The sequence below is a fragment of the Tachypleus tridentatus genome, chromosome 11 (assembly GCF_004210375.1).
Source record: "Tachypleus tridentatus isolate NWPU-2018 chromosome 11, ASM421037v1, whole genome shotgun sequence".
Classification (NCBI taxonomy): domain Eukaryota; kingdom Metazoa; phylum Arthropoda; class Merostomata; order Xiphosura; family Limulidae; genus Tachypleus; species Tachypleus tridentatus.
In genome coordinates, this window is record NC_134835.1 from 60,412,333 (window position 1) to 60,484,421 (window position 72,089).

The window sequence follows — 72,089 nt, forward strand, 5'->3', positions numbered from 1 at the left end:
TGGAATTGACCATACCATTATAACGCCTCCACGGCTGAAAAAGCAAACATGTTTGGTGCGACCGGGATTCAAACCCATGACCGTAGGATTATGAGTCGAACGCCGTAACACGATTGGCCATGCCGGGCCTTACAATTTATAACAACGGCTATTACAAATAATATTTTATATACAAAAGGTTTATAAACTTACAAACAATCTTGAGTCTGATCCGGAACTTTATTGATATCCTATGGAGGGTTCATGGCAAGCGAATTAATTCTGAGTTGATATACACTCAGTGGCCACTTTATTATGTACACCTGCTCTTTAACGCAAAGAGACAAACAGCGAACCATGTGCCTTCAACTCAATATATAAAGCATGTAAAGCATGTTCGACTACACGTTAGAATGGGGAAGATGCGTGATATAAGAAATTTTGACCGTGGAATGATTGTTGGTGCTAGACATGATGGTTCCAGCATCTTAAAACTGCTGGCTTCCTGGGATTTTCACGCACAACAGTCTCTAGAGTTTACAGAGAATGGTGCAAAAAAAACAAAAAAAATATCCAGTAAGCGGCAGTTATGTGGTCAAAAATACCCTGTTAATGAGAGAGGTCAGAGGAGAATGATCAGACTCATTCAATCTGACCGAAAGGTCATAAATACTCAAATAACCATTCTTTACAACAGTGGCATACAGAAGGGAATCTCTGAGTGCACAACGTTTCGAACCTTGAAGCGGATAGGCTACAGCAACAAATTAGCACGCCAGATTCCACTCCTGTAAGCTAAGAACAGGAAGATGAGACTATGGTGGGCACGGGATCACTAAAACTGGATGATTGAAGATTGGAAAAACATCGTCTGGTCTGACGAATCTCAATTTCTACTGCAACATGCAAATGGTAAAGTCAGAATTTATCGTAAACAGCATGAATCCATGGATCCATACTGCCCTGTGTCAAAGATGGTGGTGGTGGTGTAATAGTGTGGGGAATGTCTTTTTGGCACACATTAGGCCCTTGAATACCAACTGAGCATCATTTAAATATCATAGCATATCTGAGCATTATAGCTGACCATGTACATCCATTTATGGCTACAGCATTCCCCTTTTCCAATGGCCACTTCCAGCGGGATAATGCGCCAGCTCACAAAGCACGCATCATCTCAAGCTGGTCCCACAAACATGACAGTAACATCAGTGTATTCCTGTGGCCTGCACAGTCCCCAGAACTCTATCCAGTAGAGCACCTTTGGAATGAAGTGGAATGGGAGGTTAGCAGCATGAATGTGTGGTCGACAAATCTGCAAGAACTGCGTAATGCTATCGAGTAAGCATGGGCCAAAATCACTAAAAAATGCTTCCAGCACCTTGTTTAACCCATGCCGCGAAAAATTCAGACTATTCTGGAAGCAAGAGGGGTCCTACTTGATACTAGATAGGTGTACCTAATAAAGTGGCCATTGAGTTTATATTTGCAGAAAGTTAACTTCGGACGTTAGAATTTTATCAAATACTTTAAATATCTTCCTCGGTAAAAAGTGAGCTTATAAACCGCATGAGGGCCAGCTAAGAATAGAATTAGCTAGCCTTTCCATCAAAAGAAGTGTACCTGTATATCAACAAAGAATTAATTCGCTCTCCGTGAACCTTCGATAAAAGATTCAGTTCCAGACTAGACAGAAGACTCAGTATTGTTTGTAAGTTTGTAAAACTCTTATACGTTAACCATTATTTGTAATAACTGTTATTATAAATTATATTGTTTTTCGTATATTGAAATATATTTTTGTTGCAAGTAAGATTGTGCGTAGTACTCTTTTTGGCAAATATCATAAATATCGACGTTTAATTAATTTCTAAATTTGAATTACGAGTTACCTCTCTTTTAGGCTTTTGAAATCGTAATACGTAGCACAGTAAGTCGGAAATTCGTTGGGAATAAATTATAATATGTAACAATATATAAATGAAAATTATAAATATAAGTTGAGATAAGTTGAAGTCTGTAAGAAATCCTATGGATGTGTAGTAACCCAATATATCCAGTAATATCATCAGCTTTTGTAAAACACATGTAATACAATTGAATATATCTAAATGAAAAACTATAAACACAAATTGAGACGAATCGAAATCTGCATGCAGTCCTAATCCTATGCAGATACAGTAACATTGCCTGCATATAGAAACACCATCTGCTTTTGTAAAACACACACACACACACATACACACAGTATGCCAAATAAGACTTTGTAATAATTAAACATATAGAAGCACTCACTGTCAGCCTTTATAAAACACAGATAATATGTTAATGAAAACTATAGAAATAACTGTAAACATGTGTAAAATGAAATTTTTTGTTAAGAACTCATCTACTATTATAACAATGCAAATCTTAGTTATATGAATAGAGAAATAGCATGAGAATCTAAGTAATACATAAAGATATGCTAGTGAAACATGTGTATAAAGTGAGGCAATAAGACCGTGCGCTAAATTATTGCATGATATATAACGATGATATAACAAAAAATTGTCCTTTTCAGGACATATATTTGTGAAAGTATGCAAATAAGGTAAAAATATTATTGATTAATCAAGTAGCCTATTAACTTTAGTAACAGAGAGAGATTTCAGTAATATAATTTGGTTATAGTAACTGTATCCTATCAAATAGTTCGTTATGTATAATATATATAAATATAATCAATAGAAATTATAGTTTTACTTATTAAATATAAATGTTGAGACATTCTAGAATGAGCTCATTATGCCATTGAACTATTTGCTTTAATAGTCCCATCCACCTTTGTAAAATGTAAGTCATATATAAACAAAAACAATACAGCTGATAAGATTAGAACAACATATTTAATATTTTGTTTATAAAGTGAGAAAATAATTGTGATAGATAACTTTCCAGTACTGATAATATTAAACACAATGTTATGTACTTTAAATAACATATTTTTGTCTTAAGACTTTTATAATTACTGTAAACTTTATGACATATTGATCTACATTATCCTCTAGCAGCTCACTCACAAACCAGCTGCGAGCTCATTATACCAACACGTACTTTGGTGACATTTCATAAAACTATGACTTCCTGGTAACGCACCCTTTGCTTCCACTTCGTGGAAATATTATGTCATTCATCTCTAAGATAGCAGCATCTTCTGGTGCCATAATATAAGAATTATTTAACCCTCAGTGGGTGGCATAATTTCCATATTGCATAATAGTAATGCAACCCTCAGATGTATAATGCATAATAGCTATGTAACCTTAAGGTGTCGACATAATTTTAATATTACAAAATAGTCATGTAATCCTCAAATAGATAACCCAAGTGGTGGCATCCTGTAGAGGCCAAATTAACACTCTAACTGCTGACTGGCACTGAGTTACAGTGAATAAAGACAGAAATTCTCCACTGTATGTTTTTATTGCTGTAGCAAATGTTATACACATAAAACATCGTACCGCTGAAGTTTAGCGTCATAAATCTGTAAAATCACCACTGAGCCACAGGAGTTCCCATAACTATGTACAATAATGGTTATGATAAGCTTTGATTTAAATTCATCTTTAATTTACATTGTTTTGTCTTTGCATATTATATACGGAGGTTAAGTAAGTTATATTTAAACGATTTTTGAGATATAACATTTCGTCACAGTTCGAATCGTTATGTCTAGTCATACCCTATATGACAACCATTTATCTTAGTAATAGTTCTCCAGCAAAGTCCTATTGCAATATATTCATACATAAGGATGTCACGTTCAAAAAACACTCCTTGAGACATTTCATAATTAGTCTAGCGTATGAGTACAACAGTTCACAGTGTTCGTTTCAACGATCTGATCGCCCAGAAATAGACAGTAAATAATATTACCGGGCAGCTACGGTCAGCATGCTATAAGCCTCAGAAGCTATAGTTGTGATTAATGCTTATTAATCGGGAAATTATAGATATTTGACCAGGAATGTTTACAGATTTCAAATATTACGTACCGCTCAACTTCAGAGAGTTAACTTCGAACGCTAGTATTTCTACAAGGATATTAGATCTATCTTCCTCAGTGAAAAGTGAGCTTGTAAACTACGTGAAGCCAGCCAAAAACAGAGCTAGATTACATTCCCATCAAGTGAAGTATATCTTATACATATTTATAATATACAAGCATCTATATTTTGTGCTTTAAGTTTTGCGTGTATTCTGATGCTAATTATCTTCTCCGTATTGTTTTAAAATATATAAACAAATTTAAGACTATGGGAACGTATACGATGACCTTAAATCTCCTGTGGATTGTGGTGTGCCATCAGCGTGGGTGAGATATCTATTGAAAGAAAATTACGAAGGTTAAAAAAATTGAGGAAAGATAATTTTCAGAAAATAATACAAATAAAACCCTGGATTTTGATGATGATTGAGTTCGTGAAGGTAATCTATTTATAATAATCATTTGTGCTGAAAACCCTGCGATCAAGTTTCCAAAATAGTAATCAAGTGAAGTATATCTGTATATCAAGATGAAAGTAATTTGCGCCTCGTGGACCTGGACCGTCGATAAAATATTCAGTTAAAGACCAGACAGAAGCCTGAAAATCGTTTGTAAATTTGTAATAACCGATATTAGATATTGTATATATTTTTTGTAAGTTAAAATACATTTTTGTTAAGATTAAAATTAAAATTTCCGGCCATTTGATACCATAATATATAACACATGTCACTTTATTTTCTATAATTTTTTTTTGCTAAACCGTAAAGTCTACTCATAAATATACATGTAAGGAATAAGCTTTTAGATTTATATGTATGAGTACTGCTTTAAGAAAACGTGCTTGCGTAAGCGCGAGTAACAACTGTTTCTAGTTGCGCTATGTTGAGAATATTACCTGATATCTTTTAAGCGATATTATATATGTACTTGATTATCCGTACTTCAAATGTACTTTTAGCTGCTCTCTAAAATTGTAATATATCTATTCGCAGTGAATGTCTTTATTTCTAAATATTCTATCGCAAGTATAAATCAAACAATACAACATTAAATTTAATTATTATTCGCCACAGTATGTACCTATATTTACATACACTTTAATACAACATCTTGTGTTGCATTGTATACCTACATTTCTAAATTCTGTAACACTTTTAAAAAATACTAAACTAGAATATACTGAAATGCAGAGTGCATACTTTTATTTCTACATACTTTACCATATGTATTGTTTGTTTGTTTGTTTTTAAACTTCACGCAAAGCTACACGAGGGCTATCTGCGCTAGTCGTCCCTAATTTAGCAGTATAAAACTAGAGGGAAGGCAACTAGTCATCCCCACCCACCGTCAACTCTTGGGCTACTCTTTTACCAACGAATAGTGGGATTGATCGTAACATTATAACGCCCCCACGGCTGAAAAGGGGAGTATGCTTCGTGTGACGGGGATTCGAACCCTTTATCATTCGTATAAGTCAACCAAGAAAAACCTAAGTTGTAATATGTATTTCAGAAAATAAAGCATTTAATGAGCGTGCATATTGCAATATAGTTGGTTGACTGATCTAAAAACTATCAACAAATCTATTTTTAACAACAATCCAATTTTCAAAGTTCTTCATAATAAATGTCGTCTTTTCCAACACTGTAGTGTGTCGTACGACTAAAATAACCTGCATGACATACTGTGGTTGTTGATAAGAGTGATAGCTCTGCAATTTTTCACTTATTAAAAGAATCTCAAGAGTCCGGATACTGAGGATTCTCTTTTGTTTTTCTTCGCACTAAAAGTACGGAAATTTATTTAATGGATAACAAATTTTAATTTTAATAGATTTTTTTTTAAATTTGATACTCTGATAAATCTTTGCAAACTACAGTTATATGTCATATTGGATTTAAATATAAGCCACATGCGCAAAGTTATCCAATAAAAACAGTTCAAACTGAACGTAAATTTTTGTGCATGCCTAAGACAAAAGTCACGTGAGCTATTTCTGTCAAATTTTACTACAGCGTCACCTAAGGATAAAGGTGGACTGTTTTTAAATTTTTGTTATTCGAAGTAAAGACGGCTGAGCTAGGGTAGCAAAACTATAGGACAAAAGCACGTGCAGATACATAAGTATTAGTTAGGCCAAGCAAACTAGATTAGCAGTTTCTAATTCAACTTTTTAAATTTCACGAGTGGACGGTTATTATTCATTCTCAACTTTTAAGCGCAAATTTGTTAAATTGTATGAAATTTTCCTAATCCAAGAGTGTAAATGATGAAGCTCAATACGGCTGTACCAAGTGCATGCGGACGATGACAAGAAACTGTTAATCTAGTTTCCATGGCGTTACTATAAAGGAAGTTATTAACACTCTTTTAGAGAGAAAACCTACTACCATATAAGTAAAATAATCTAATTGGTTCTGTATAGTTCTGTTCCGAATAATAGGTTTCGTATTATAAAGCTAACACTGGTTACTGTCGTGTGTCACTTTCTTACTTGCTGCGGTTTGTTGGTGTATGTTGACATAAAAACTATGCTATCTTATCAAAAGAATCTCAGGTGTTAAAAAACGTGCGGCCAGAAAAAGATTGAATACGCGACTTAAAGGAATGAAATCAAATTGGCGGCAAAACTGGTAGATACATTTATAGCATTGATAATAATTTTACAGTAAATATACCTTGATTAATTAGTTAGGTCGCGTGTTTTGTTTTACCTACTGTCATACCAAAACGTAACAAAAAACAAAGAAAGCCTGTCTAACTAATGAATGAATATATGCTGTAGAATACTTACCAATATATGCTGTAGAATACTTACCAAATGCTATAAGTGTAACAACAAGTTTGGCCGCTATTTTATTTCATTCCTTTAAGTTCTGCCCCCCCCCCCCACTAACAGAGCGATATGTCTGCGAACTTATACTTTGTGCCTACTTTAAGCTTTATACTTAATTTCAAACAAATAAACCTAAGGTATGTTTTTTATTAAATTAACTTGGCTTAATTTATTGGACGATTTAAAAGGGAAATACGAGTGTTCTTTTCGTATTTTGAAGTCTTGTAATAAAATATATTATATAAAATTTTAATAACATATTGATGTCACAAAAAAAATAACTGACGGTTAAAAAACATAGCGTTTTATCAATATAGATTATGAGGCATAAAGAATGGTTTATACAAATATCCATATATAAAGTAACTACCTTTATTTAAATCACTTCCTCGTGTTAGCTTCGACTTCACAAGTAACTTATCGCTTCAGTGATATGACAAATATTCACCCAAGATATATATGGTAAGTCGTGTTTGCACCTGATTAACAATACAGTTAGCTATCAATCTGTTACAAAATTCATTCACTCTTATTCATTAAGTGAACAGGCTACATGTAATGTTTTACCATGGAGGCGTCGTTAGGCGCTGGCACATGGAGCTCGTGCCCTGAATCCCTAGTTGGTGTCTTGAAAAATCAGAATACAAATCTATGATCGAATCATACCGAAACGCCTATGTATCTGAGCCCCGAATCTTTGAAGCACCTAGCGACGTTTCTACTGTACTAACTAGCTCATAAAATTCAAAACACAAGCCATTATTGTTTCTAAACTTTAACTTATGTTGTTCAGATCTCGCCTTGAATTAACTACACGTTATTAAAACTGTTTATAAGCGTTGGTAATAAATTAACAAGACAGGAAATACTGACCACGATATTGAATAACTATCTATTTTATTAAAATATTAACTCAGTGCATTTAACCTTTATTCCAAATGTGAATGAGCTAAAACAAGATATTTACGACCCTAAATTACAGTAATTTAACGTATTTGATAAATTAACGGTCCAAGGTGAAACTGTTTTAAAATTAAACAAATAAATTTTCCCTGGAACTTATAGTTTATTATTTCGTCAACAACTACATGTCACAATGAATATTAAACACTCAGTTTAATGTTAACTTTCTTGATTAAAATTCAGTAAATATATCTTTTTGTAAGAGTTTATCAAGTAAATAATAATGATTAAATTATTATGCTAGATTCTCATGCCATAATAAAGTTTATTTAATTTTAAACCTCAAACTTGTAATCTCCATTCCCACTACTATACATTACTATCTACTGTTAGTATCTTAATGAAACAACGAGTATTTAACCCAAAACTGAAATTTAGCATCTCTTATAGTAATATCACAGTGTAACATTTTCGGGGAGTTTTACTTATGATTTATCTTCTAATAAGTTGAGACTCGCCAGATATTACAGACTGTTATAGTTAATCAATATACCAAGCAAGGTAACGTTCATTTCGAAATTAAATGTCAATCTTTTTAATTAACTTCTAGTATTTTTCTCCTAGTTTGAGGTCAACTTATTCTTTAAGCTATGAAGTTATCATTTACTTACAAAACTGTTTAAATACAGATGATATGTGCTAAGATTCAACCGACTGATAACTCATTTGTTCCTGAACTGCTACGGTATTGGCAAACAGATTCAATAATTGTAATGTTTATAATAAAGACTATTATGCACACCTCAAACTTATAGATACATGTTGCCATTTAATGTCATGGTAAACTGGTATAATGGCTTCTGTATACAGATACACAAACACACGTGTATTCCGTGTCTTGTCTTGCAAAACTATTCATCCACTACCAATAATGTTACATTGTGATGAAATACAAATAATGTAAACAATTTTTAATGAATCTGGTTTTATTCAAAACTCTAATGATCAAACGTAACATTGTTATGTGGAAGGAGATTGAACGTCAGCATAACCTGCAGAGAAAATATATAGATTGATATTTGCTAATTACATAAGTATTCAGCACACTAACTCACCATTTAGTGGAAGTATCTTTGGCAGCAGTTGCTGCTGTGAGTCTTTTTGGTTAGATCTCTATCAGTTTTGCACAATGGGCTAATGTAATTATTGCCTATTCTTTTTGGAAAAATTACTCCAGTTCTGACGAGTTTGGAGGATATCGTTGATGGACTGCAATCTTCAAGTCTCACCATCAGTGTTCTATTGGATTCAAATCAGAACTTTGACTGAGCCATTCTGGGATATTTATTTTTTCTTTTAAAACCAGTACAATGCTTTGAGCCATTGACCTGATGAAATGTGAATTTTTGACGCGGTTTTAGCAGGTTTTCTTCTATGGTTCTCTTTTACTTTGAATCATCCGACTTCCTCTTAGGCCTAAGAAGATTCTCTGTTCCTGCTGATAATTAGCGTCCACATAACATGATGCCACCACCACCATGCTTGACAAGTGAGATGGCGTTGACGGGGCGGTATAATGTTTTGGACTTTTACTAGAAGTAACGCTTTAAATTTAAACAAAAAACCTCAATCAGTGTCTGGCCTGATCGCAGTATATTCTGCAACATGTCTACAGTATCATTTATATGCTTTGTTACAAATTCCATATGAGATTTAAGATGATCCTTTTTTTAGTAATGGCTTCATTCTTGACATTCACCCATACAGTCCAGGACCGGAATTTCATCGTCGTATGGAACTCTGAAAATCTTTCAAAGTCACTATTGGCTTCTCAGTGGCATCAATAACCAGGTTCCTACTTGCGCGACTGCTTAGTTTGGAAGGGTGGCCTAATCTGGGAAGTGACTGGGTGGAATGAACCACATTCTACTTCTTAATGATGGACTTCACCGAATTCAAAGGGATAATCAGTGACTTTGAAATTTTCTTAAAATCTTCTCTGACTTGTTTGGAAAGCTCCTTGACCTTCATGGTTGGTTTGTCGTATTGCTATGTGAGTCGTGCCTTGAACAGATACACTAACTTTGAAGTCAAGTTAAATCATTCTAATTACACAGACAAAGAGATCATTACACTGATTTTATGACCTCTCAAACTAATCTTTTGCATCTTAACTGATTTAGGGTTGCCGTAGCAAAGGGGTTACGCAACTAGAAATATTTTACTTTTATTCGAAAATCTTAGTTACATAATAACAGTATTTACTTAACTATCTCAGTTTGGAGTAGATAGTATAAATTATAAATATAAAGTTCCAATTGAAAGTTTCTTGATTGTAAGTTCAAAAGGCAACAAAATGTGGAAACTTTGCAAGGTGTGTGAATACTATTGTAAGGTACTGTATACTATTTTTGAAGATTTAGATGAAAAGATATAAGCGGGTAATGTTATCCTGATATTATTATAAATATTATCCAAACAATATTTTCGGCGAATATCACTTATATAAGTTTAACTATAGTTTGTTATCTTCCTACGAGTTATAGATGAGAAAATTATAGATAGTGTTAGCACCACAGTAAAGAAACAGCAATTGTGACAGCAATAAACATAGACAGACAGACAGTTTATATTTGTGTGAAAATATACAAGGACTGCCTGTGTACAACATCCATAATTTTAACTCATATACTACAAGGAAAGCAGCTTGTCAATAGCACCCACCGCCAACTCTTGATATACATTTATCTGATCGAATAGTGAGATTCAACCAACACTTTTATAGAGCATCTGTAGTCACACATTACATAGATACATTTTTCGCAGTTATTATGACTTTTACTTAGATAATTAAACAAAAATTACTATTACTTACTTGTCAGTTCAGTAACAGCAACCTTATGGTTAAGACGATTTATTTGCAACTTGTAGGTCGCGAGGTCAAGAGACGTCAACGAACATGTTTGTCTTTTCAAAAATGATAACATTATAATGTGATAGTCAGACACAATATTCGTTGAAATGAGCTGGCGATGGGTGGTGTTGACTAGCTGTTCTGCATCTGGTCTATCACTTAAAAATTCAAGACACTTACGGCAGAATAAACCTTGATTACTTTTACGCAAAATGAAACAAATTTTAACGTGCTTCTGAGAATTTTTTCTTATTATTAATAAAATATCTTATGTAAATTCCCTTTTCTGCAACTTACAGTCAAAACGTAACGTTTCTTCTCTCTTTCTTTATATTTATGATCTGTTATAGTTTCTGACAGTGACGAACTACCAGTCTTATTCTTCTCAAGTTTTAAATTGTTGAGGCTTTTGTGCTAAACGTTTTGCTTTCGACATAATTGTACATTGTACCACTCTGTTCTTAAGTTGTCTACCTATGACTCAACGAGAAAGTTGAAAGTTTATAACACTAAAATAGGAGTGTCAATAACTAAGGTGGGCGTCCCAAATTTAAAGTAAATATACAGCTTAACGTATACTGATTTCTCAGCCTAGATTTTCTTTGAGTAGCATACAATAAAATATTAGATGCATAAACAAGCCCTTTCTTTTTCATGCCTAATTTACATAATGTAATGCATTTCCGGTCACTTCTCATTTTCTCTGTTACAAAACTTTCATATTATGCCTTATCAAGTTGTAAAGTGAATTGAAGTTTCTATTTTAACCCACGACTACTGTCAAACCTTCTACCACAATTCTTCTCCCTTACGTTGACAACCTTAAAAACCTAAAGCTTAAGTTAATCGCTGGAAGAACCAGTATCAGTACAAATGTTTTCGTCAAAAATATATTAAAATATTACTACGTTGTATACTTCCATGCTGTTTTACCAGTTGTATGTTTCTGTATGGTAAAACAACATGAAAGTATACAAATAAATGTCTAAATAGAAATGCATTTATTAAATATTATAGTTTAAAATCTGTATAATTGCATATACCCCCTATATTTGAACACAAAATAAATTAATCCGCTATTATTTTTCTTCAACCAAATATATTTTATTTTCTATATTTTTGTTACATATTTTGAAATTCAAACTAACCAAAAAATAGACCAATATCAGCACCGGGTATGAAACCCGTCATAATTAGCACCACAAAACAACATATATTATAATTACAGCATTCTATTGCACTGTAGTCCCAAACCTTTTAGTTGGCTTCATAAAATGGGTATCCAATTAATTTTTTTAATAATTACCGGACAAGGATATACAAAGTACATCTACATATGGGGTGTGGATACAAGTAAGATAATTCAGTCATTGTTCATATCAAAGTAGGAATACGGTGTGACACACTTGTAACGTAATACAGTACGAAACTCCTAAATATAATTTATGATTAGTAGCACACCGAGGTGGTGTAATTCACTGAAATCACTGGGGAGCTGAAAGTTTATATATGTCAAAGAAATTACATATAAAGTTACTGTTACACTTTTTTTAGTTGCAATATTCCTAACAAACACACACACACACACATTAAAATACAGAAAGTTGGCGATGGGTGAAAGGATAAATCGTGCAATAATGCGCTAGTTATTCAACAATACTGCCTGGACTTTGTCAGCGTACATCGATCTGTTGGATATCTAGCGTCCTCTAAGAAATTCTTCTACACAACTATCTAAATAACACATCTGCGGAATACTGCGTTTAAAAAATACTTTCGTCTCCCGCAGAGGACGAAGAATAAGGCGAGTAGCTCTTTCACAAGGCCGATCTCCTCGACACAAGGTGACGCTTTCTTCTGAAAATCCACCATCACAGTCATCTGATGTCAGGCCAAAAGCTTTGCCCTATGGAAGACAGTTTAAGTTTCCAAATGTTTCAAAATCAACGAGTGTAATAAATGTATGAAAAAACAACAAATAAATAATGAAACATTGTTTGTATAACCTCAGCACACGTCTCGGAAGAACATTCTTAAATGTATATAAATGTATGTTTACAGTACTATTAAAAACAATGAGTTCGAAGTCACAGTAACGAAAAGTATATTATAAACGAAATAAAAATAGCTAGTGTATAAACTGAAATTTATTTTAAGTGTATTCATAAAATATTAGCGACCGTTAACACGACCAAAGCGTATTAAACATATATAGGAAAGAACAATGCTACAATGTATTAAGTAATTAATATATATATAAACATAAAAAATAAATATACAGCTATAGGCAACAATAGAAGCAGTTATTGTTACTCAGAATTTTATTTATATATTTTGTTTTCAATAGTTATTAACTTTCTAATTTCCCAGACATATGTGTAATAGCACAGCACGAAGCCTGTTGCAAACATTTCACTGGCCCTGCATGGCCAGGTGGGTTAAGGTGTTCGACTCGTAATCTGAGAGTCGCGGGTTCGAATCTCCGTCACACCAAACATGCTCGCTCTTTCAGCAGGTGGGAGCGTTATAATGCGTGGTCAATCCCACTATTCGTTGGTAAAAGAGTAGCCCAACAGTTGGCGGTGGATAGTGATAACTAACTGCCTTATCTCTAGTCTTACACTGCTAAATAGCCCTTGAGTAGCTTTGCGCAAAATTCACAACAGACAAACAAACATTTTACTGAAACAATTCGAACAGAGACTAAGTTCAAAAGAGAACTTTTTGTTCAGTTGGTATATATATATATGTGTGTATGTAATTATTATCGGATAGCCCCTCATATGTAACGTGGCGTATTCATAGACTAATTATTGGTAAAAGTCAGTTAGATTAATAGTTTATAATATATAGAAAAAACAATGCGTTTGGGTAACACAATCTTCTAACAATGAATTTTACATCATGTTGATTAGCAAAAAGAAGCATAATCTAATATCGTTATTAGGCTACGTACTGAAAGTATAAAATGAACAACACAACTGGAAAAATATGTGATTTCTTAATTTAGAATCTCCTTTAATTAAAGAGATTTACTTGTTTATATTTAAAACGTTGGTTGCATAACAGAAAACAGCTTAATTCAGAAACGATTTAAGTTTAAAATGTAGTCGAGATTTTTACTTTAATGAGAAATTTTACACACGTTGCTTGATGATCCGACACTACGCCTTTAGTTAGGCTTATTATAACAACACTCACTAAACTTATAAGGTACCATAGCGCACATATCTTCTCGGCTTCTTTGCACTCTCGTTTCTAAGTTCGTAATGGGGATACAGTGCTACATGGATAGAGACATTTTTGGTTTTTGTGACTCCTCCTACTTCGAGAATTCAAGCGTGACGTGACACACACTGGCTTTTATACAGATTAAATAGTTTTTCCCTGTGTGGTTCTATGTAGAGTGGTGTATGTATACTTTTCTTTTAGCAAAGCCTCATCAAGCTATCTATTGTGTCCACCGAGGAAAATCGAACCCCTGATTTGAGCGTTGTAAAACCGTAGACTTACTGCTGTACGAGTGAGGGACAGGCCAAGTGGTTAGGGCACTCTACTGGTAATCTGAAAGTCGCATGTTCAAATCCCCGTCACAACAAACATGCTCTCCCTTTCAGCCATGGGTGCCTTATAATGTGACGATCAATCTCACTATTCGTTGGTAAAAGAGTAGCCCAAGAGTTGGCGGTGGGTGGTGATGAGTAGTCTTATACTGCTAAATTATGGACGGCTAGCGCAAACAGCCCTCGTGAAGCTTTGCCCAAAATTAGAAACAACAAACAAATTTGTTAGAACTAATATTAAAATGGAAAATAATAATATTGCACATTCTAAAATTACACTGACTTTTAACTTTTAGTTTTCAAAAGCGGAATATTCTAAACCTGTACATTTCTTAATTTCAAACAATAAGTAAGTTTAAATAGTTTCTTCAAATATATTAATTTGTTAAAATGTTTGTATTAAAGTATAACTGAAGTTACAACTGTAGTATTGGTATAAAGTCTATGTTAAACAGATGTTTTATTATATATTAGAAGACATCACCTGTTTACTACGTGGGTGAACATTAAATATGTGTATTTTATTTTTGAATAACTAAAAGCATTCCATGTCATTGAAAGTTATAATTTTAAAACATTAGTAAACTGCATTAGAAATGGTGTGTAAATCGAGCTAACAATAATAACATAATGTAGAGATTTATGGAATCAGATTACTAATCAGCTATTCAAAGAGTAATTTCTTCCCTACTTTTCAGTTGTCTGTTTTCGAATTTTATGGTTCACTACTTTCAGATGCCAGAGAAATAAGTTTATTTGATATTAATATTACTTACGCAGGTGTAACAAACATCGTGCCAATTGCAGGCATGACGAAGTAATCGGCGTAATGAATCGTTAGGTAAGTACTTCTCTACAGCTGTACAGTCGCTTGTCAGCAGTTTCAGAGGTGGACAGTGGACATCTTGAAATAAATGTAAAGCATAATTTACATAACTTTTCTTAAAAATTAAATACTACTTAAATTTAAAAAAAATTATTGACTATTATTATAGTTTGCACGCCTTTTACAACTTAGTGAAGTATGATTACAATTAATTATGCTCGTGATAAGACGTTATTATTAGGTCTATTCTATTATATTTCTAAACACTACATATTATATCTATCCCTTAGGTTTGTTTAGTTTGTTTTGAATTTCGCGCAAAGCTACATGAGGGCTATCCGTGCTAGCCGTCCCTAATTTAGTGGTGTAAGACTAGAGGGAAGGCAGCTAGTCATACCACCCACAGCCAACTCTTGGGCTGTTTTTTTACCAATGAATAATAGGATTGACCGTATATTATAACGCCACTACGACTGAAAGGGCGAACATCTTTGGTTTGAAACCGCGACCCTCAGATTACGAGTCGAGTGCCTTAATTACCTGTCCGTGCCAGGCCTAATCCCTTAGGGCTTTTTGAGAATTAGACGAATATATAGTAATACTTGTAGGTCACTAAGGGACTAGATAAAAAGTGCAATATTAAATAATATGATAGGTTTAAAGTAATATCTATGACAACTGTAAGTTATTATAATTATGCTTCGCCAGCTTGGTAAAAGCGTTCGTACAATATCAATTGCTGTTGTAATAAATGGCTTGCATAATTAATGTTTTGACTAGTGTTTCTGTGTTCCAGCCGACTTGATCAACTATGGATTTAGCGAAACGCGTTGTCGGCAATGAATACGGCGAACACATTGCGATTGAAATTATACTATTATACATTATCTGAATTGTATTGAAGCATGCATATCAAATAACACCAACTCAATTAATCCAAGCAGTCTCTGATAAATCTACATCAATCAGAAAGCTAGCTGTCCGGTTTCCACAAAAAGACGTTCACGTGATAGTTGTCCACTTTATTAAAAGAAACAAAGTGTTTACAGTGCTATCTGTCCAAAGTTTGGTAAGAGTAAAAGCAATCAGAAGACTTGTATCTATTTCCTGAGAATTAAAGTGCTCACAGCGACAACTGTCCTGTTTGGGACAAGAAAAAAAACTACTGTGTATTTTGAGACGAGGGCATTCACAGCATGACTTATCCTAATTGCCGAGAATGTTAACTCTCACAGGTTAAGAATTAGATATGTGAGCCACTTGTTACTATTTTATCTACGTTGTGGGCTTTTTTCAAGACAGGTGACAAAAATTATCCCAGTAATTATAGACTTATTAGTCTTATATCAGTCTTACGCTGTGCTAAATGATTTAATAAAGTTTTAAATTTTGTTGGATATTCAGTATGGGTTTTCACTAAGTGAAAATCATGCCTTACTAATCCATGAAGAGATTAATGTTTTCATATGCGTGGATTTTCAGAAATGATCTGACAAGGTGCCACATAAAAGACTTGTTTGAAAGTACTTTGGGGAATAAGTTGTTTCACTGTATAGAGAACTGGCTAGATGGAAGAAAGCTGGAAGATGTTATTAATACAGTTCAATTAAACTAGATCAATGTCACAAATGCGGTACCAATGAGTTTATTGTTAGGGTCTTTGTTGTTTATTACTCATCAGTAACATAGATAAAGGAATTGTCAATAAATTATATAAATTTTCTGGTGATATTAAGATTTTGGATATTGCTGGCTTTGAGGAGGAGGATGCTTTACAAAAGAATTTGGATTATTCGGTGAATAGTGCAAAAAACTGGTAGAAAACTTTAATAAAAGCAAAGTATTGTATGTCAGATAACCTGACTTCAACTACGAGTATACTTTTGATTAGAATGAACTTAACAATCTTATGAAAGAAACGAATCTTGGTGCTCTATATTATCAGTTTCTTGAGCCATCCAAACAGTATGTTGCTGCTAGTTGCAGAACAAATGGAATTTTAGGGTTTATCTACAGATATATTGAATACAAGTTTAAAAAGATTATAATTTCATCGTATGGGTCATTATTTAAACTATATTTGGAGTACTGTGTTTAGTTTTGGGTGCCATACCTTAGAAAGGGCATTGAATTGTTGGAAAGGTTTCAAAGAAAGGTTACTAGGATGATAACTGTGATGAAAGATTTGTAATAAGACGACAGATTAAAAATCTCTGAAACTGATTTCTCTTTTATAAAAAAGAAGAGTAAAAGAGAGATGACTGAAGTATTTAAGATTGTTAAGAAAATTAAGTCTTTATGTATCACTTGTCTTCACACTTAATGGTAGGCATTGTAGAACTGTGAAGTACAAAACTGTAAATTTTAGCATGGTAGGAGCCATCTTTGCCTAAGACGGATTTGTTTTTCGAACAAGGTGGTATGCTTTTGAAATGGGTTTTCTTTAAATGAGGTAGATGTAGTTAACCTAATGAAGTTTAAGGAGAGGCTTTATAAATATTTGAATAATAAGGAATGGATTTGAATGTTTTATTTTCACGATGTCTTCACAAAGAGACATAATGTTTTTTCTGTTGTTTCTTATTTCTTTCTTGTTCTTCCAAATACTTTTCAATCAACCGTTCCTTTATTTCTTGGTGGATTGACTTGATACGTGGGAGAGTTATACCTTGCTCCAATACATATAGATGCCTTGTTTTCGTTTTTTTTTATTTATTTAGGCCCCTTAATACAGTTTATGGGGTAAAAAATCAAAATGCATATTTTGGGCTCATGTGCTATATCATAGTTATAGTAATCACGATGACAATTTTCACAAGTATACATTTTCATGCTCGCTCGACACTGACATACAAAATAGTTGGAGTTGCTCATTCTGAGTCTTTTTAGTGGATCAGAACTTAAAACATGGCAATTTTTGGGGTTTCTGATCAATTACTTGTCCATATTTTAACCACTTTACATGGGATTTGGTTCAAAGATACTTTTTCACAGGTCTCATACATATAAATAAAAAATATGGGTACTCATTTTGGGTTATTTTATGGGTCAAATTTAACAAAGAACATACTTTTGGGGGGTTTAGGTCAATTTCTGGCCATATTTTGTCCATTTTACATGGACTTTAATATTTTCTTAGCTCAAATGTTTGTATAATGTTGTATATTGACGTTATTATTTGCATGCATGTACTAGTTATTGAGTAAATGACCGAATAGTAACAACAAAGACAGTGTATAATAGAATAAACATTTACGAGTTGTTATTTTGGTCTGCTGTAATATTTTTCGAAACAGACCAATGCTTTATTTAAACAATTTCTCTGCATTTTGTGTTGTCATGTCTCGACACATGGCAAAAGTTATAAGGTATAAAGCAGGTCGGCTGTCCAGAAATGGTTTGAAGCAAATGGACATTGTCAGAAAAAAACAGTGGTCCCATTGTATTGTATCCAGAATCTTGAAACGCCATCGGTCTTCAGGAAACTTTGTTTCAGGAAATTTTATTTATAGACGCCAAAAACATACGCCTCAAATTACCGTGTTTTGATCAAGTTAACACGTCAAGATCGAAAGAAGTCTTGCAACACCTTACGACAGGAATTACATGAATGCATTCATTCCAGGATAACCAGAAGAACAGTGAATATGAAGCTTACCAAACAATGTTGGTTTACAAGAATAACTATCTGCAAACCGATATTAACCAGAATCACTGCTGTTACCATGTTACTTGGACAAGACAGCATACCAACTTAAAGTTAGAGCACTGGCGACCCCAAGTCATCTTTTCAGACGAGTCCTGTTTCCAGCTTGTTAAAGCTGATGGTAGGATTAATGTTCGTCGTTTGTCTGAAGAACAGATCTGGGAAGACTATCTTTCCCACAGGAGGTGGTGCTGTAAAAGTTTGGGCAGCTATTTATCACAGTGGAAAAAACTGCTCTTCATATCTTTCAGGTAAACGCCAGTGGCGCCATCTTCAGGCTCTATATCGAGATAATATTTCTGTAAAATGCAAGGGAAAGCTTTGGCGATAACTTTGTATTCCAAGATTGCAATACTATTGCTCATATCACATGTGTTGTACAGTATTATCTCGATCAGTAGGAAGTTACAAGATTTTCATGGCCAGCAAAGTCTTCAGACTCTAATCCCATTGAGAACTGTTGGGTAGACTTAAGTTGGAAATTTGCTAAACACCATAGTGTAGCTGAGTTGCAGCGAACATGTTATGATAAAATCATGATGAATTACATAAATAACCTCATTAACAGTGTGCCACTTCGCTTCGCGGAGGTTATTAGACTATGAGGAGGATCAGCCAAGCACCGAATGAATAATATGATTTGATATAAGGTAACAAACGCTATTTAGATTAATTTGATGTTATACTCGTATTTTGTCATTATATGAGTTTTGTTAAAGTTTTTTGTGATAGACCAAATGTTGAATTACACATATTTCTACAGGTGTCTGATAAAATTATTTGCTGTGCTAATAAATAATGTTCATAGAACCTGTCTCATTTTTCAAATTATATACGTAGATGCTTATTATAACATGCATTTCTCAGTTTGATAGATCTAAATGAATTTTGTTCAATGTTAACAATAATTATCCATTTGTTTTTACAGAATTTTTTACAAATTTAAGTTTATTATACAAAAAAACTATTTGCAGGTCCCTAACAATGCGTGTGTTTTCTTATAGCAAAGCCACATCGGGCTATTTGCTGAGTCTGCCGACGGGAATCAAACCCCCTATTGTAGGGTTATAAATCCGTGGACTTACCGCTGTACCAGCGGGAGATGATCCCAATCATCGAAACAAAACAATTTTGGAATGTTTGTCCTTTACACCAATATTCAGCACAATTTAAGATTTTCCTGAACTATTCATGTGTACGTCAACACATTACGTGGTCCAGAGCAGTTTTCGATTTTTTCTCTTATTTCAAAATTGGACATGATGAAATTTTGTGGCGGAGATATGTTGCATTCGCTTACGAATGCTGGCTTCTCTTGTTTTAAATTTAGTTGATTGAGCGGTCTAGATGAAGCAATAAGTCCCTTGTCGTCCTTAAATAATAAGTACACGTATATATGTCTTACTTCTAAGTGTCTAAGAGAATGCGCTGAATAAGTCTGTTTCTTGTAAAACATAAGGCTATACGATGGATTATTTGTTCCCTGCACATTAAAGATATCAAAACCAGATTTTAGCATTGTAAGCCTTCAGACTTTTAATAAAATGTCTATTAATGGGTTAATATTTTTCTTTTCGCTGGCTATGTAGAAAATTGGACAGGTTTACAGCTATAGGATTGAATGATGGGTATTAAGCACAAAGGTACAAAATGGGCTGTCTGTGCTCCGCCCGCCACGGATATCAAAACCTGGTTTCAGCGAAGTGAGTCTGTGCCACTGGAAACGCGATCTATAGTATGTATAGTAGTTTGCGCAACGTCATATTTTTACTGAATTTTTATCAAAGGCCCAATAGAAAGGAATACAAACATAAAGCGAGTCTTTCAAGAGCGTGTAAACGTGGTTTATACCAATATGTTTCCTATAATGTGTAAAAAGTGAAAAGTATAAAACAAACTTCTGATCTTTTTCCTGACTCGGCATGGCCAGGTGGGTTAAGGTGTTTGACTCGTAATCCGACTGTCGTGGGTTCGAATCCCCATCACACCAAACATGCTCGCCCTTTCAGCCGTGGAAGCGTTATAATGTTACGGTCAATGCTGCTATTCATTGGTAAAAGGATAGTCCAAGAGTTGTCGATGGGTGGTGAAGACTAGCTGCCTTCCTCCTAGTCTTACACTGCTAAATTAGAGATGACTAGCGCAGATAGCCCTCGTGTAGCTTTGCGCGAAATTAAAAAAAAAACTGATATTTTTCCTGATATCAAATAATTTTAAACCATGGCGTTACAGCAACAAAGGTGTCCCTTTATACGTACAATTGGCAGAGGAAAAAGAACATATCAGTTAAATTTCATATTGACCATACCCGCAATACCAGTTTAGGAATCGACCTTCTTCTCGTACAGTTAGGATGTTTTTATGTTTCGTATGTGAGGTGTCAATGGAAGGTGAATATCGAAGAAGGAAATACACCAGCATATTTTCCATTAACATATGATTCCTTGTCAAGAACAATTTGTTTATAGTCTTATAAGTGTTTTTGCTTAAGTCTTGACGATAACGTTTGATGTTTGCTCTACTAAAGTGTTCGTGTTTTCACGCTCATTAAAAACTTGAAAAAAACGTACTAAGCATTTCCAACTTCCTCCATTGCATCAAGGTTGGGTTCTTATGGTCCAGTCAACTGAAGTGTTATGGAAAGAATGGTGTATTTAAAACTTAAGTGCGCATGCTTGCTTCTCTTCGCTCAGATCTATTATATATCCTTTTCTTGCTTGGTTTATTTTTACATCGTGTAACACCTTGTTCCAATACACTGTGTGTTTCTTGTAAATATTAAGTTCTATACCGGTTATGATCATGTACGCTACAGTTTGTTTCGTCATTTAGTGTTTCTTCACTTAAAGGTTCTCTCTTTTCATTATGTCTGCAACGTCCGTCGTTTCGTTTTGCCCACTTGTTCTTTTCTATAAATAAATATCGTCCGCAGTAGCACAGCGGCATGTCTATGGACTTACAACACTATAATCCAGGTTTCCATATATTTGGTGAACAGAGCACAAATAGCTCATTATTTAGCTTTGTGCTTAACTACAAACAAATATAAAACAGGTTATATTAAAATTATAAATCTTTTTTTGTTTTTGCTTAATCTTTGGAGTTGAGATATTTCTTATATATTCTTTTAGTGACAATCACTACAATATCGTGAGTGTTGTTGCATGTTGTAATTTTCTTTATCCTTAACTGTCAATATGACACTTCTGTAATAAAGTCGCTTGTAGTTGGTAAGTTTGCTTCTTTGAAATTTTTAGTTTCACACGGATTAGTCAAAGTATTTCTTCGTTCATGTGATACTAAATATGTCAGCTTACATAACCAAGCAGTACCTCCTTCTGTCTTTGACGCGGGTTCGAATCCCCGTCACACCAAACATGCTCGCCCTTTCAGCCGTGCATATGTTATAATGTTATAGTCAATCCCACTATTCGTTAGTAAAAGAGTAGCCTAAGAGTTGTTGGTGGGGGGTGATGACAAGCTGCCTTCCCTCTAGCCTTGCATTGCTAAATTAGGGACGGCTAGTGCAGATAGCCCTCGTGAAGTTTTGCCCGAAATTAAAAAAACAAACAAAAACAAATCTTGTATTTGGCACTAATTTCAAATCACAACGTTTCTTCCAGTAGATCAACTTTTATTTACCACATAATCTTCAAATGGATGCATGTGGTTTATAAATCAAGCATATTTTTAATCTATGTACAAATAGAGATTTCAGTTGAATCTCTCACGTTGTTTCAGTCGATTACATTTTCTGATCATTGGCTAAATCGTGTTGTATCAAAACCTACATTTGCCCGGCATGGCCAGGTGGGTTAAGGCGTTCGACTCGTAATCTGAGGGTCACGGGTTCGAATCCTCGTCGTACCAAACCTGCTCGCCTTTTCAGCTGTGGGGGTGTAATGTGACGGTCAATCCCACTATTCGTTGGTAAAAGAGTAGCCCAAGAGCTGGCGGTGGGTAGTGATGACTAGCTGCCTTCCCTCTAGTCTTACACTACTAAATTAAGGGTGGCTAGCGCAGATAGCCCTCGAGTAGCTTTGGGCGAAATTAAAAAAAAACCTACAGAGGCAGTGTGGTTCAGCAAAAAATTTGTAATAAAAGTGTATATATATATAGACACGTGTGTACCTTCTTGTTGACCTTTACTGTAGCGGTATACATTAGCGGTCATATCAGGGTTCACTCCATAAGAAGTTTGAACCTCGAACGGTTCGTGGTCTTCGTCATCTTCATCGCCATACTTTTCCGAATCTGAAAAAAAACAATAGTCATATATATTAAATTTTATTCTCAGTGAGGCTTGTTTCTTAACTAGATAATAATTTTGTCTAATTTATTAAAATAATTTCAATCCAATAATGTGAATCTAGCACTTTTACAAACTTGACCTATTTTACTATAAACACTTAATAGTTTAAAAAAACGTCACATCATTATGGTATTAGTTTGAAAAGTAGCGGTACGTAGCTAATAAAGGTATGAACTTGTAAGTATCTCTTTTCTACTTAAATAAAATATCTGTTTATGTATTTATATTTTTATATTTATGACAAAGGTACTAAGGCTCTCTGCTGACGTCCCTAATTTGAAATACTGAGTAAAGCAAAGTTAGCCAATTAGTAGCACTCTATGACCAACTGTCCATGCTAAAGGATTGACTGTCACCCTTATAACACACTCAAAGCTTTCAGTGATACAATTATTTTGTGATAACTCATGCATTTAAACCGGTCCAACTCCAAAACAAAGATAAGTTACTATGACTACGCTACTGCAACGTGTACAATTTTTTTACTGGGTATTTAAAACACGGTTTATCACCAGTATTTATTAAATTAATACATCGTTAACTTGTACGAAGTATCAAGCTGTTTATGGAATACAGTATACACATTCCATCTCATATATATATCTAACGAACCTTGGTGTCTGTCGGAACGTTCGTCTGTCTTCCCGAGTTACATTTATAAAGCTTCAGATGCAGACAAAACTCAAAATTCACTTTGAAAATGATGGAAAAACAGGCGTGAATAATATTGATGGGAAATTTCATTTCGCAAGCACGATATTATACACTAAATTATTAGGAATTAATTACGCTACCACTCAAATTTCAAAATGTAAATTTATCTCATGTTACTGTTAAATGGCTCTTAGCATGAATGGAATTATCAACAATTACTTTTGGCAGTGGGCGATTTAAGTAGCTCATAGCTTTGGTTCTTAATGGAACCAAATGTGCAACACAATTAACCTTTTTAAAGTCTATGAAATAATTTAAATTGATAGATTAATTAAAAACTTTTCTCGTCACTTGGGACGGGTACTTTTGCTTGTTGTGCTATAATATGCAAAGTTCAATTATAAGATCGAACACAAGTATGAGTAAAGTTGCATTTGTTAACAATTTTTTTAAATATTCTAGATGGTTAATAATGAAATATATTTCATTGACATTTAGCTATGGAAATAAATTAAATTTTAGGAATAATTTAATTTACCTCAGGCTTAACATCGAATACAACTATAAAGCTATTAAGATGACGAAAAGACACATAGGAAAATATGTATTGTCCTTTTTATATGTAAAACGAAAACTGTCAAAGTTATTAGAATGAAAACTGGGTATCATTCTATAAACCTAATATAAATACTTTATTCTATCTAAGGTTATTTTACTTGGCTGTTAGTTTTAAACAAAACTGCATTTTTTTTCTCACCTCTTTTCTTTTCAAAGAAATGTGGCCGTCCTACTGTTACATCTGTCACTCCGTTAATTTTTGAAGTCCTGTCCTCACTTTTTTCATTCTCCTGCTCAATTTTATCCAAGGCTGTATGTAGGTGAGCTAACGCTTGTCTCACATTTTTCAATTCCTTAGCAGCTTCTAACCTATGAGAAATTTTTTCTTCCTCCAAACGATTGCCGTCAGGGGTGCTGTCTTTTATCATCTTCATTGCAACTGTAATCATGGCCTTTTCGACCTTCTTTATCTTTTCTTCAGCTTCTTCAAACTGCTGTTTCTGCGAAACAAAATTATCTTCATTCTTTTCTTCGTCTCTTTGTTTTTTAATAATTTCTTCAATCCTTTTATAATCTTCTTCGCGACTTTGGTCTCCAATTTTTGTTTTCTGTCCGTTTTTCCCGTTGCTTACGTCATTTCCACCATATTGAAGGAGATCATCTACGGTTTTAGCAAATACTGGTCTCCAATCGTTGCTTCTTTTCTTTCTTAAGATGTTGAGAGCTTTGGCCATGTTTTTAATGTACTCCTTTTTCAACCATGCTTCAAAGTTTTGTTTGGGAGTTGATGGGTGTGATTCCTTGGGCTCTTCAGTTGTTATTTCTGTGGTCACTTCGTCAAAATGATTAAGAAAATTTGTATTGTGTATACTAGTTACTTCATTTGTTTCATTTATTTCATTTTGCCTTTCAGGTATTGTTTCTTCTGATGATTCAGTACGCCTTTTTGTCATGGTTCGTTCATCATCGTCGTCCTTGAATATGTCACTGAGTTCACTCGCTGTTGTAGCCTTAACAGAGTCAGAGTTTTTGTAATCTCTTTTTTTTAAGATTAAGCTTTTGGGCTCTTCAAAATATGGCGGTGAAGTTTTCAGACTAAATTTCGTGATATCATATTCATTAATCTTAGAGTCATCAGCATTGTCAAAGGAATCATCGAGATAGTGTCCGATTGGTCCTTCTTTATTTTTACGTCGTTCAATTTCAGAAGAAATGGAGTTTAAAATTTGTTCGTCCTGTTGCCCGTTTCTGTTTACTCCAAACATGTTTCTACTAAATTCCCGCTCAGGTTTTCTCATAATGTTGTTCCTTGCCTGAAAGAACTCTCTCAATTCTTCAGGATCTACAGGGAGAGCTTGAATTCTCTGTTTCTCATGAAAAATCGGAAACTGAGGTTCTTCTAGTGTAACTTTAGTTTCTTTATTAGATTTTGAATTTGGGATAACGTCATCGAATTGAGGTTCTTCAATATCAGAGAGATCTAGAAACGAGACAGATGACCTTACAAGACTCGAGTACAAAGAAATCCATTGAATAATGTTTAGTCATTGAACAACTAATAAATGTTTTCAGTCATAATAATTAAAGTTGTCAAGTAATTATTAATGCTGATCAGTCTCTGGAAATTTGCTGGTATTGGTTACCTTTTCTTTAGGAAGTTATTCAAATACTTATAGAAAAAACAAATAAACACGTATTATAAACCAAAATTCAAATCTCATTCATGCTTGATACAACGTATACTAAAGATGGAAAGACAAATACAGAATTTATATTTAATGCATGCAAAATTATGCCACCTGGAGGTATTTGTTAAGTTTCTTAAAAAACTGACTTCGGTTAGTAATCATTAGACGATATAATTGTCAAAGAGGAAGCCTGTTAACAAGAGGATGATTCGACGTTAAAAAGGTAAGATTTATAAACACATATAACTTTTTAAATCTACATTTACAAGACTTTTTATTTAAATTTGTTGTAAATTTCATCTGTGTTTATTAATTACAAACCGTACCGTAATAATTGTTCTTGTTCCAAATATTTGCCCCTATGATTCTGTTATTCTCTTTGTCATGTGGCCATCTATTCCTACCCATATGAGCAGAACTGAAAACTGATGGAAGAGAATACCTTTGCTCCCTCCAGTGAGAAGGCTTACTAGATGGTAACTGTAATTGGAATGAGTAAACGAAACTTTTCGGACTTCTATCAGTATCATAGTCACTCCTATCCATGAAAGGAACGGTGTTTTCATCTCGAAACCCATAATGTTGACGTTTTTCTAACTGGTTATACAGTTCCATCTGTTTTTCATAATCTCTTCTGGCTTCTTCTTTTTGTGTCATCTGGCGGTCTATTTCATGAAGGGTACTGAGTAGTCTGTTTGAGATTCCAGCTGCAAAATTCCCAGCTGAGTGATCCGAGCCTTCATCAGGAACTATCAGCTGACCGTGTTTGGTACTAAAGAAGTCTGTGTTTTCTCGTTGTTTTCTTTTGCTGGTAGGTATATTGTATTCCGAGTTGAAAGGGTAAGGAACAACAGATTCATCAAACTCCTGCCACGGAACGAATTTCTCAGGATCGAGGTGGCTCCTCCTTGGTCCAGGAATCTCAGAAGGATTTTGGTAAGCATGAATTTCATCTAAAGAGAGTCCTTTCACTAGCTGCAAAAACAGCAAAAGAAAAATCCCTCTCATCTTTTCCATATGCAGGAGCAGCTGCAAAATATAAAGTACCAAAAATACAAATAAATGTTGCAATGGATCTACTATCATGTTAAAAGTCATTTAACGAACAATCATTTTCATCGTATGTTACACATTTTGAAACTCCCACTTTTACAAGAAATCCACAATAACACACCGACGATGAGGCAATTTTATTAGATAATTAACAGAACCTTGAAGTACTATTATAATGTCAAATTAATTGTACTTTATTATTTGTTACTCTGCTGTGAAATAACCATATATCGTAGTTAACTTGTCTTCTTAGAAACATAACGAATCTTTACCATATGAAGTTCAATAAACGTGTAATATCAAACAAGCTATACAAACGTCAATCGGAGTAAGGAAGTATTGTTTCAAAGAAACCAGAAAATCATAATTTGAATTAAAGTTTATTTTTATTAGAGCAAAGCCACTTTGGGTTATATGCTATGCCCACCGCGGGGAATCGAACCCAAGAATTTAACGTTGTAAGTCCACAGAATTACCGCTGTTCTACCGGAGACCTTCAGTTAAATTTAAAATACTTTATACACTCAACGAAATTTGGATCCAATTATAATAAATTTTGTTGAAATATGAATTAAAAAACAGTGTAAATCGAATAAGTTAGGAAATGTCTCATTAAGAAATCTTTTGTCTGTGAATAAAAGACTCATGAAGTCCTGTTTAGTATTAATGAATTTACACCCGGCTTAGTTTTTGGTAGTTGTTCTGCTAGTGACAAAATGATTTCTCTAACCAAAATTAACCGTTTCTTTTATCTAGACTTCGGACTGGCATGGCCAGGTGGTTAAGGCACTCGACTCGTAATCTGAGGGTCGCAGGTTCGAATTCCCTTCATACCAAATATGCTCGCCCTTTTAGCCGTGAGGGCGTTATAATGTGACGGTCAATCCCACTATTCGTTGGTAAAAGAGTATATCAAGAGTTGGCAGTGGGCGGTAATGACTAGCTTCCTTCCCTCTAGTCTTACGCTGCTAAATTAGGGACGGCTAACGTAGATAGCCCTTGTATATCTTTGCGCGAAATTAAAAAAAACCAAACCTTTTTTTATATTTTAACTAAATTATCACAACCAGATATTTTTATTTTTATTTGTAATAAATTTTGAGCTTAAAACACAACGTTTGACCCCTCACGGAAATGATGCTAACATGTAATGATTGATCATCAGCTTTAATTGCAAAATACAGGAATTCATTTTGTTTGGTTTGTTTGAAATTTTGCCCAGACTATGAGGGCTATCTGCGCTAGCCGTTTCTACTTTAGCAGCGTATGAATAATGGAAAGGCAGTTAGTTATCATCACCCACCGCCAACTTTTGGGCTACTTTTTTACCAACGTATAGTGAGATTGACCGCTCATTATAACGCCCCCACGGCTTAAAGAGTGAGAATATTTAGTGAGGCGGAGATTTGAGCCCGCGACCTCCAAATTGCGAGTCTAACCATTTAACCATGCTGGGTCTTAAGAATTTAAAAATAAATTATAATATCGCAATGAATTTCACTTTTGGAGTAAAAGAAAAATAAATAAATAGACATTTAAAGTACAAATAAAGGAAACTGTAGTGACATATTTTACTATTATAAGCGTTCATTATTATCAGGATGAATTTGTCATGACTTCTCAGAAACATATTCATATTAATAGGTATAGTTTTAACATCGTTCCTCTTGCTTTTGAAACTATCAAATATGGTTTATCTAACTGGGAAAAGTTCGGAATGTGCCAAGTAAATGTTATTTGTCTTTTAAAATGCATAGATTTCATAATTCCAGTCAGTAGTGGTAGCCACTAGGGGTACTACAATTTCTTTGATTGATGGAATATACATACAGACTGTGCACTTTCAATCTTTACTAATACACTGAGGATAAAAATAGAAGCATTATTTATAATCATAGCTGACAATTCTTCAATTGTCGGGTTCTTTAAAATTATCTGATAAAAGTAATCCAAAGTCCATAAAACGTAACGATAGCAAATTAGTTTTATTTTTTAATGTTTCTTTTCACTGCTGTGCACTTTATAACATCTTGTTATACGGTTAACGTCACAGTATCTGCAGTACACTAAGAAAAATATATTAACTTTACAAACAACTCAATATATGCGATAGTTAACACAGATTCAAAAACATAAACTTATTTACTGATACTCTCGACTGACTAGCCAGCCACCCAGTAGCACAGCGGAATGTCTGCGGAGTTACAACGCTAGAATCCGGGTGCAAGTACATATGTTGTTTTTTATTATATAATGAAGTAATAATTTTTTCACTTTAACCATCTTTGCCTAGTCGCATTATTTTACACACACTAGGAAAACTCAGTTAAGTTATCCATTTCAGAACAACTCTCGTTGTTTCCTAAACAAATTTAATTATTAATGGATCCGTCTAAGTGATACTTGTAGGGAACTCATGGGTTTTTATTTGTAAATAGCACAAGTAGATAGAATGTAGAGAGTTTGATGTCAGAATCAGTATTTCTTACAGTTTCACTGGAAATGGTAGCACATATACTATCTCTTGCTTAATCTCTCGATTTTATCAAATTTAAAGGAACATTTCTAGCGAAATGACACTTTTGGATATAAATCTACTCATAACTAAGATGGAGTTTACTAACAATTTTGTATGGGAGACATGTTGAGTCTATAAGACGTTCTATCCAGAAAGTTCCATGACACCAGTCAGCCTGCAGCTGATAACTCAGGGAGGACATTTGCTAACCACTCGAGCAGACGGTAATTATGAGGAACAATTTCATCAGAAGGGACGCATAAATGACTGAGGTTTACTAGAAATGATTATCACCTGATTGGTCTAAAATCTAGTGGGGAAATCCCTATCACTTTCTTGCCCTGTGGCCAGTCAGAGCACAGCAGCCCCAACTCTATTCAAGACGACTACCAACAAGTCACAGAAGCTGAATGTGACTAAAATGATGACGTCTACCAGTTAAGAATGGTTTCTCTGGTAGCTGAGACAATGGGCATCCATAAGTGAATACGTGACCCATGTAATAAGATAACTTTCAGAACAACAAGGTCGAAGGCATGCCCAGCAACAGTCTCTGCAAACTACTGGGACACCATGGTTGTTATGTTAATTGAGGGATTTCCCAATAAGCTTATGTTATGGTATCTGAGAGTGAGAGACATTATCAGTGTCATGAAACCTGTGTCTATCATAACACACTCTGGAGTGGTCAATTACAAACTTGTCCATCAGCAAGAAAGATGTCTGTAGTGGAAATTATACTAGTGTATGATATTATAAAGGTACCACTATTACACTAAACTGAGTTAAAAAATTAACAACCAACCGTCTCTACTGTATAGAAATTTAATGTAACCACACTGTTCTCCAGCAAGCGAACAGAGCTATGCAGATTCAACCATAGGGTACATCCTGTAGCAAATCTATATACAGTATATATATCACAGCAAATTCTGTCCATCTGATATGTGCCTTCAATATGATCTATGTAATGTAAGGTCCGCACATGAGATATATACTGTAGCTATTGACTAATGCCTTTACCTGAACACCATCCAGGACGAGAAAAATGTAGTGTTTGATTTGTTTGTGGAACAGTGTGATACTGGTAAAGAAATTGTATCTATTTTTACATCACATAAAGAATACAGAAGTACCAGCTTCAGCTGACAGCTGATCAGACCTTCACAACCCCACTGTAACAGATTTACTCTTATATATTTATTTTAATATCTATATTTGTTTCAGTATATTTTTTATGTATGTAACGTATATTGTTGGATGTGTATTGCACAAGTCTTGCCTGCTCTCTAAATTTGTAGAAGATCCTCGAGAGCAAGCATCAACAATATGTGGTTTACGACAATACTAGCGTATCTTCGAACATTATTGAACGTTCGAGAATCTTGCGTGATTACTATAAAAGCTAGCCGAGAGACAGTAAAGTAATAGATTATTGTTTGCCAGCTACACTCAGTATGCTATAAGCCTCGGAAGCAATAAACGTGATTAACGCTTACTAATTAGAAAAGTACAGAATCTGACCAGGAATGTTAAGAGATTTCGAATATTGTGAACTGTTCAACTTCAGAGAATTAACTTCAGACGTTAGTATTTCTACGAAGACATTAGATATCTATCTCCCTCTGTGAAAAGTAAGCTAGTAAACTGTGTTAGGCTAAACAAGAATAGAGCAAACTAACATTCTCGTCAAGTGAAGTATATCTGTGTATCAACATAAAAGTAATTTGCGCCTTGTGGATCTGAACCGTCGATAAAATATTACATTCAAAATCTAATAGAAGACTGAATAATGTTTGTGAGTTTGTAAAACTTTCGTTTATAAATAACTATTTGTTATAACTGTTACTATAAATTATATTATCTTTGGATGTGTTTTTTATATTAAAACATATTTATTTTAAGAGAGAAACTGTGTTTATTAATCTTGATGGCAAATATCATATATTTCATATATATCTAAATTTAAACAACTTCAAAATTGAAATTAATATTTCCAGCTGTTTGGAATAATAATATGTAACGTACGTAACATAATAACTTGGAAACATGTCCAAGATAAATTATAACATGTAACACAACCACATCAATACTTTGCCAAGCTGCAAAATAAGCAAGGGTATCAATACCAGTAGTATATGCTATGGCAAATGTTACAAAAACTAAGAAAGTTCAAGTCACACTTGCAAACTGGTTTTAGGGTAGGAAAGCACAGAAAAATATTATCACCAAAGACTTTAGTTGTTAGTCCAGCTCTATCAAGCCTGAATGGCGTTTGGTTTGTGTAGGTAACTGATGCTAAGGTTGCATCCATCACATTGAAAACAAGTTAATACAAAACTACATTCACACCTAAGAGTGTTGTTTAACAATCGTGCGAACAATCTAGATCTAATGCAACAAAAGTAATCCAATGACTCTTGGGTGAATATGCCATCTGTATTTGTGAGGCCAGATGGCTAAATGGGACAAATAATGGTAACTCAACACAGACGTACGCGATGTATCTCCAGTAAATAAACCACCACAATAAGATCCTTCAAGCAATAAGGAGGTAGCAGATTCTGCAAGATGGAGTCGTACATACTTTGAAAAATGATTTATCGACTCTAGAAAGAAGATAACCAAGGTTCTGCATTGATTTTGGCTGTATAACATCTTTCCTTTACCACAAACAGATGAATATTTCGACAAATTAGAAAGCTTCTAATGATTAAACAAATTGAATCTAATGTCTGGATAGCGGTAAATCGAGCTAGACAAGGAAAGCAGGAATAAGACTGCTTTGAACACTATAGATGGTTTATATGAATTCTTCATCATTTCATTTTGTGTTTGTAAAAGACCAGCTACTTTTGAATGGCTGATAGAATCATGGAACTGCAATGAAAGAGATGCTTTGTCTACGTCAATTATGTTTTTGTGTATAACCATTCTTCTAAGCACTTGTCTAAAAACCTGGAGATGATCTTCCAGTGTATGTGAAAGGTAGGCTTGAAACTAAAAAACAGAAAAATGTTTGCTTATATAAACAGAAGTGAAGTTTCATGATCAACTTGTTGAAAGTGATGAAGTCCCAATGAAAATGGCTAACATAGTTGCTGTAAGAGATTGGCCTTGACACATGACAAAGTGAGTTCTCAGTTTCTTTGATTTCACATTATAATACCTACAATTTATTAATAACTTCTCAAAGATAGCGTTAACATTATCAATTACCGATGCTTATTATAGTGGAAGCACACTTCAAATAAAGTGAACAATGTGATCAGGCATTTCAATCCCAAAAGCTTGCTTTGGTGGATGTTTCAATGCTGATCTATTTCAGTATCAAACTTCTCCTGAACACTGAAACCAGCAATAAAAGAGTCATACTGGGACTACTGTAGTTGCAGGATAGAATAAAATGTGTAATTACATATGCTGGTCATATTCTCACAGTTCTCAAATGTAGATACCGTACAATAATGAAAGAGCTGCTTGCTGCCTGTCTTCATGAAACACTATCACCACTACTTTTATGGAAGGAATTTCACGAATTCTTGTGAACATGCTTCACTGAAGGGATTACTAAAAATTTTAAATCCAGAAAAAATGGCAGCACTTTGAAAAACAATGTTGCAAGAATATAACTTTGTCACAACCTGTTGCCAATGCACGTAACAAAGACGTATAGATGAACTATCTCACTGCAAGATGAGACCTCATGTGCTTGTGGAATGCCTTGATCCTGGAAACCATGGTCTTTCAGCCCAAGAAAAAAATCAACTATGAATTAGACAACTTCACCAAACGACTGATGTACAGAAAATGCTCTGGTGGCTTTGAAAGTTCCTTTGCAACACAACAAAAACTTGCATATGACTAAACTAATATTATGTACATAAAATAAACCATAACAGCTTAAAGTTAAAATGCGATTAAATTACCTAACAACGGCTAACCACAACGGTTATCTCCACAATATTTCTTATATGAATACAGACTTCAAAACGCATTGTAGAACAAGACGTGTGTTATATTGAAAACTACTTGTTATGTTACCTGTTTAAATACTGTATCATTGCGAATTACATTATCAAAGATAACTTGATTCACCACATCTCCCTCGCCAATACATAGTAGACACTTATGGATTTCAGGTAGCTTCACACGTGCATCCCAGCAGGCCGTATGTTATAATGTATTCGTTGTATAAGAAGAGCAAAAATAATTAGTTAGAACATTCTTTTCTCTTCTTCTTTTACACATACAAGATGACAGCAGTCCCTGCACGGACAACCACAAAGCATCACTGTGTCATCTAATGGCTTTGTGCATGAATGCACAAGTAGAGTAAATTCACCGTGAACAAGACTTGTGTAACATCAGATATAAATGGTGTTGATTATTATGGCCTGGAATAAGTAAGTTATATTTAACCTCACACTGTCGTATTATAGGTAACACGGCTGATGCTTCACTGATTCATGTATGGCAAGTTATCCCCAATGAACATCCTATAATGTTTGTAGAATCCAAGATCGAATGTTAGTTAACAGTCTTAAGTTCTATTCCAGAAAACGGCCAATACATAAAACATAAGACATACAATTATACCACAATCACAGCTACTTTCATGACGATACTCATTTGTAAGGATAGCAATATTTTATTACTTGCAGTATTTCACTACCAAAGAATTTGAAATATTCCAATTTTAAGAAATTAACTGCAAGTAAAATATGACATTGATTCACTTTATGCAGAGAATCAAGATTACAATCAGTTTCTTATTTAAAACCACAATTATTGGTGGTAATTAAGAATGTTAGCAGGAAATAACCAAACAGCATAACTCGCTTATAAAATTTGCCCAGCACGGCCAGATGGTTAAGGAGCTCGAATCGTAATCTAAGGGTTGAGAGTTCAAATCACCGTCGCAACAAACATGCTCGCCCATTCAGTCGTGGGAGTGTTATAAAGTTACGGTCAATACCACTATTCGTTGGTAAAAGAGTAGCCCAAGAGTTGACGGTGGGTGATGATGACTAGTTGCCTTCCCTCTAGTCTTACGCTGCTATTTAGGGACGGCTAGCTCAGATAGCCCTCGTGTAGCTTTAGGCAAAATTCCAAACAAACCAATCATACATGTCACACTGGTCGTGAAGTATTGCTTTGTTTGTTTTGAATTTCGCGCAAAGCTAATCGAGGGCTATCTACGCTAGCCGTCCCTAATTTAGCAGTGTAAGACTAGAGGGAAGGCAGCTAGTCATCATCACCCACCGCCAACTTGGGCTACTTTTACCAACGAATAGTGGGATTGACCGTCACATTATAATGCCCCCACGGCTGAAAGGGCGAGCATGTTTGGTGCGACCGGGATTCGAACCCGTGACCCTCGAATTACGAGTCGAACGCCTTAACACACTTGGCCATGCCAGGCCTGTGAAGTATCACCTAATAAAAAAAAGTTTGAGGAAAGTACACAATTACAATTAAATAATCAATTTTCACTTCTTTAAAGCCAAGTATTCATTTATACTGTGCGTTCAAGCTTTTCGAAGGTTGGTAGTTGTGTTGCTACCAGGTGAATAACAACCATTTTCCTGCTTTCATAACAACAGTGTCGTGAATATTATATTTGTAACATTCATACAGGGCATTACCACAGTAAACTCTTTGCTCAGAATATTTTGTTTGGTATTCTTCCAGGTTTGGGCAATCAAGTACAAAACATTATTGGCATAAACTGATCGGCTAAGGTTGTTTGTTTATCACAAAGCCAATGTTTAATGTCATTAAGGATGTTTCCAGACGTTGAAGTTTTTCCATTTAGGAAAGTTCTTAGCGATTGCTAGGTCGATAAACCTTTCTCTATCAGTAACTATTAAAAGGAAAATACATTTCCTAAACTTTAAAAGAGAGTTGAATGTATTCATTTCCCTTTGTTGTCATACAAGATGAACGATAGTCCTTTCTTTGAAACGTACATGTCTGAAGAAAAGAACGCAAACATGAAAAGTACCACAACTCAAAGTAGTCTAGTATTCTAAATACAAACCAAGGGAAAACTTTGAAGACAATGTTTTCCAATTAGTTTTATAAACTAGGTATACAGAAAATTACAAAATAATTTGGATACAGCTGATATTTCCAGACTTACGTTTTCAAAGTACTGGCAATATGTATATCGTTATTATAGAAGCAGTGTTTTCGTTTTTCATTTTTTAAATTTACTTCTCACATGTTTTGAAGGATTTGGCTGTATTATCATGTTTTCTGCTTTGGTTTATCTCGCATATCGTAAATCATTGCACTGATTGTAGTTGAGAAAGTTATATTATGAATTCTGTTCAGATTACTGGGTCTGTTGCCATGAGGCTTCTTCAAGACTTTATCATGATCACAGCATAATTAACTAACACGTAATAGTTGATTTAAGGTAAAGTAACGGATATAGCGTTCATCTCCATGCCTTAACTTATAATATGTTTGTCATACTTTAGGAAACTTAAAAGATATTTCTCTAATCCCAGTGAATACCTATTATATTACATCACGCGTCAAGTCTTCATAGACAGTCATCTCAGTAAAAAAAAAACATACATATTCTTGTCTAGACTGAGGTTTACTTGCAGGAAGGCCCAATATTTTACTGGGATCACAATTGCTTTGTTTATTTGTTTTTTTTTTGTTTCGTTTTTGAATTTCGCGCAGAGCGACGCGAGAGCTATCCGCGCTAGCCAGTGTGAGCTCTCAGACTTACCGATAAACCAATAAGGTGCAAGTCTTGGTGAATTATTAAGTTTCAACAAACTAAAAGAGCTGTCTTTATAAACTAAGTGATGATTGTCGTGATGTTAAAAACAACTTATTGTACACGTTGTATATTTTAGACTTTGCTTAGAAAAATTCGATAAAGACTAACAGTTAGCTGAAATATCTTTCGTTATAAAGATGTTTTTGTCTATTTATTTATAGAGGCAGATATTCAGTGGGCGTGAAATAATTAATGTAGCGTAACTAAGAAATCAAACATAATTCGTCTTAATGCAGAAATTTTTTATATTCTAATAACAATAAAAACCTTGAATTTTAAAGGAAACTAATAATAAAAATTACCTTATAATCAGGCAAATTTTGAATCACTGCAACTCACAGTTTCCAGTGGAAATTTTATAAGATTCCAATAATTATAATTACTCTTGACCCTATAGAATAACTTCTATTTTGTAATGAATTTACAATGTCCAATTTAGATCACAGACTGACTCAAATTCAATTAGAATTTCTGTACGATTTTTTGGACGTTAATTTTTTTACCATAAAACTTCAGCCATTTTCTAAATTTGTGATGTGCATTTATCTCTCATTTTAGCAGTTGCATTGTTTTACTAATTTTGAAGCGTCTGTGAACTGAAAAAACTCGAAGTTATTACAAACTCTACTTACATATAAAAACTGCATTATACCTTAAGATGTCTAGTCCAGTAAATGAATTGAGTTTAACATAAGTCTTCTCATAATGACAACGACAGAAAAAAATCTTAACAGCGAAAACTTTGTTTTTCTTTTCTTCTAAAGTTAAAAAAAATTCCTAAGATACATTTTGTCATAGATTCCCTTTGGTAAACCAATTTCTGAATAGTTCTTCCCTAAGTAGCTAAAATACACGAAAAAAATACTTAATTTGTAAGTTTTAAAAACTAAGTTCACAGGATAAAAATGAGTGATTTTTAATTTGTTATTCAAGATCTTATCTTATTAAAAACAGACCCCCCCCCAATGGCACACAATGTGTCTGGGAACTTGCAGTCCTAGAAACTAGTTTTCCATATTTGTACTTAAAATAATATATTGTTTTCTTTTCTCCACGCTGGTTTTTGGGTCTTTCAATTTGGATATACATTTGTCTCTATTGATATAAAAGATTCTCAGAGCGGCTAAAACATTTTCCGCACCTCAGTCGTATTGGATATATGCGTATTTTATATGCTTTTCCCTTCTTTGCTGCACGCTGAACTTGACATCTTACAATGCAGTTATATATAGTTTATATGTTTGTAAGTCTTACAGAAACACAATTTGTTTATTATCTCCTTCAACCAAGATTTCACTGTTGAAATGGCATTTCATTTTACGTGCAGTGCTATAAAATATTTCGATTATTTCCGCTTGCTTTTGGAGGTTCAATAGCTCTGTAGACATAGAAATATTACTGAGTTGAGTTTTTCATACGTGATCACTATCTAGTGGCATAGCATGGCCAGGTGGTTGAGGCGCTCGATTCGTAACCTGAGGGTCGTGGTTTCGAATCCCAGTAGCATCAAACATGCTCGCCCTCCCAGCCGTGGGGGCGTTATAATGTGACGGTCAATCCACTATTTGTTGGTAAAAGAGTAGCCCAAGAGTTGGCGGTGGGTGGTGATGACTATCTGCCTTCCTTCTAGTCTTACACTGCTAAATTAGAGATGACTAGCACAGATAGCTTTGCGCGAAATTCAAAAACTAAACCAAAACAAAAAATACTATCTAGTATTCCACAGAATAACCACGTTATACCCAAACCTTATACCAGTTTTCATCTGAAAACGAAGACCTATTACAAATTACAAAGTGTAAACGTCTATATAGAAGTATTGTGAATGAAATACACGCATTTCTTCTCGCAAAGCGGACTGGGCATTAAATTATTTCCACAAAATAATGTAAAAGAACCTGCCAGCGAAATAACTACAACAGAACAATATATCGTTTAAGGCTACAATATAATATTGGGGTATGGAATAATTCGTGAGCGTTTTTCAAGTTAAACAAATATATTCATAAATGAAACGCTTTCGTAAAATATTTCATGTCATTTGGTAGATAATTTTTTGCTCTAATAGATGGTGTGTTTGATTTTCATATGTCTTTAATTTTTGCTTTCATTTTCAGTTCATTAAATGGAATGTCAAGTGGACAAATTCGAGCATTTTCGACACCATCTGCTTTTCGCAATTAATTTCTTGCAATTTCGTTTAAAACAATGCATACTATATACCTAGGTATTACATGAAATAAAGTATCATAATAAATGTTTTGGGTGTAATGTGTTCATGCATTGAAGTATTGTATAGTCTTGCATGTAATGCTTGAATGAAATTATTTAAAAACGCTCACGAATTATTCCTCAACCTAATAAATACAGATATAATAAATAAATTATTTTCAATAATACTTTTTAACACGTGGTTAAGCAAAATTATTTAAAAACTTAAATAAAAAACGTTTGTTTGTCAGACAGTTTGTCTTTGCTGCTATAGGTGAGTGTATTCAATACTAACAACATGCTCGTAACTTGAATTTAAGATTTCAAAGTGAAGTCTAGTGAATTATGAAAAGTTTAATGCTTTTATACTCTACACATCAATTAATACACAACCAGAAGCCGCAATTGTAGCCTACATTCTCTGTGTTAAAATAAACAAATCTGATTTTGCCCAAGATAATAACTGTTGTTTCGGTTTTTTTGTAGTTTACCTGAATATAACCACACAAAAATATAATTAAAGTATCAGCTTAATGACACAAATGCCAAAAATATACCTACGATCGGCAATGCAGGTCATTACGTCATTGCCAACTGCTTTCCATTCAGCTATTTTAATAACGATAACTACGACTTCTAGAGCGTAGGCGTAAAACATACCAGACACTATTGATCGGGTAAAAATAACTTTTTTTTACACAATAACTAATGTTTATAGATAACAAACACTAGGTGAAGGTTTTAGACATTTTTTAGTATAAATTCCAAGCATTATAATATATCTAACATTAGATTTTTTTATTTTCTTCGGCTATATAAAAAGTAACGTAAAAATACATACTGGATTTTTTTTTAATTTTCTCAAAATGTGATAATTCAGTTTATATTAATAATATATATGAGTTGGCATACCATAAACAACCTTTATTTAAGCCTTAAAGAGCTTGAATGTAGCCACTAGAGTACATACTCAAAGTAAGAAATATTTGCATCTGACCACTTTCCATAAATCTATGAACTCAGATACTGAAGTATGGTAACAAAAAAGGAAAAAAATTAAACATGATGCAACAGAAATTTAAGGTTACAAATATTCACGCCTCTTGTATTTATATTGAGGAATTATGAAATCACAAAATGATTTATGTTTTCTAATGAAACTTATTTTCACGTCAGACGTTATACGAATTCATTAACTTTCGAGCATACTACTTATCGGTTACTATGACAACCACATTGTTTGTGTCTGCTGTGAATACAAGTTCATATGTTAGACCAAAGATATGAATTGGAAAAAAAATGGTTTGTTTCTACAATAAAAGTATAATTAACTTCAATAACATAGAACAAAAGTAAAAGTTACATTATAGATAAATAAATGTAGTGTATTCTTCTGTTGCTGGTATAAATGATTGCCCTTTGTGTAGCTTTGTGCGTAACAACGGAAGTTAATAAAGAAGTCAGAAAACGTTAAGCTAGTGAAAATAAAGTTAGACGTTAGTTTAGCCGTAGTGAGCGATATTCTAAAGTGAGTTTCACAGTTGAACAAAGATAAGAAGAAAAAAAATTGTCTTGTCAAAGGGTGTTCTAAAGTAACTGAACTCGTCTGTGCAGACGTTGACGAAAAGAAGACAATTATTTGAAGTTCAGGATATAACAGTGGTAACCCACGGGGTAGCATAAGTGAATAATTCACTGATACTATTGTGAGAAGAGTAGAAAAGAAAAATACTTCGTCTTGTCAATTGGATTCTAAAGTGATTACACAAGGTTAAGTGGGCTTTTCACGAGAAAAGATAATTATTTAGAATTTGAGATATAAATGTGGTATCCTATACTGTAAAAAAATTTATACATGAGTTTGACTTGTATTGAATACATTATTTTAAAACATTTGTTGTCAAGGTTATTGCCAACAAGTCATAGACACCTACTGTAGAAGACACCTCAGCTCACTCGTTATTTAAAACCCTGACAATTTTCTTTAAACTTTTTGTCTCATTCTTATAATTTTCGGTCCCTTTCTTCTTGATCTTGTCTTAATAATTTCATCACTTCAAGTTATGTTTTGCTTTCACTCTTTGACTCATGGTCATCATGTTCAGCAGTTAAGATTTTATCCTATTTTTATCAAAAATAAATTCTACTTCTGGCACCTGGTGTTTTAGTGCTGTTACTGTAGCGAGTTCATTTAAATTCTCTAAAAAAAATAATTCAGTATTTGGTCCATGAGAACAAACCACTTTACTTCCTCCTTAAACCTTCCTACAATCTTGAATATTTGTACACTGTTGTAACTTGTTGCAGGCCTACGTTAAATATTAAGTTAACTAATGTAAAACAGATAAACTTACTTTAACAAACTCAACGAGCGCGATAACAAATAGCTCCAAATATTTCACGATAACACATTGACTGATTCAGTACTTTATCCTGAAATAGATCCACAACTATCTCGTTATTACAGCTTTGCTTCCAGTATAGTTGAAAAACTTGACATCATATCCCTAGACCTTTCTAGGCATTTTAACTAACAAACAAATGACAATATGATAGATTTAAGCATTTTAGTTCTTATATTTACAAAACAATAAATCTCGATAATTTTATTTAATAAATAAATTAGTTATTTCATTTGTTTCGAATTAAGCACAAGGCTATACAATGATCTATCTGTGCTCTAGTCACCCTGGGTTTCGAAACCCGGCTTCTAGTGGTGTGAGTCCTCAAACACACTACTGTGTCACTAGGGAGATAGCTCTTTTAATTACGTTTCATAATACATTTAGCTGACTTGTTTAACAATGTAACTAAATGAAAAATGTTTAACATAAGCTAAAGTTCATAGATATAGTACACTTCATTTTCCAAATTTTATAGTAAATTTAGGTTTCTCAAGTATTAACTTAAATGTAAAAGTTACTTAACAGTACATTAATTTTACGAATATTTTATTTGCTTTAAATTTGTGTAGCTACATTTAACATTACTGAACTATAAATTTCTAACTTGAAACTAATTATATAAATTGTGTTGTTTATAGTTGAGAAAATTCAATGTATGTCGATAATAATTTTTCAAATATTATATCTAAACCTAATTTACATATATATACACACACATATTTTATATATATTGATGATACCCTGAACCTAATGCATATTAACTTTCAAAACAATATACTTTACGACCTGAAAATCATTGAATAACAATTCTTTTAATTTGATTTTTGTCTGGGTTTTTGTATATGGGCTTTTTTTTTTACAATAGGTGTCTGAAACTTGTTGGCGATAAATTCGAACAATAAACAGACAACACACAATATTTAGTTGTTTTAAAATAAGCTGACCTTTAGTCTTGCAGTGAACAATCATAAAAATGGCACTTCTTTCTTGTTGTGAATTTGAAGTGTTTTCTTAATTAAGTTTCTTCTGGCAACTGCATCCATTGGGAATAGTCATTATAAACTTATAGCTCCAGCTGCACTATATTGAGATTTATGTTGTTGGCTGTTGGTGGAAGGCTTGCATTTTCTCACAATGTGTCCCACTTTATAACAAATATAGCATTTTTTTGTTTTCTGCTGTTGCTTATAGGTGACAGGCGTGCACTCACTTGTAATGTGCCTCGTTTTATAACAAACAGAGCATCTTTTCTCTTTTGTTCATTGAGTTCTTGTTACTTTTGATGGCGTCTTGCTTCTAGTCCACCACCACTGGTTTCGACTTTAGCTGGTTATTCTTAGACTTGCCAGTTATACTCCAATGTACTGTTCTGCCAACTTTATCATCTAATCCGCTTCTTTTGGTGTTCTTTCCTTCTGGAACAGTGACGTGTGTGTTGAGCACGCGATCATGAATTGTTCACGTACTAGAAGATCTGCCAGTCCCTCAATTCTTCACACAATAGTACCAGTGAATAATTTATTTACGCTATCTCATAGGCTACCACTGCTGTAATCTGAACTTCAACTAATTGTCTCCTTTTCGTCAGTGTTTACACAGAAGGATTTAATTACTTTAGAACACCGTTTGACAAGACAAATTATTTTCCTTATCTAAAATAAACTGTGAAACTCACTTTAAAATATCGCCCCTTATGGCAAATCATCTTCACGTCGGCTAATTTCACGTTTTCTTTCATTAACTAATTTTCTGAATGAGCTGCACTTTTCTCTATGCTACTTATTTAGTTCTTAACTTAAGCTCACTTGGTCGCCTATAACAATACTCCGTTAAGGTAACGAGAAAAATAGCGAAGGTTCGAGTGTTGCGACGTCAACAATATTAGTAAAGCCTCAACAACAATTTAATTGCAAACATAACGTACGACTCTTACCCAGTTATGAAACCAAACTTGTTATAACTGTTAATTTTTAAGTTGCGTGCTATGAGGGGCTCCCATGGTCAGGTGGATATGGCACTTGACTCGTAATCTGCGTGTCGCGAGATCAAATCCCCATCCTACCAAACGTACTCGCCCTTTCAGCCGTGGAGATGTTACAATATGACAGTCAGCCCCACTTTTTGTTGGCAAAAGAGCATCCCAAGAGTTGGAAGTGGGTGGTGATGGCTAGTTGCCTTTCTTTTAGTGTTTTGCAACTAAATTAATGACGGATATTGCCTTGGGCAAAATTTAAAACGAAGCACACCTCTTGTTATAAAACGTAAACAAAATTAAATACTAAATCGCAAAATAAATTAAACACTTGTGTAAATATTAAGTTTATGTATTACACCTGCTGTTATAATGAATAGTTATAGTGGCTAATGACACTTTTCCTTCACTTCAACTATCCAGTGTATAGGTTTTTGTTTGTTTTTTTACTCATAGTGAATATAAGTTACGTTCACACAACAGTATATTTGACACCTTGCACTTGTGTTCAGGGTTACTGATGAGTAGTGAAATTCTCCGAAACTTGTATAATCCAATAACACACCTTGCTCAAAATGTAGATTGAACGGGATCTTCCTGGAATTAAACTTCGAAATTAAACAATTTTCGAAATAATTAGTTTATTTATTAATGCTTACAATGACCAGTTTTGTTTGTACATCGAACAAACCAAGGAGAACTTTACAGAAAATCAAAATAGAACTAAGAATAAAAGAAAAATACCAGTAAGAAATTTACTGGAGAAAAGTAAAAGAACGTGGCAGGAACTTTACAAAGAAATTGTAAAGAATGAGTTGTTGTTGTTTGTAATTAAGCTCAAAGCTACACAATAAGCTACAGGTGCTCTGCCCACCGCGTGTATCGAAATTCGGATTCTAGCGTTATAAGTCTGCAGACATACCTCTGTGCCACTGGGAGAGGGGGAGGCTGGAAGAAAGAGACCTACTATTTATAAATGAATAAACATCAAAAATAAATCTGAGTGTTGTTGTTTTGAATTAAGCACAAATCTACACAATGGGCTATCTGTGCTCTGCCCACCACGGGTATCAAAACCCGGGTTTTAGCGTTGTAAGTCCGCAGACACTGGGGGGCTAAATCTGAGTGAAGTCGAGATCAATGTGACTGTAAAAAATGTACAGAGAGAGATTACAAACAATTAAAATGGAGAAGTATGGGAAGGCTGTAACGGAAAAACTGAAAAGTGTAGCAAGATTATGATAACAGAATTGACTAAGAAGAAAAGAACATGAATGATAGAATAAAATATCCGGTGAATGAATTATTAAATGCAAAGTTTAAGTCAGATACATCTCTTTCTACGTTGGTCCAAGAGTTCCAACTGAAAACACCATTTGCGATCAATTACGAGAAAGGAGTACTTATTTGGTCTAAATCAGTTGACTCTCCTGCTATGCCACTTGTTACAGAAGGAATTTCTAGACTACTCTAGCCATGACATTACTAAATTTGGTTTTCCGAAATTAGCTGTTCAGTCAGTAGAAAAATAAATAGACTATGTTGGAAAAGTACAAGAAGAATAATAAAAGGCTCAGTTCAACCACATTAAGACATTCCAGCTGAAAGTCGTAATAACAACCAGGCACTGGTAGCCGTCTTATATAACAAATCTAAGGTGACACACCAGAAAAAAATCCTGAGCAACGTTCCGGAACAGAGTAAAAAGGAAAGAAGAGATATTAGCCACATTTGCAAAAGATGTGGAAAGGCTTGCCCAATTATCTTCCCAAAATCCTTCTCGTGAAATGATGATTTGTTGAAGCATGACCACTTTAAAGACGTCGACATAACAGATAACAATGTAATAATTTAACTGAAGCAAAAATAGATGTACATCTTTACAGGAAGCTATGCAGTTTGTATAGAACTAGAATCCATTAAGCTTGCATATAAACAATAGAAAATGCCATCTTGAAGTCATGGAATTGTCAGATGAAGTTCTGTTGAAACATGAACTCACGATAACGATAGTCTAGAACAATGGTGAGTAAAATGTGAAGCGTGTCGCCAAGAGGTGCAGAAAATCAGTAGGAGATTTGCACTTGTCACTGTAGAAACGTGTAAATTATGTCCGGAATATAAGTTTGAAACAAAAAAGGTGTTTAAGCCTACTGTGTGATTATTACTACTGCTAACACTGGAAAATTACATGTACTATATATGTATACAAATAGAGTTGCTGCAGAAGGAACAAATAGAAGTCAATTCGGCACTAAAAAGTAAAGAGAAAGAGAGGTTACACAGCCAAAATTTTGTGCATTTAATTCACGGAAATAATATTTATTATAAAAATGATTATATATTTGAACAGTTTTATTCTTTTAAGTTCAGGCGTAAGATATGAAGGTAGTTACTGTTATCTACGCCTCACTGTTTACTGTCAATAATTTGTAATCTGTTGCCCTTTAAACCACTAACTGTTTTGCTTTACTTTATAAACTGAATTGACAGGTTACGCTGATCAGTCATCCATAAACCTGTTTAATTAATATCTCATTCCCCCACTTACCTAATTAAACCTCCAATGCATTTGTCGTTTTATCACTGTGCATTTATTGTTGCACCTAATTAAATAAGAGATGCAAAATAACAATTGATGCTATTTATATATCATAAGTGCAGCATTTAGAAAATTAATTTTATTCAAAACACTCAAAAACCTGAGGAGCAATACCCTCTTCTTAATCATCTTTTTAGTTTCAAGTTTTTTAATTTAGTGTACATTCGCTAGTTTGTCAAAAACGTGAATAAGTGGGTGTTACACACTAACAGAAAACTATCTCATGTTTCTTCAAGAAGACTTGAAAAGGATTCATTAAATGATGACAATGATGAAGACTGACAAAGTGAACCAAGTATTTCCACGGTTTCTGTTTCTTCTGCTTCTGTAGTTATACTAAACACAAAACTAAAGTTCACAAGTACCAGGAGGATTATTCAAAAGTTAGTTTCACTTAGAGAGTTTTTAATAATGAGGAACATTCATAATGAATTATTTGTTTGAGGATTTTAACAAATGACAGCATGAAGCCAGATAAACTTACAAAGCATTGGAAAACCAAACACTCTCAGTAGCACCCCAGTGACTCAGCGGTATGTTTCGATACCTGTGGTGGGCAGAGCACAGAAAGCTCATTGTGTAGTTTTGTGCTTAATTCAAAACAACAACAACATTCTGAGTATGTGGGTAAAACAGAATTCTTTAAGTAACAAATGAACCATTGAAAAGACAAAGCAGCTTGTTTAAAAAGCGAGTCATTGTTTCATCAAAAGCCTTGAAAGCTTCCTTAGAAGCATCTTACTAGATTGGAAAAACACGAAGCCACACAATATAACAGAGACGTTAGTTCTTCCTGCTATCATAATAATGTACGAAATCGTGTATAAAAAAGATATAGCGGAGCTCGTAAGACATGACTTTCGCGAGGCGTTTAGGTGTAATCTCTGCTGACATAAAATAAAATTGATAACACACACTAGTACAGTTTGAAATTCGCCAAACAACTTAATAAAACTATATTAGTTGTAAATTTAGCTCAGCTTCTGATATTTACACAACACTGTTACAAACAGGAAGTGTATGAAAAAATATTTTGCTTTTCCAAGCACTAGAAGGAAAGTCCATTCACTCTCTTTTGTTGATGAGATTTTCCACCACAAACACCCTTTTCTCGATTAATTTTATCAATATATGCACTGATGGGGCAGCTGCATTTATGAGAAACAAGAAAGTGTTTAAGGCTAAAGTAAAGGCTTTTTCTCCAGGTGTAATATATACACGTCATCATACACAAAGAAACACCAGTTTCAAAAGAAATGTAGCTCTAAGCAAGAACAAATTGTACCAAATCTCCTGAATGTTATGGAATTTGTGAAATCAAGAACTTTGAACAGCACGCTGTTTTTCATTGCTTGTAGATAAAGGGGATCCACATAGGACAAGTTCCTACTGCATTACGGGTGTCTGGTTGTTTATGTTACGAAGGTACTCAATGCATTGCACAGCTGAGAACAAAATTCATAATTTTGAAAACAAAAACAGTTTCGCAATGAAAACTGTGTTTTTGCATCGATGAATTCTAGAAAGAAAGTAATCCTATTCATGATGTTGCTTCCATTCATCTCAAAAAGCTTCAGTTGCAACTAGCACAGCCATTCTTAGAATCAACAGATTAATGCAATTCGATTTGAAATCAATTTAATGATATCATAACTTCTCACTTCCCACTGTCACAGCGATATACATGCGGACTCACACCACTAAAAATCGGGTTTCGATACCCGTGGTGGGCGGAGAAGAGATAGCCCATTGTATAGCACTGTGCTTAATTCCAAATAATCAATAAATCATAACTTCTCACATGCAAAATACAGCTTAAGAAAAGCTCATAGAACTATTCACTTATAAAAACTCTTCAGGAAGAATTTAAGACAAAATATTTTAGGAAGTTCTAGACACAATTTGCAGAAGACAGTAGAGATGTTTTTGCCCTTCGCATCAGCATACCTATGAGAATGAATGTTTTCTGCTCTGATAAAAATCAACAAAACAGTGATTTCGAGAGAGGGAGATCTCTGATGAGTATATTGATAATTCAGCCAAAAATAGGCTTCATTTAGTTGCAAGTTAAGCACATCCTTAACAATAAGTTATTAAGTAAATTAAAATTATTTGCCTCAAGATACTTGACATTTTAAAACGTGTTTTATTTTGATATGTGGTATGCGAGAGGGGCGACAGAATACATGTTTAAAAAGAAAAGAGATGCCATAAAACTACTTGTGTATTACTAGTGTTTGTTTGGTTTTTGAATTTCGCACAAAGCTACTCAAGGGCTATCTGTGCTAACCGTCTCTAATTTAGCAAGGTAAGACTAGAGGGAAGGCAGCTAGTCATCACCAACCACCACCAACTCTTGGGCTACTCTTTTTACCAACGAATAGTGGAATTGACCGTCACATTATAACGCCCCCACCGCTGAAAGGGCAAGCATGTTTGGCGCGACGGGATCACTAGTGTAAAAACAACCAAAATAATTCGTTAGACAGTTAGTTACACATAATGAAGGAAATAAACCAAAAGATAATAGATGCTTCAAGTATAACATGAAAAAGCTTGAAGGGAGTAATGACACCTTCCAAAGGATACCAGAAAGGTGGATTTGTTATAGATGTAGAAAACCTAGCAATTACAATCAAGACTGTTAAGAATACAAAGTTAACTGCACAAGAGGTTCTATTTCCTGTGATAACCAGAAAACAGAAATTGGACTACCAAGAAGTGAAATTCTCATATCAGAACTTGTTAAATTAAATTTACACTTACTAAATAGGCCATAATAGAACCAAACACTGAAGTGTGTCTTGATACATTAATGACTAGTAGAACTTGTATTGGATTGTAGAGTAAATAAGTTAAACCTGTATGAGACATTACAAGATATGAGGCTGTGAAAATAATAGTTTCACATGAATGAACACCGGAAATAACCATCTTTGAGGGAAGACGAAGAAAGACATAATGACAGTTTGCCATCTAATTGGAATACCAAAAAATCAAAACTAGGTGCCTATACTCGTAGTGGATACACCACAGACAGCCTGTTGTGCAGTATTTTACTTAACAATAAAACAGACATTTATATCAGTGTCATAATTTATTATCCTTACAAATTCGTGACATTGTAACAATAAGAAGATATAAGAATAGTTAAATGCACCTATAACGCAAAGTAAAATATTATTATAATTTCTTCTATTCGCGGTTAAAAGTACTCTTATAAAAGGGTAACTGTTTAGAGTTTTACTTTAAAGGTTTTGAAGTAATTCTAAATGCCTAACGACATTTAATATTTTACTGGTTTTGTGTCCAGAGAGTGATATTGGCTTGTAAAATCAAGGGTTCGATTCCTCGTGGTGGAAACAGCAGATACCCCCCAGTGGCATTGCTCTAACAACAAACAAACAATCTGTTTCATTTTCAATTGCATCCAACGTTTATTGTAAAACATTTTATAAACATGAATATTTTACGCTCGTCATGTTTACGCTTAAAAATATCTATTCGCTACTCTATTTCAGTTATACTCACATGTTGGTGTGCAATACCATCCCATCTTAGCAATTCCCATACATATATTTGTGTAATCTCACTACTTTTCAGTAATTCCCATATGTTGATATGTAACACCATCTAACTCAGTAATTTCTATATATATTTACGTAATTTCACACCATTTCAGTAATTCCCATACATTAGTAAGTAACCGCTAGATTTCAGCAATTCCCGTACATTAGTGTATATAACATATGTCTCAGATGTGTTCATATAATTGTGCATAACGTCATTCCGTCTCGGTAATTCCGATATGTTGGTTTATATCAAGACACCATGTCAGTCATATACTGATATGTAATGTAAACCAATCTCCGTAGTTCCTCAATATTTGTCTATATTGAATCAGCGGTATGTTTAAAAAGCTTATGACGCTAAAAACCAGGTTTCCATACTCATAATGGGCATAGCATAGCCCACTGTGTAGTTTTTTCTTTGCAACAAACAAACAAAATAAAGCATAAGTCCATCTCAATAATTTGGTATATAATATCATTCCATCTCAGTAACTCCTACATATTTCAACGTAATGTAATTTCATCTCAGTATAATTCAATGTTGTTATGTAGCATTACTACATCTCAGTAATTCCCACTACTTGGTTTATAACGTCACTACGTCTTAACATTTCCCATGAGTTGATATATAACGTCACGTCATCTCAGAAAATCCCATTAACTGGCATATAAAGTACACCCATCAATATAATTCCCTTGTTTTGTTATGTATTATCACCCTTACGTTGGTATATACAGTTACAACCTTCTCAGCAGTTCCCGTTTGTTGCTGTATAACATAATCCAGTCTCAGTAATTCTTGTACTGGTATACAACGTCGCCCCTTTTCTGTAACTTCCATATATTAGTATGTAATGTCACCCTATTTCAACAATTCTTATACGCTGATCTATTGCATAAACTCATCTCAGTAACCTCAATACACTAATGTAGAATGTAAATCCGACAATGTAATTCCAATATTCTGTCAATGATATAAACCCATCTCAGTAACCCCTTTATAACTGTATATAATGTAGACCCATCTCAGTAATTTTTACACACTGGTTTACAAATGAACCCATCTCAGTAATCGGTGTATAACATAAATCCATGTCAGTAATTCCAAGATGTTAGTATGTAACATCATACCATCTTAGTAAATCTCATTAATTGAGTTGTCAAAGTAATCCCTTTAAGTTATGTAGCGTCACCCCAGCTAAGCTATTCCAGTATGGTATTATATCTCGTAAATATATATCGATAGTTCCAGTATGTTGCCATATATTATATACCACCACTTCGTCTCAATAATTCCCATATATCATTATATAACATAAACTCACCTCAAAATCCTTGATGAAGATATGTAACTCAAACCCACCTGGTGTCAAACAGAAGTAAACAATCTCTAGATGTTTATAGATGAGCTAAAAGTTGCACTTATTGGTACACATTTGCAGAACGATTTATATTAGCGTAAGTGTGTTTTTGTTTCACTGTTTCTCAATTCAATATAATCACAGTTTAGCTTGAGCTTATCAAGTTTTAACATATTTTCTTTGATCTGCGGTAAGAAAACAACATCTATCACATAATTAATACACGTTAAAAGTTTTTCGTCAAGTGCAACATTTTATTAGCCCCTCTGAAAACTAATATTATACTCATTTTAACAAGATAACTCAGTTCACGAACGTTTATAGTACCTATTCCACGTGATATCGCCATTAATTAAGATGGCAAATGATTGACGTTTTAAATCTGCAGAATAATTAATAATCTACAGTAGCTCGGACGCAACACTTTCTGTATATAAACCTAAATAAAGGCACTCCAGACAAGGGATAAGTAATAATGAAGTATTATGACACAAAGTTTGTCCTTTATTTTTAAAGGAAATAGCAAAAACAGGCAAGACTTTTATTTTGAATAATTTAATCTGTTACATCAAACGACTGGATATTCTGATTATAAAATATGAAATTATTATTTTATAGAAAGAAAGAAAACTGAATTTAGATGTAAACCTATCATCCGTATTCATTTCTTACAAAAATACACCTAAAAATGAATTAAATATTTTATTATCAATATAAATGTATTTTCAATAGCCAGCTAAGAAACATGGAACTGACATAAATGCCTTGACAATCAGTCCACAGTTCTAGCAATGAGAAATATCACTGTGCTTATTAGTTCAGCTGAAATGTCACCTGTCATAAATATCTTTGTTATTTCTAACGAAAAAGTGAAGCATTTGTATTTCTCAGTGGTCATTTTGGCAGTAGTCAATGACCACATGTATAGTATAGCCTATAAATATTGTATTAGCATTAATGAAACACTTACCACAGCAACCAAAGAACCAGACTTATAACATCAGCATCAAAACACAGAAAGTGCGATTTAACATCAGACAAAGGCAACCGTTTATGTAGTCTTCATGTTTCATGAGCATTACGTCAGCAATCAATTTATCCTGCAGTGAAGCAATCCTTCAGAGACTGCGCAGACTTTCAAAATATATTTTGCCTTTACCTCCACTCTTATCGACCGCAGTGTAAGGTCACATTAAACACGCATGTCGAGAGAGCTTATGTAAAACACAAAAATCCAAAAGCAATTGGGAGAGTAATCATTTTAATAAAAGCCAACAGACATTCGTTCCTTTCGCCTTCAACATAACACGTTACCATTATTCAATATAATCAAATATAATAATACTATTATAAAGAAAAACATAAGTAAGTTTTTTATGACTTACTTTGTTTGTTTTGAGTTTCACACAAAGCTACTCGTGGACTATCTGTGCTAGTCGTTCCTAATTTAGCACTCATGGATTAGAAGGAAGGCAGCTAGTTAATACCACCTACCACCAACTGTTAGGCCACTCTTTATCAACAAACAATTTTATTGACTGTCATATTATAACACTCTAATGGCTAAAATGGAAAGTATATTCGGTGAAGAGATTCGATTCCATAACCAGAAACTTGTGAATCGAGTGCTCTAACCACAGTATTTTCAGCATAGTTCACACTTAGTTGTTGCACCCGTGCGCTTAAGTTTGACTGTTAAGCCTAGTTGTGAAATAACCAATTAACAACTGAAACTAGCAATGAAAACTTTAATAAAGATAATGTTATTTACATTTTTCACCAATGCCAAAAAAAAATTGCTAGTGTAATTCTTACAGTTTCAAACAACGGTTAAAATATCGAACGCAGTATGCAATTTTATTGATGTGCTTGCGTGTTTTTATAACATTATTACGTCCACGTACAAAATATTAACCATACTTTCACTCCATTAACTCGAGTTGGGGAATTTCATATAAATAAAAACATACGTGTATTTATTATAAAAATATATGTACATTTAATTTTACAAATTATTGCAATCTCTAATGATTACCAATAAAATAGGAAGAAAAAGTGAAAGAAGAAGAAGAAAACTCATTATTTTTGCTTTTAATTATTTTAAACACTTCGAGCAAAGAAATGTATTAAACACTATTTCTGTGTTTAATGGCGACTTGTATTTAGCGTTAGAATGGGTTTGACCCTATCTCTGATCATGAATAATGTGTGTCTGTGTGTGAACGACCAAATAGGATTAAATGTTTGTCTTCCTGAATTTAAGCTACTTGTTTACAAGCGTTACGTGAACGACATTTTTTTTTGTGGTTTTCAAACAACAGAAAACGCAGGTCCTGTTTGTCAACTATTCGAACGACAGATTTGATAACATAATCTTTACTTGTGAACACCAATAAAATTCTGTGTGTGTGTTACCTTTCTGAACACCTTAATTTATGTGAAGAAAAATAATTTGAGGTTAGTTTATCGTAAGCCTACCTACATTGGATTATACTGAGACTTTGATAGCTTTGTAGAACATCTTACAAAAAAGCCTCTTAGGTCGTGTCCATATGATTACCAATATGTCTGAGCTTTTCTTGCAATAAATTAAAATCAGTGTTGAATATAAATTGTTTTCCATGACGGTTTTTAGAACTCACTGTTGAAAGAATGTTGAAACACTTATCTGATCCTAAAGTTATAAATTTCGATGTCCCTAAAATATAAGTGTTTGTAACTTTCCCATATTCTGGTATTTAGTTTATTCACATTTGTATGAAAAGTCGTTTCATAAATGAATTTACAATATATTATCAAATATTCTACAAAATTACAAAATATCTTCCCATTTAAACTGACTTCTCGGTGGCACTGAAGTATGTCTGTGGACTTGCAACACTAAAATCAGGGTTGAGATGTTGGGCAGAGCATAGGTAGCCCATTGTGTTGCTTTGTGTTTAACTTCAAACAAACCCAGTTAAAATGAAAGAATGTTTGTTTATTAGCAAATTTTATAATGTTTTATTTGTTTAAATCTTATGTAACTTCATTTTTACTTAACCATAACTTAATACAGAAATCAATAGTCTCGTTCAGTGTAATGTTTGTTAAAACAGCCACAATATCCAAGCTCGTAGACAAACATCATCAACAAAATTAATATTAATCATTTTCTCGACACCATATCCAAGCTCGTAGACAAACATCATCAACAAAATTAATATTGATCATTTTCTCGACACAACATCCAAGCTCGGTAGACAAACATCACCAACAAAATTAATATTAATCATTTTCTCGACACAATATCCAAGCTCGCTAGACAAACATCACCAACAAAATTAATATTGATCATTTTCTTGACAAAATTCAAAAGTTTATTTTAGGGTGCGGCTCTTACAAGTAAAACAGATTAAGAAAGAAAAGACATAAGAATTTAATCAATCTTTGGTTAAAGCACTTTACTTCAGGTAAGACTGGTCAAATAAGACAACTAAATTTTTAAATTTTTGGTTATCCATACAGAAAATGCGGGAAAACATACTGGTCTAATATCGTTAAAAGATTCCTCATCAATAACATTTTGCTTCTTCGAGTTTAACAAATTACATATTGATTAATTAATTAATAACGGCTGGATCGAGAGTCAGTCTCGAAATAGTGGTAATGTCATTAATGATCTGTTTGATTTTTTCCATATAGTCTGCTTTAACTATAATGACAATATAGTTTTCTTTATACGGTTTTAACACGTTAATCTCATTATTAAATTTTAAGTTATGCAAAGTACGTTTCCCTTTTTTGCTGGTACTTAATTATTTATTTCTCAAACTGACATAAAAGCCCAACAAAATGATGGAAAACCACTTGCAACAAACAAATTTGAATAAAAATGGCAATACACAAGAGAAATATAAAATTTCCTTTCACAAGAACATGCTACACGTTGCTCCTGAATCCACTATATATAACTGGATGAACATGCCACATACTGGTGCCTTTGGATTAAAATATTAAAACATATGGTGATCATGGGATTACATAAACACTCTTCTTCTTTTGAAACAAAGCCGTCCTCTTCCCTACAGATGATTAGTACATTCAGTCTCTTTTGACAAAAGTTTTTTTCGTAATAATTCAAAAGCATAGATTTGTCCTAATTTTTTACTTATTTTTCACAGTTGTTGATAGGGTGTGAATGCACTTCCATGTCTTCGATCCTATTCAGATTGCCCCCCGCTAGTACAGCGGTAAGTCTACGGATTTACAACGCGAAAACGAGGGGTTCGATTCCCTCGATGTGCTCAGCAGATAGCCCGATGTGGCTTTGTTATAAGAAAACACACACACAAACACACCCTAATCAGATCCTGCCAAGCTTGACATCATAATGATATGGATGATGTATTGTCGCACATAAAAATGCCTGAACTGCTCAAGGGAACTTACTACTTGGCAGACTCTTATACAAAGGGAAAAGTACCAAAACTTAGGGCTATTTGCTCCTATATTTGTGATTGGATTCTTGTGACTTACAAAATTCGGGGAATTCGAGTGTGACTGACCGACCAAAACTTGTTTTTATGATTATGATGTTTACTGATATGAGTTTTTACATTAATAATCATTGCTTTGTAAGTTTGTGACTCGTTATTTTCGTCCGTGAAGTTGTATTTTTTTATAAATAGTCACGTCAGTTGATATGCACGTGTACACCAAGATTCGTTTGCAACTTCCCATAAATTCCATGCAATCATAATAAAAAGTTTAAAAACATGAATTATTTTACTTCATACATTTGCATAAACGTTTCACGCAAAAAATAGACTTCTTACATTCAACGTCCAATAAATAACGTCCCTAGACTCTTTTATCCTTAATTCAGTATGGTGATATAAGTATATATTTCCTTCCAGTATCTCTACTACCATGTTTCTCAGACAATGGCAATGTTCAAGAAAGGTCCATATTCTTATCCATAGGCCTAGAAGCATGCACATAATAACAAAATGGGTGTCCCCAGCCAAACTCAGCAGCAGAATGTTATGATACCTGAGGATAAATGTCATCTCGTATTTTGTACTACATCATCAACATGGAACGTGGCCTAGAAACACTAGTTGTGTGTCTTGTGTGTTTAAAATCACTCTGACTGCCCCATACATCTGTATGACCATGAAGAAATACTGTCTTCTTCATCTGGTGGCACTGTATTCTACCTGACAGACTTCAACCAACACATGTACTTTTAAAATCTTTCTCTGGTCATTATTGACTCAAATCATACCTTTCAATACGTTACCCAGGCAACGAACATTGATAATACCATTAGGAATCCCCAAACCACGTTAAATTATCATTTTTCCTGAATATCATACTATTATCATAGCCTGGATGTTCCAAAGGTAATTATCGTAATCCCAATCAAAATGAGGTCTTTCTAAAATACACTTCGAAAAACTGGAAAAGAAATAATGAGTTTCTGAATATCTGTAATTAAATTTATTGTAATTTTTTTTATTCATTAATCACCCTCATAGAGGGGGTATAAATATATCTCATGAAAATGACTTTACTTATCTGGATAATAAAAAAAAAACTATTAGTTAAGGATATTTAAATTAAACACACACATATAAAATTAGTAGTAACAAACAAAAATATAAAATAAAACTATTACTAAACATAATAATAATAAGGTGAATTTTAACTCTAATAAATACAATTTACAGAGATTTCTTATTGAGCCATTTAGGTTAAAAATCAACTACAATTTTACAATATGGTTGAGGGAAGAGTTCGTTCGAGTTATTTCTTGGCTAGGGATATGTGTACAGTTTTTATTATGGTCAATTAAGAAACTTGCTTACACTTTCTTGTTTCTTTTGAATTTGGCTTTTTCATGTATTAGTATAACTTACACTAGTTTTTATCTAAAATGTACTACATTTTATAAGTGTCCTAATTTTGTCCATACTATAACTAATACTTAATTACATTTGACCTGTAATTTTTCTAATTTGATCACTTAAGTGATTGTATTAATTAGCCCTTGTGATTTGAGGGTCGGATGTTCGAATCCCCGTCGCACCAAACATGTTCGCCTTTTCAGCCATGGGGGCATTTTCACGTTTCAGTCAATCACACTATTCGTTGGTAAAAGAGTAACCCAAGAGTTGGTATTGGATGGTGATGACTAGCTATTTTCTCTCTAGTCTTATATCCCCCGCTGAGACAGCGGTAAGTCTTCGGATTTACAACGCTAAGATTATGGATTCGATTCCCCTCGGTGGACACAGCAGATAGCCTGATGTGGTTTTGCTATAACAAAGAGCACACACAAAGCACCCTCTAGTCTTACACTCCTAAATTAGGAACGGGTAGTCCGCGTGTAGCTTTGCGCGAAATTTAAAACACAAACAATTATTCTTTTCTCATGAAATAAACTATTTTTTTTAAAAAAGAGGATATCTTCAATAGCCGCGTCACTTGAAATTACGGAATCTTTTTTCGTTTTTTACCAGCAATACCAAGTTTCGTGCGAGCATATACCATATTCGATTTTATTACTCATCAAGATTTATACTTGCCAACCCTTAAATTAAAATTATTCTAGACAAAATTAGACTAAATTAATCTACGAAATCTTGGACGTGGAAAAATGCATCAATCGAAAGAATTTGACCTACTAAGCCCAAAACTGTAACTAGATCTCAAATCGGTGACAGATGAGCTAAAAGTTTGTATCTGAAAAACAAAAACATAACTCGTAGCCATTCTATGTTTGTTTGTTTGTTTGTTTGTTTGTTTGTTTGTTTGTTTGTTTGTTTCTGAATTTCGCACAAAGCTACTCAAGGGCTATCTGTGCTAGCCGTCCCTAATTTTGCAGTGTAAAACTAGAGGGAAGACAGCTAGTCATCACCACTCACCACCAACTCTTGGGCTACTCTTTTACCAACGAATAGTGGGATTGACCGTCACGTTATAACGCCCCCACGGCTGAAAGGGCGAGCATGTTTGGCGCGACCGGGATGCGAACCTGCGACCCTCAGATTACGAGTTGCACGCCTTAACACGCTTGGCCATGCCGGGCCGGCCATTCTATGAACCGCTTCTAAAAAGCCAGTAACCCGAAAACGAGTACTTCATTGGAACAGAAGAGAACATTAAAAAATATCATTTATAAATGAAACCCTGACAAAGTGCATCCCTGTAAGTTAATACTAAGAAGGAAAAATGTCAGGTCAAGTCAGTTACCAACTTTCCGTGCACATATAGATACAAAGAAAATTTTTTTTTTCGTCTACTTCAAAAACCGAGAAACATACGTCAAATCATATGTACTATAAACAAAAAGTAAAGCACTTTAAGAATTATGATCATAACCCAAATCTTTTTTAATTTCGCAGAAAGCTACTCGGGGCTATCTTCGCTAGCCATTCCTAATTCAGATATGATAATTTAGAGCTAAGACTGCTCGTTAATACCATCCACCACCAACTCTTGAGCTACTCTTTATCAATGAATAATGCACGTGAACGGTCACGTTATAAACCCATTCTCTCTCTCGCGTGCGTACTGCTGAACGAAAAAATATGATAGGTAAAGGGATTCGATCTCGCAATCAGGTTGTAAGTTAAATGCCATGATCCCCAGACCTGATGAAACAGGAAAAATTTATTTCAGAGTGAAAAGCAAAATAGTACCTGGAACTTAAGTATAAAAGCCAAAAACCCTAAAAAATATCTCAATGGATGTAAGTAGTATAGGAGCAACAAAAGTACAAAAAAAACCATCTGTTAGCCCCTCTAGTATACAAACATACGGTCAATATTAATTTTCTTCAAAAGAAGGTGAAAACCTTTTCATTTGTTCATTCGTTTAATACATTCAGAATAATATACTGACTTATTTGATTTGTTCTAAATTTTGCGCAAACCTACAAGAGAACTGTCTACGTTAGTCGTTATTTTGCAGTAACAGACTAGAGGAAAGGCAATTAGTCAACACCACCCACCGCCAACTCGTGTACTACTCTTTTGCCAACGAATAGAGGGATGGACTGCAAGTTATAACGCCTTCATAGCTGAAAGGACGAACATGTTCGGCGACGGAGATTCGAACCCGCGACCCTCAGGTTGCGAGTTCATCACCCTAACCACTCACAGTAATCGAATATTTGTTTCTTTTTCTCCAGTATTTGGTATAATAAAACCAATCGATCTTTTTATCCCACTATATTCCTACTGCTGATAAGAAACTAAGTCCTTATCAATAAATGTATTTCCCCATGTTACTAAACACTATTCTGAATCATGTTCACAGGTAAGTCACACGAACCACAAGAAAGTGTTTTATTAAATAATTCACTCAGAGAGAACTTTTCTACCCTATGCTTACTCCTTGACATACTCTCCAACAGGCTAATTCACTCAGAGAGAACTTCTCTACCCTATGCTTACTCCTTGACATAGTCTCCAACAGGCTAATTCACGCCTTACTCCCGTTCACTTCATTTCACCTTTGCAGTTCTTAACAAATTAATATCCCTTTTATCCCTATTCCCTTTGTCATACCCCTGAGAGCTGCATAACCGGTCGGTATCCTTATTATCCCCTTCCTCGTACTTTCTTTAGCATATCTCTGATAATTCATCACCAGATTAACACCTGTCTTATCTAACACAGTAACTACCTACCACATACTCTGTTAAAATCGCCTATTTTTCACTTATGTTCTCCTGCATAACGGATTCTAGCTCCAACATTAACACGGCTCCAAGTCAAATAATTCGATGATTACAAAGACAATATAGTAATTAGAGACAAATAGATAGGTGTTCTTCATTTAGTTATAAGTTACAAAGTTTAAATTGATGATCGTGGTTTAATGTCACAAAAAAAAAAAAATAAAACAGGCTCTGAAAAGATGAACTGACGACGTAAAAATGGCCCTTATATGAAAGTTTCTAATAGAAATATCCCCATACTTTTTAAATTATTCATTCTTTAATCTGACGTCCAAAATTTCCAGTTTCTGATTCAAAGTCTGAAAATCCGAGAAATGACATCATAAAAGTTTAATGCTCGGCAGTATCAACTTTATGTTTTAAACTGCATTCAACGGCCAGTTTCCACATTTTTCGACAAAATTAAAATTGTCTGGTAATCCCTAGTATCTAGTCTATACCGTAGAAATCTTCTGAGATAAAGATATTTATCCATCACTGTCATTGGACAGATCATCGACTTCAACAAAAACTCTGCTTGTCATTAAACCACCTATAGAAGATGTCTAACATTAGGTTTGTTATATGACGAAGAAATAAAAGAAAATTTGTTTGTTTGGTTTTTTGAATTTCGCACAAAGCTACTCGAGGGCTATCTGTGCTAGCCCTCCCTAATTTAGTAGTGTAAGACTAGAGGGAAGACAGCTAGTCATCAACACCCACCGCCAACTCGTGGGCTACTCTTTTTACCAAGGAATAGTGGGATTGACCATCACATAATAACGCCCCCACAGCTGAAAAGGCGAGCATGTTTGGCGCGACGGGTATGCAAACCCGCGACCCTCAGATTACGAGTCGCACGCCTTAACACGCTTGGCCATGCTGGGCCCAAGAAATTTTGAAATTACTTCAAAACTAACTCAGTTTACGGACAATAGATGATTGTCAATATATCATGTAATATATCAATAACAATATATCATGTACCAAATAATACAACACAATTTCCAGTTCGTACATGCAGGCCCGGCACGGACAGGTGGTTAAGGCACTCGACTCGTAAACCTAGGGTCGCGAATTCGAATCCCTGTCACACCAGACATGCTCGCCCTTTCAGCCGTAGGGGCATTATAATGTACGGTCAATCCCACTATTCGTTGGTGAAAAAGTAACCCAAGAGTTGGCGATGAGTGGTAATGACTAGCTGCCTTCCCTCTAATCTTACACTGCTAAATTAGGGACGGCTAGCGCAGATCACCCTCGTGTAGCTTTGGGTGAAATTCAAATCAATCATACATACAGTGACAGATTTAGGGGGCAAGCTCCCTCTAAACCTGCCACTGATATACTAATGGAAACAAATGTTACAGGAATTTTGAATTAATCTACTCAGAAAGCTCAAAAACAATTCATTGTTTTGTTGTTGTTGTGGATGTTGAAAATGGCAGTTTTAAAATATTTAACTACAAACATTTGATGTTTAAGATCAAAGATTCTGTATCGAAACCCAGTTTATAGCATTGTAAGTCCACAGACGTATCGCTATGTCACTGAGAGGGGGCATCTCTAATATCCTATGGAATATAAACTAAGAGTTACGATACTCGAATCACCGGTAGTTTAGTTAGCTGAGCACTTGTGCGGTTAGCAAGAACTGAAGTTTGTATCTTGTCAACAAATGTTACAGGAATTTTGAATGAATTATAAAATATGTGAAATAAAAGGTACGTCACATAGAAAGAAATATAAATTAGGGGAAGACGTCTTTTAGAGACCTCTGGGTATTTACTAAGCATTGCAAGGTTAAATAAAATTCGTGTCAAGACAGGAAGGTTATATCAGCATAGAAGAGACTTACACCAGAAAAAAAAAATATTTGTGAATGATATACCGTTTCTCTCCATGTCGCTACATCTGGTCGTGTTCTTTCTGCTATCGTACATCGTGACGACGTCCCTGTATTGTTGTTCACCGGTGTGACGGTGGTAAGTCTACGGACTTACAATGCTAAAATTCGGCATCGATTATCCGCTATAGACACCGCAGATAGCTCAATGTGACTTTCCTCTAAAGTTAACACACTTTGTTTTTCTGCATATTAAACAAAGTCCATATATATAAATGTAACTTATCATTACACGCAGCCAATGTGCCAGCCTCAGTTTTCACGAAAAACAAAGTTAAATATCACTGGCAAGTGAAGTTTTTCCTAGACATTTTTATGAAAAAATACTTTACTACTTTATCTAATAATTATAATTGCTACATGTATTTTGGCATAGGTTGATTTTTTTTTTACTTCTAGCATATTTTTTTTCTTCAAGATGATAGAATTTATGTTGCATAAAAACGTGGATAGAAGTCCAAGAGAGAAGATATGCCGAAATCATATTTTATTAAAAACAACTTGAGAGTGCCTGCATGGAGATATAAAATCGTTATATTCCGCTCTGAGTAATATTTACGATACCAGTGGTTATTTTTGTCCGAATATGATTACATTGAAAATTTCTTTCCTACAAAATATTATGTATTAGCAAAGTTTCTGGTTTATTATTTATTCATTCCAATGTTTTTAAAATGCATTTAAATTGGTGAAAAAATTGCTAAGAGTAAAAAATATTACATTTTAAATATTTATAAACAAAGAAAAGTTATAGAAACGCAGTATTTGCCAAGTCCTATATTTTGATGATACATAACTGTAAGCATGTTTGACAAGCACCAATAGTACATTATGAACAGGGTTTGAAATACATTATTGCCTCCGACAAAAATCGAAGCGACCCAAAATATCTAATCTCGTTTGTTGTATCTGTATCTTGATTTTAACATGACCAAACATATCACAGTTTCTAAGTAACACAAACATGTTTGATTGTTTTCATAATTTGAGTATTTTTTCATATAAACCGAACCTCGTTTGAAGAATATATAAAAAAATAAACGCTGGAAATCTTTTCGACTTATACAAAAACTTATAAAAACCCAATATATACTTTTCAAAAAAAGAAACGCAAAAGGGATTTGTTGTTATTTTAAAAAGAAATATATGTAATAACGTTACAAGCTCAGAGTATGTGATGTTACACGTGTTAAGGCACTGATTGTCAGACCAAAATAACAATAAAAGTTGTGCACTTTGAAAACGGAGGAAAACATCAGATTTTTTGCCAAAACGTTGCGTGTCCAATAAATCTGTTTGAGAGATCTGCATGTTCTGCAAGTGCAACATGTGCAAAATCCCTATAAAAGTGACGGGTTCTCGGTTTCTATAGCTCAGTGTTAAGCCACTGACACGCAATACAGTTACGCCAAGACTGACTGAAGCACAACGCAACAACGCCATTGGTCGCTTGGAAGCAGGCAAATCTCGATCAGATATTGCCAGAGCTGTGAATGTCCACCCAAGCACCATCACAAGGCTATGGAATCGTCACCAACAACATGGATCAACTCGTGACCGTCCACGATCTGGCAGACCTCGTGTGACCACGCCCGCACAAGATCGCAACATCCGGTTACGTCACCTTCGGGATAAGACCACTACTGCGACGTCTACTGCCTCAACCATACCAGGGCTGCGTAGGATTTCCGATCAGACCGTACGCAACCGTCGACGAGATTCTTAGGCCCCATGTGCAACCCATCATGGTGAATGTCAACGGCGTTTTTCAACATGACAACGCCCGTCATCACACAGCCCGACTCACCACTGTCTTTTTGAGACACCACAACATCAACCTTCTTTCACTGCCCTCCAGATCACCAGATTTAAACCCCATCGAACATCTTTGGGACGAGTTGGACCGACGTCTGCGACGGCGACAACCTCAACCGCAGACTCTACCTCAACTTGCAGCAGCTTTGCAGGCTGAGTGGACAGCCATTCCACAGGATGTGATTCGTCATCTCATCGCTTCCATGGGCAGGAGATGCCAAGCAGTTATTGATGCTCACGGGGGGCATACTCGTTATTGACGTTGAGTGACGTTAAACTTCACCTAGTGAGCGTGGACTTCGCCCTTGCAGACTTTGAATGTTCAGCAGTGAATGTGCAAAGTTTCACACATGTCATACAGAACTACCCGGAATAAACTTGTTAACAATTTGTCTCATATTTTGACTTTTGCGTTTCTTTTTTTGAAGAGTATACATACAATTTGTTTTTATTACTACAACTATTATTCAAATATAACTTTCCGATTTTGTGAGCGCTGAACTATTGATAATAGTTTGCAAAATTGCATTTTAAACTTCACCAAAAAAAAAGAACTGAAGCTCGAGCTACGAGAATCAAATCTAAATTTTTATAAATTAGGTTGCTTTTAATTTCCACTTTCAAAATCCCACTTAATGTTCGTACAGAAGTCTTCGAGCAAACAATTTCAATTAGCATTTTTGTCTGTTACATTAAATTATATTCTCCAGCATCATTTCTCTAATGTAATAACCAATTTTAATGACTAAATTAGAAAATATAATAATAAACAGCCTGCACCAAGAATGTTACGTGTGTAGATTCAAATAACTGTTGTAAAACCATGATAACTTTGGTTTTAAAGTTGTAATTTATTGAATAAGATCTCATAGCTATTTATAATGAAACCTAGCCCCCCACTAGCACAGCGGTAAGTCTATGGACTTACAACGCTGAAATCAGGGGTTCGCTTCTCCTCGGTGGATCAACAGATAGCACGCTGAGGCTTCGCTGTAAGAAAAAAAAACGCACACACACAATGAAACCTAATGACCAGTCGCTGGGTTACCACTACAACTTATTGTATCTTAATATGTCAGAAGTGTTTGATGTTGTTTTTGTATAAGAGACCAGATTCTTTACAATCCTACTATTCGTTGGTAAAAGAGTAGTGCAAGAGTTAGCAGTGGATGGTGATGATTAGTTGTCTTCCCTCTAGTCTTACACTGCTAAAGTAGAGATGGCTAGCGCAGATAGCTCTCGTATAGCATTGCGTGAAATTCAAAAACAAACAAACCGATCAAACTTAACACCTTAAGTAACCAAATGGAAAATGCGATAACCAATAGGATCAATTCATACCTGGAAACCAATAAAATTCTGAGAAACAACTAAAATACAGGCCGGAGAAACAGAAAACAATAAATCACCTAGTTAGGCTTATTGAGTCAACGTACCAAGGTCTTAATCGTAAACAGATCATCATTGTTATCTTTGTTGAAATGCGCAAAGTTTCGATTCAGTATAATTTTTGTTTGTTTGATTTTTTAATTTTATACAAAGCTACTCGAAGACTATCTGCGCTAGCCGTCCCTAATTTTGCAGTGTAAGACTAAAGGGAAGGCAGCTAGTCATCACCACCCACTGCCAACTCTTGATATACTCTTTTACCAACGAATAGTGGGATTGACCGTCACATTATAACGCCCCCACGGCTAAAAGGGCGAGCATGTTTGGTGTGACGGGGATTCGAACCCGCGACCCTCAGATTACGAGTCTAATGCCTTAACTCACCTGGCCATGCCGGACAAATTCAGTATGGCATAACGGCCTTAAGTTTGAAACACACACTATTGGTCTACTGACTTATTTGGTTCGGTGAATATCTAGTTTTATCGCCAACTGTAAAGCTAAGGTTAAAATTCAAGAAACAGTTTCCAACCTCTTCACTTTAATAGTTGGAGCACCCCAAGATCGGTACTTAACCCCATGCTATACAATATATCCGTTAATGACATACCCTCCTCCTCTTATAAACTACACTTCAATATCCGAATGTGCCGATGACATAGCTAAATGGATAACTTCAAGCAACCAAAATACTGTTATCGATGGAGTTTAAACAACATTTGACACTTTATCATAGTAGCGCAACCAATGGTGCATCGCTTTCAACCCTACTAAGACTCAAGCGATCGCATTCCGTAAAAAAGTTATTAAATTCATGAAAAAACTCAGTAACCTCAAACTAAAGTTAAACAATAGAAGTACCGATTCTACGAACACCATTAAATTTCTAGGTTTAACCTTTGGAGGAAACACTTTAACAGTATTACCTTCAAAACCAGTACAAGAACTAATTTTCTGAAATGCATTAGGGACTTAACAAAGAACGCACAGCTAACGCCATTCTAACAACATATAGAGTATAGCAACGCGGCAACATATAACATGATGACTAACCTATATTCAAGACTACAAAAGCTCCTAAACACGGTTACAGCATAGCACTCCCACTATCAAATTATGCTTCACCAGTTTACCTTGAATCATTAACTGAAATGCCTCCCATACAAGAACGATTCATCAAAGCCACATCAAGATGTTATAAACGTATCTTTATAAGGAATTCACAAACTTAAGAAATCACATCCATAGTTGAAAACCCTGCCTCCTTTTCATACGATAAGTAACTCTGTGAAAGTTTGTTTTGAATTTCGCGCAAAGCTACACGAAGGCTACCTGCGCTTGTCGTCTCTAATTTAGCAGTGTAAGATTAGAGGGAAGGCAGCTAGTTATCACCACCCACCCCATCTCTTGGGTTACTCGTTTACCAACGAATACCGTCATATTACAACGCCTCCACGTCTGAAAGGGCGAGCATGTTTGATATGATGGGGATTCGAACTCGTGACTCTCGGATTAGGAGTCGAGTGCCTTAACCATCTGGCCATGCCGGGCTTATATAACTGTAGTAACGGTTTAAATTACTAAATTTGTAATCGAAAGTTAGTGAGTGTGAGAGTTTTCTTATAACAAAGTCACATCAGACTATCTCCTTAGTCCGTCGAATAGAAAGTATAAAGTTATTTATTCGACAAACAACAAATAACTATCACCAATTTTAAATTACTAATGAAAATTACATAAATTTTTAAGTTATAGTTGTTTGTCAAATGAACCTAGAAAAAGACGCTCAGTTTCAACAGTTTTTATTTATTTATTTATGACATAATCTGATAGGTTTTACATAATCAGTTTATGCTAAATCTTATATGCTTTTTCCAGCTTTTGGTAAAGTTGTATATAAATTCAGCATTAGTTTAAACAGTGCTTTATACAGGTACAACGCATTCCTTGAAAGTACATAAAATATTAATTAATGGGCGCGGTCTTAACAAGTTGGCGTAATAATGAAAAAGATGTAGCTTAGTGAATAATAATGCTTGGAGTTTTCACATGTTATAAACAGAAACACTTTGAAAACTCTAACAAACTCAAGTAAAAATGCTCTATAGTTGAAAAATCATTTTAAATGATATTATTAAACTCAGTATAATTATGAAAAAATACAATATTCTTCTTGTGTTACCCAAAATAGTTTTATTATTCCTTTTTCCTCAGTACAACACTTGGAATAATTCTTATTCTTCTTACTGTTCAATTATAAGATTTTTTTTTTTTTTTGCAAATTAGTACAATGGTTTGAGAATACTTTAATGAGAGAATGAATACCAGACCACATCCTTTGTCTGAGAAATAGATACCACAAGCTTGATGCTTTTAATTTTTTACTTTTTAAAACAACACCTTTTATTGGATTGTTCTTTGGCCCTTAGTTAATGTACCTACGTTTGATTGGCTTTGCGTATCTTATTTTAAAACAAGTGGATTGTGTGCTATCTGTTTATTGTTGGAATTTATCGCCAACAACAAACAGACACTTATTATAAAGAATTCAGTCCGTACATACATATATACAGTATTGTGCAAAAATAAAAGATTAAATTTCAGGCTACTTTCAAAGAACAATAGAAGGTAAACCACAGGTAAAACATCAAAACATTATTAATATGCATATTTAGTGCAACAACTCAGTGGAAGTGCTCATGTTCAGCAAACAGTTAACATTTTAACAACTGCAATCCGTCTTTCAGGCATTGTGGAAATATATTTAATCAAATTGTCTTTTGCGATTTTACTCCAATTGTATCTAATACATTCCCATAAAGTTGCTTTGTAAGTAAGTTTTTAGTTGTCAGATTTTGATTTATCAAATCCCAGAACAGATCAACTGGGGCTCTGTGGGGGCCATTGCATCAGCTGACTGACTTCGGCAGCTTCTTTCATAACTGCATAGAGTGATTGGGGTCATTATGTTCTTGGTAGTAAAAAATACATATCTAAATGTACTTGAATCAACAGCGTTAACAGTGGTCAAGTTATTATTATTTTTTACTGAATAACATAATAATGGAATTTTAATTTTTACATCTTCAATTCCTATAAAATTGTTAGAAGACTTACGAAAATTAGTCAAGTCTCATCACAGAAAAGAAATACGATAGAGTAATAATGTATTATCACACAGTTCTCTATTACAGTGTTACCAAATACATTAAATTTACTGTCTTTACAACCAAAATAAGCTGTATGTTTACCGTACTTTAGTCCTGACAATAAAGAAGAGATTTTGTGTATCATTGAACTTAACACTCAGTATAACAAGTTTACCTATTTTAACACTTTATATAATGATACAGAAGGCTAACCGTGTAATAATTAATTTGTTAATATTTAGTGATATATTAGGATATTATTCGCTGTTTCTAAGTTATTACTTTTTGTTTTAACCTAGAACTGACATAATTGTCGTTTAAATATAACTTTACAAAGATAACTCACATTGTTTAATTTCTTCAAGGTATAACTGCTTAGATATAATAGAGTTTTAGTTTCTAAATCTTACTCGTCAATGAAATTATTAGAAGATACACAAAATTTAGTAAAGTTCACTGTAGTATCAAAAATAAGTTAGTCAAAACATGTTACCACACGGTTCTCCTTAAGTTATAATTACATTTGACGAATGTGGGACATATTGTCACCGCAGTTATTTCTGTTTGTGAAAAAAAAAAAAAAAGTTTAGAGACCTATGTTTGAAGACAGCCTCTGACCCCACTCATAAGTGACCGAATTTATTCTATACTTCTAGTATCCAAACTCGAGAACCTAATCCTCAGTACTCGCCTCAGGCCCTGCATCCTCTTAAGGTCAGCCCTGAGTAATTGTTAAGTTACATACAAAATCCATTCTTCTTCGTTATGTTACGTACAAAATCCATTCTTCATTGCCAGAGTTAAAGTACTGTAAATATACAGCTTATTTGAATTGTAAATTAAATTCAGTAATGAGAGGCAGTAAAAGTGACGGATTTATGAAACGTAAAAGAAAATATATGTTTTTTCTTTTATCTTAAGAATTTGTTTGTTTTGGAATTTCGCACAAAGCTACTCGAGGGCTATCTGTGCTAGCCGTCCCTAATTTAGCAGTGTAAGACTAGATGGAAGGCAGCTAGTCATCACCACCCACCGCCAACTCTTGGGCTACTCTTTTACCAACAAATAGTGGGATTGACCGTAACATTATAAGGCCCCCACGGCTGGGAGGGCGAGCATGTTTAGCGCGAACCCGCGACCCTCAGATTACGAGTCGCACGCCTTACGCGCTCGGCCATGCCGGGCCTTATCTTAAGAAACAAAAAGTTTAAATATATTGTCAAGAACCTTCACAGTTTTTTTTTTGTTCTGAAAATCTTCAAAAGTAGGATACATGCACGTTATTTTTTATAAATCTTAAATAAAGTCATCTTTCACCACAATATCCCATGTAGTTTCATTGAGAGAGAATGATATTATTAGCACACACAGATCATGAATTACACGATTCTATCCTTTTAGAAGAAATTCTTGTTTGGTTTCACCCAGTAAAGCTAAACTAATGTATGAGATTCCCTGTGTAAATTACTTCCCTTCTATCGAAGAAAACGTTATACCTTCCTTGGTTGGATATAGTTTTCTTTTTCCAAAGTGGTTAAACTGTTGATGATGAATATTCAATAGTTGTTCCCAAAAGGATAGGCATGAGATTATTCAAGTGCTTCGTTGCACTGTATAACAACAGATAAACCTAAGTGTTGTTTTACCTCCTTTACTGGTTCTTATTCATTCCTGGATTTAATCTTTTTCACCATTTTATTATTGTCAGCAGCAATTCCTTTGCTTTACGACAGACCAAATATAAAGTAGTATATAATTAGTAACTCAAAGCAACGTTATTTATTAATAATGAATATGACTAAAAACAAACATTTCTATGTCAAAGAGATATAGAAATTATATTTATAAGCAAAGAACTATATGTAACTTTATATTTATGTTTAAAGGCTAGTTCCTTATACTTTCTACGATGTAACATGTTTGCATCAGTCTGAATCAGTGGTGAAAGGGACATGATACTTGTATTTGGAAAATTACCCAGAGTTCACTGTTTTTAAAAACGATATTAAAATTAGGATACGTCTGAAGTTTAAAATACTTATCAACATTACCACCCTCGAGGTGGTTTCCTGCACGTGGTGAAGGAACCTTCCAGAGAACGTTCTGTACTTTTAGTTTACCTCCTTTGGGATTTGAGCATCCACCCACTTGTTTGTCGTGCGTGGCGACCCGTGAAGGGAAAGAGAGGATTTTTGAAGTTGAAGAGTCCAACCCTAACACACCACTTTGGTCTCGAATTCCTGTAAACGGGCGGCTTTGGGGTACCCCCACAGAGTCATTCTGCTGGTCTACTTAGGCTAAGATCAACCATTTACCAGTGTTTTAGACGTTCTCAGCAGGTGTTGTGGACATTGTATCTGATGCTGGTGTTTAGGTATAGTGCTTACGAAACCCTGGCGTTGCTGCAATGTCTTTGTTTCGAGTTGCAATGCTTTCCCTCGTAGAGCTCCATGGTGGGTGAGGACAGTGGTCACTGAAATGTTCTTACTTCATTATGAATATCCTCATTAATAAAGAAAAGTAAATAAATAAAATTGAGAAACGATACGGCCACAAATGAACGACTCTTTTCAACAATCGCATCACAGTCGGTTTCTGTACCTAGATTTCTCCTTTTGCATTTATTATCTGAGAAATCCTTTGGGTAGATGTCTCCCTTCTTTATTGAAAGAGAATTAGAGGGTCTCGCTGGCTCCATCAAGTCAGTAAGAAAGTTATGCTCTCGAGACATTTTAATGGAAACATACATTCTCAACACAATGTATTAAACTCCTCATGAATTCGAAAAGTATTAGAGATATACCCATCAAGATTACTCCCCATACTACCCTGAATTCCTCAAAAAGAATTATTGTTGAGAGAGACTTGAAGAACATTCCCTGGTCGGAGGTCCTCGCTGATTTCTCCAGACAAGGCGTTTCTGCTGTGGGCCGAATCTCCACTCACAAATATAAAATCATGCTGCCTACTAATGTCTAGATGAGTTGTCTGAACTGTAAGGTACGGTCATACATTCCCAACTCTCTCAGATGTTACCAACGTCAGCTGTTCGGCCACTCAAAGACATTATGTCCAGGTTCTTTAACTTGTACTCGTTGTAGTGGCAAAGACAAAGACGTCTATGAGTGTGAATTGAAACCACACGGCGTTAACTGTAGTGGCTTACAACCCTCTCACTCTCGTTCTTACACTAACTTGGTGGAAGAGAAAAAGGTGCAATGTTTGAAGACTATGAGCAATATCTTCTACCCAGAGGCTCAGAGGTTATTGTTTCCATTTGATTTCAGACATATACCAATGCACTCCTTTCCACTATTACAGTGAGAGTGCAGATTGATCTCCCTGTGCCCCCAAGAGTCGTTTGCAAAGCATCTAAAGAGTCTTTTGCCCTCCACAGTTAAAAGAGTTGACGAGTCTATGTCTACTCCCATCTTTGTCCCTGCCACTCTTTCTCGTGGCTCCCCAGGTCCACTTTCTTTGACTCTCGGTTCGGACATTTCCTTGGGTCCATCTTATTTTCCTGCCCTAAGATGCAGAATGATTATTCGTTCACGCCCTCAGTCGCTGGAATCTACCTACTCGACACAGGGCAGTGTACATGTAGGTCAACAGACCTACTTCCAATAAATAAATAAAAAAACGTGGTCGGAAACAGAATGGCTCTCCAACCAATTTTCCTCCACCTAAATAAAAATGCCCACTTTTAATACAGTGGAACTCTCGAGGTTTTCGTTCAAATATAGATTGCATTAGAGATTTGATTGATTCTTATAAATCTGTGTATCTCTTCTTACATAAGATGTTTCTGAAACCTGCTGATGCAGTCACCTTTTGACAGCTTCCCTTGTACAGAAGTGAGAGGTTGTATAATGCACGTGTGCATGGAGGGGTGATACTGTTGGTTGGTTAACATGTGCCTTCCCTGTCTTTGCCACACAATACACCCTTGAAGGCTATAGCCATCCGTGTTTCCTTGGGTCTTACCATCAATATTTGTTATTTCTATGTCTCCTATAGAGACCTATGATCAATCAGACATTGATGCCCTCATTGAACGGTTACTGTCTCCATTTTTAATCCCAGGGGAGTTTAATGGGCATAATTCCCTCTGGGGTGATGCTGATGGAAGTTGAACCAGGACAACTGACACTCTTTCACTGCTCTCTTAGAATGTGATCCTACCATCGTCTGCAAGCTATCAATAGACGATTGCATGGCAGCAGTGATTGACTGCATTATCTGAGCAGCTACTTAATGTATTTTTAAAGCCTCGACACCTTTTGCAGGTATTATCGTCGGCGGCGGAATCCTGTCTGCCACAGGGCATAGAAGGCTCATAAACGGGTGTAGGTATCCCACACATTTAAACCACGTCGCTTTTCAGTGAGCCCGTGGGCATGCTCGGCAGATAAGACCTCAAAGCCAGAAGGAATTTTGAATTAAATACACAACTAGCATCTCTTCTACCACCAGCCCCAACGTCATATTGGAAAAGATTCGGGAGGTCAGTGAGAAATATACTTCTGCCCCCTTTTGATTTTGCTTTTAGATGGCCAGGAAGTTGCTAATGTCCAGAACATTATCAGCACTCTTGGCGAAAGCTTTTCTCGTGCATTCAGAACTTATGCTTCATCTCCCACCTTTTTAGCCAT

At 34.5% G+C, this 72,089-nt stretch overlaps 1 protein-coding gene across 1 annotated transcript; it reads right to left on the reverse strand.

Annotated features, from left to right (window-relative positions):
* Positions 1-11,747: 11,747 nt before the first annotated feature.
* On the reverse strand, positions 11,748-51,579 carry LOC143232251 (uncharacterized). The gene is made up of 6 exons (XM_076467418.1): positions 51,439-51,579; positions 26,299-27,001; positions 24,484-25,764; positions 22,892-23,014; positions 15,005-15,132; positions 11,748-12,571 (listed from the first exon to the last, which is right to left on the reverse strand). Exons 2-6 carry the CDS (start codon positions 26,987-26,989, stop codon positions 12,365-12,367), a joined length of 2,430 nt encoding a protein of 809 aa, XP_076323533.1. The 5' UTR covers positions 26,990-27,001; positions 51,439-51,579; the 3' UTR covers positions 11,748-12,364.
* Between the last annotated feature and the right edge of the window lie 20,510 nt (positions 51,580-72,089).

Bases quoted from the DNA above. Each gene is read 5' to 3' on its own strand.
- LOC143232251 (XM_076467418.1), bottom strand. From the start codon at position 26,989: ATGGAAAAGATGAGAGGGATTTTTCTTTTGCTGTTTTTGCAGCTAGTG. The intron at 23,015-24,483 runs GTGAGAAAAAAA...GTTTTTTTTCAG, and splicing joins TTTCTTTGAAAAGAAAAGAG to ATTCGGAAAAGTATGGCGAT. The intron at 15,133-22,891 runs GTACACACGTGT...ATTTATTTCAAG, and splicing joins CAGTAAAGGTCAACAAGAAG to ATGTCCACTGTCCACCTCTG.